The sequence below is a fragment of the Saccostrea cucullata genome, unplaced genomic scaffold (assembly GCF_032062105.1).
Source record: "Saccostrea cucullata isolate Sc308-1 unplaced genomic scaffold, CSIRO_AGI_Scuc_v1 ctg3731, whole genome shotgun sequence".
Classification (NCBI taxonomy): domain Eukaryota; kingdom Metazoa; phylum Mollusca; class Bivalvia; order Ostreida; family Ostreidae; genus Saccostrea; species Saccostrea cuccullata.
The window spans coordinates 1-51,441 of NW_026932148.1; the positions used below are offsets into that span (position 1 = coordinate 1).

The window sequence follows — 51,441 nt, forward strand, 5'->3', positions numbered from 1 at the left end:
GCTCTTGGAACCACTTGGTGGCACCACCACCACTTATTACTGATAACGGTTATTAATAGTCTTATAGACCCTTAAAGTTGCCCGGATTATAATGTTCGAAACATACTTCAACGTAGTTTACACTTGTGTAATTTTTCAGTTTACAATCGATAGAGTAACCAATTTTCAGGTTAGCTTATTGGCCCTGTCATATTCTTGAGGTCCCTGAAAGAGTTGAAAAGGCATTCTTCTTGAAGTAGTTAAACATGACTGTCTTAGTGCTTGTTTGATGAAGTGGACTAAGATGATTGGGTAATTTATTTCTATTTTTTTCAGTTTCAAAAAAAGAACATTTTTTTCAGGTGAGCCTTACTGCCTCCGAGTGTCTGATTTATTATATAATTAATTTTCGCATTAATTATCCAATCATTAACCCTTGATTATCTAAAATAAAGTATTAAAAACAGTACTGCCTCTCAGTACTCTCAGTTCTTTGATGAATTTCCTTATTGGCTGCTAGCTTCTACGGGCTTAGTGGCTGCTGTTATTGGCTGCTAGCTTCAGCCTGGTGAAATAACAAGGTTTAATTTATATATATAAAAGAAACACTAAGAAAACAATAAAATAAAATGAGGTGGTATCAGTAAAGCAAATGAAAGATTTCAAAAATAAATGAAAATTTCAAAAATAAAAATAAAAAAAAAAAACTGTTTCTAAACTGAATGAATAAATAACAAATAAATATTGTCTCATCGGCTATGCAGCCCCACGCTGTGGTTTCTGCAGGAACTACATATGCATTTTTCCCCCGTCCATGTTTCAATGAAAGTTTCAAATTGGCTGAGGGTTGGTAAATCATTCCACAACGTAGCAGCCGCATAGCTGAATGACTGTTTTCCATACCTAGTGGTTCTTGGCCTAGGTAATTCCAGAGTCTTTTGATACCTAAAATTGTATGTGGAATTTCGCTGTTGAACTAAATCTTGCAGGAACAGTGGGCTTTGATTGTTTATAATTTTGAAAACTTCAAGGGCCATGGCTCTCATACGCCTGATTTTCAGTGAGGGGAGATTTGATTTTTCTAGGAGCTGGTCATAACTGCTTGTGTAGTCATTATATATGAATCTTAGTGCTCGCTCTTGAATTTTTTCTATTTTTTTTTTTTTTTTTTTTTTTTTGCTATTTTTTAAATGCTAAAATGCCATACCAGAGGACAATAAGTATATGTTGGTAAACTTTTCCCGAGTACCATGAGATTTGGTGCCGAGCGAAGCGAGGGACCAAATTGAATGGCAAGGGAAAAGTTTAACAACATACTTAGTACATGCTTCACACGAGAAATTAAACCCTTTGTGTCTCTGTCTATTTTATTACAAATCTTTGCGTGTTTCTTATTATTTTATCAAGATAACGATAGTGACCCTGACTGTTGCCATTTTGTACAGGCCCAGATGTGATAATTATACCCTCGGGATAATATCTACCTGTCAGGTGACGGTCTACAGAGAGTAGTTTTCAAACACAATACAGATTCAAAAATCTCTGTATGAAGAATATCATATCATTTTAATGGATTTAAGTCAGGAGCATTTCATTTTTGTGGACATTACTTAACATTTGTTTTTGGTGGTAAAATTAATAAATTTCTCCTGAAAGCAAAGAATTCCACAGAAAACGAAAAGCAGGAAAAGAAAGGTTTTCGGTTGGATTTACATGTATACTACTTGAGCAATATAGGACGGTTGCTGTTATTTTGAACGTCTTTAGAAACCATTTACCTGTACACTTTTTGATATCAGTCCATATCTGTTTATTTGGAATCAAAGGTAAAATTTAATAGTAAGTAAAATTTTATTGTTCTCACTTCTCGATGCGGTAAATCTGATTAAATTATCAATATAAATGATAAACCCTAAATTTTCAATAAATTACTAGACATTTCTTAAATTTCTAATTTACTTTTGATTTTAATTTCAATTTTTATTTAATTTTGTCATGTTTTAATTTTGGTTAAATTTGTCAATGAATAATTCAGGAAGAAAGACAGGGGGAGAGAACTAATTCTCTAGTACAGTAGATTTAACTACTGTACTAATTTATGTCACTGTGTAGGTTTTTTGACTATGTAGCACATTAGGTTCATTATTCATTGTCTGGTGACCTTGCTCTGTGTCCATGATTATAACCTATCATTGGTAATGATTTGCTCAATAATTATGCACACAATGGCAGAGTCACCAAACCATGAAGCTTGGGCTTGGGGTGTACCAAGTGATTTGGTAGCAGCAAAAACCCTTTGTTCGAGGTGTGAGGCATATACTAACTAAAGTTGGACATTATAAAGGAGTGATAGATGGTAAGTTTACCCAGTTTACAAAGATGTTTCCCGACACGTTTTAACACATTTAATTGTCGAGATGCTTTCTTACAAATATTTGATAAATGAGAATTGAATTTAAGGTATCCAATGTATAATGAAGGGATTTTGAACACTTTTAAATAATTTTAAACGAGTTAAAAACACATTGCTAGATAACGACAAAAGTGAAATGAACCAAATTCACAAGACTGGTAACATGTAAGGAGATAATCATTTTGCACATTAAAATTTTATGAAGAGTTATCTGCCCTTGATGAAAAAAAGAAAATTTTTGATTTCAAAAATTTCTGCGGTAAATAATTCATTTTATTTCATAGTTTCATAAGGAGGGAGTTCATGCATATTTTCACCAAGAGATTTGTTTGAAATTCAAATTACATTTTACAAAATCTTATAAAAACATACGCTGCTCATAGACTTCAAAGTAAAATTCAAGGTGAAATTAATTGGACAATAATCAAAATTTTGTAAATTCCTTTGGTGGAGCATTTTTATTTGATAACATCTTCAAAATGCTACCATGATTAAAAATATCGGACCATTCATTTATTAGGTACAATATATGGTCGTCATACATTGAATACCTTATGTTAAAATTTAAAGTAACACCAAGCAGTTTCACTTCATCCTCACAGGCAAGAGTTGTACCATTCGGGTTTAAAGTAATGTTTTTATCATGCGTCTTTTCCCCCAGTGATATTGCTTGAAATTTTTCTGGGTTTGCCTGCATTTTATTAGCTGAAAACGAATCGATGAGAGTGCCACTTTCCTTTTCAAGAGTAGTAATAACATTTTGTAAGATAGGATCAGATTTGGATAAAGTATTATCATCTACATAGTTGTACAAATCTGAATTTTTTACAAAATAAAAAATATCATTAATGAAAATATTAAAGATAACTGGCCCAAGAATTGATCCTTGAGGTACACCTTTAAAGTTATCCAACAAGGTGCTTATATTTTCACTAATTTTGACACACTGCTTTCTGCAAGATAAATAGTTCTTTATCAGATCTACCGCAGGTGGGGAGAGACCATAAGATTTTAGTTTGAGCCGAACAAGATCATAAGGGAGACAATCAAATGCCTTGGATAAGTCCATTAAAATAGCAGCAACATATTTATTTTCATCAAGAGCTCTCTTCCAATCCTCGGTGATTCTTAATAAGGTCGATTGGCAACCATACCCTGATCTAAATGCCGCTAAATAAGGGTTAAAAATTTCTCAAAATAGTTTGGTATTTGAGTGTTGATTGCATTTTCAAAAAATGTGTGAACCGCTCTCTTGAAGCAACAACGACAAATCAAAATATATTCACTGATACGACTCATCTATCTTATTGTATAATAAATTAAAGCTTCATTTAAAAAAATGCAGGATTTTCGCCAAATTGAAGTATGCAGCGTCCTTCGTTCTCGGTGAAAATTGTACTCCTGAAGTGGTTAAATAATCTTGTCTTGACTTCCTAATCATTTTTTGTGTATAATACTGCAAGTCTTAAAAGATTTCAAGCATGCCCTGGTAATGATTTTCAATTTTGTGTATGATATTTCTGCAATGATATGATTAGTATTTAATTATATTATACTTTCATGTAAATTAGCGGAATCTGATTGGTCGAGAAACATTTGTTGAAAAACACTAGATTACCCGCTGAATAATGAAGCCACGCTCTCCAGCGTAGCAACAGTCAACATTGCTTGACAACGGGTGGTATTCCAAAAAATAGCGACCGCGCAGATTTTATGCGCACACGGTTCACTGTTATATGTATTCAGTATAATATGATAAATATTGCATGTAGTTGAGTGTAACATTAAAAATTTTCACCCCTCGAAAATTTTCAATGTTACACTCAACTACATGCAATATTTATATAAAACATGTTATAAACAACGGGGATTTTAAATAGAATGAAATAGTTTTTTAATTCACCATTTTTACGCTTGAAAAAATTATGCAGTTATTGTTCACAATTAAAACTAACATTAATAAAAAAAATCTGTATATTTCAGCTTATGTAAACTTTAAATTATAGGGCGCCGTTTTAATATTTTTATGGTATTTTCTGATATCACAAAATGAGTTTTGATAGGTTAAATTTGATTTTTTTAAGAGGCGCCATGTCTCTATTTTTTTTCTTAAAGTTTTTATATCAAGAAAAGAATTCTTGGCATCAATAATTCTAATTCTTGATATCAAAATATAATTTTGATATCAAGAAATTGAATTTTTAATATCAAGAATTTCTATTTGTGATATCAGAAACTTTTGTCTGATATCAAAAAATCGATTTTTTGATATCAGAAAATATCAGGAAATCCATTTTTGATATCAGAAATTATTATAGATTTTCTGATATCAAAAAATTGAATTCTTGTTATTAAAATATCATTTTCTAATATCAGAAAATTGTGAGGCACCGTTTTAATATTTTTGAGGTATTTAGTGATATCAAAAAATAAATTCTTGATATCAATAATTCGAATTCTTAATATCAAAAATATTTTTTGATATAAAAAAATAATTCTTGATATAAAAAAAATCTATTTTCTGATATCAAAAATTCGATTTCTTGATATCAAGAAATCAATTTTTTGATATCAAAAATTCTAATTTTTGATATCATAAAATAACTTGTATTTTCTGACATCAAGGAATCGAATTCTCGATATCAATAAATCATTTTTTTTAATATCAGAAATTCCCTTTTTTGATATCAGAAAATGATTTTTTGATATCAAAAAGTTATTAGTATTTTCTGATATCACACAATCGATTTTTTGATATCAGAAAATAAAAACCAAGTATGGTCAGCTGTGATGTAACATCACTTTACACAAATTTGCAATTGGAGAAGCTAATGGCTTCTGATAAAACGGGTTACAGAGAAATTCTCAGTCTAATCCCGGCCTTAAGCACACCTAGATTATTTACTCAGATTTATCCCAGAAAGTAATATATTTGAAATCCATGCAAATAAATATGACCAAAAAAATAATCGATAACACTTATTTAATTCTTTCATTAAAAAAATATTCTTAAAATCTGAATAAGCTTTTAGTACAGAGCAAATCGGCACTTAAGTTCGTGATTTTCTACAGTTAAAGGGAGTATTCTTTATTTTGTGGAGATTCTTCGCCATTTTATTTTATTTTCTGATATCAAAAAATATATTTTGTGATATCAAGAAATCAATTTGAATTTCTGATATCAAAAAATCAATTTGAATTTCAGATATCAAAAATCAATTTGAATTTCTGCTGATATCAAAAAATGATGATTTTCTGAGAAATATATATATATATATATATATATATATATATATATATATATATATATATATATATATATATATATATATATATATATATATATATATATATATATATATATATATATATCAGAAAATTGATTTTTTGATATCAGAAAATGATTTCTTGATATCAGTAATTCGAATTTTTTGACACCAGAAAATGACTTACATTTTTTTGATATCAAGAATTCAAATTTTTGATATCAAAAATTACGTTTTTGATATCATAAAATTATTTTTTGATTTTAGAAATTTAATTTCTTGATATCAAAAAATGATTTTTCTGATATCAGAAATTCGAATTTTTTATATCAAAAAATCTTGTTTTTGGGATGCGCATGCGTGAATGTGAAAGGTGGACTAAAATAGAAGAGAGAAATTTTGGGCTAAATTACCATATTGTGACAAGAGAACGAAGAAAAGAGGTATTCTAATCGCACTTATAGCAATAATTGATCACACTGACTCCTGTTTTGTAAAAAATGTGACTTGAATTACTGTAAACAAAGATAACAAACAATTGTACGTGTTCGATAGGGCTGAGAAAACTCGTTCTACAAGTCAGGGGCGTCTATTTATAGCAAACATTTCTACTAGTAAACAACAATGTCGACCGAAAAGAAACTGTGAGTATATTAGGAGAGGCTAGGGCTGTATTATATGAAAGTGAAGAATCGAAAGAAATTACTTTAGAGAAATTATATGAGCTTGTGAGAAATATGGGAGTCTCCTTGAACGATCGACTCAATAAAATGAGCTCAGTTATCGATACAAGGAACAAGAAAATCGACGAAATGTGTGAAGAAGTAGTGAGGCTTTCACACAGAGTAAATTCCATTGAGAGAGAAATAAGTTCTATAAATCAAACAAACGCAGAGTTTCATGAAAGCTTACAGGGAATAAGTAATGTTTTTGACGGGATAAAAGAGCAAGTGGACAAATCAGAAAATGAGTTTCAGAATATGAAAATAAAGCTAGACGCTATGGAGGCGAAAGTTGTACACTATGCATCTAAGAGAGAGAACGAAATTGAGGAGTTAATCGAAAAAAATGAAGAGCTAACGGATCAAACACTCGATCTCAGATGCAGATCCATGAAATATAACTTGATTTTCTCAGGTATCCACGAGAATGTACCAGAGAACACAGAGGAGACATTACGAGGTTTTTTAGCCGAAGAGCTTGACATTGATTACGACATCGAATTCACAGTTGTACATAGATTTGGGCAGAAAAACAACAAAAGGAATCGACCAATTGTCGCAAAGTTTATTTATCAACGTGACCTCGACTACGTACTCCAATGTGCATATAAATTGAAAGGGAAAACCTTCCAAATAAATCGCCAATTTCCGGACGAGATCGAGCAAGCAAGGAAAAGCCTCTATCCCATTATGAAGGAGCTACGACGCAAGGGTGAAACTGTGAAACTGGTCAGGGACATCTTATACGTGAACGGAAGGCCATATGACCCAGAGGACTCCGGACCAGCTGAGACATTGAAGTATCCACAACGCACCCCTAGCAGATACGGCAGCTCGTCGAACAAACGCAGGAGAATCAACTCCACCCCAGAAAAACACTAGGGACTCTCCGGGGAGTGTGAACATGTACCAAACGTGAGAAACTGTGCGCAGAAAAACAATGAATTAAAAATCCTCTCATTAAACTGTTGCGGAATAAAGAAAAAATTAAACTATCCAGAGTTTCAAGAGCTAGTGGGGCAATATGATATAGTGTGTTTCCAAGAAACAAAAACAGATGACTTAGATATAATTGAAATCGATGGTTTTGAAATAAAGATGAAAAATAGAATTAAATATGGTAGAGTGAACTCTGGAGGTATAATATTAGCATATAGAAATGAATTAAAAAACTTTATTAATATCCATGAAACAGAATGTAAAGCTGTACTGTGGTTAGAAATCTCAAAAGAAATATACGCTTTTTGAAAAAAAAATCTACTAATCGGAAATATATATATACCTCCAGAAAATTCAAAATACGGTAATAAGGATTTATTTAGTGCAATTGAACTAGAGATGCAAGAATTAGCACATAGTGACAAATATGTTATGTTAGCAGGTGACTTCAATGCTCGAACCGGAACAGATATAGAAATTTTCAACATTGATAATAAAAAAATGAACAATTTTGTGAAATCTTTGAAACCATGGAAGATGAAAATTTCCTTATAGACGATGTGTTAGAAAGAAACAACGAAGACAAAATTCAAAACTCATATGGTAAACTTTTATTGGAAATGTGCAAATTAAATAAGTTGTTAATTGTAAACGGACGTATTGGCGATAACTCATTAGGAGAGGTAACATGTAAAGGTTCGAGCACTGTAGACTATTTTCTTTGTGATTATTTTATTCATAAGTATATCATGAATATGCAAGTACTTGAACAAAACAAAAATTATTTTCTGATGTTCATAAACCTATTGCTTTGTATTTAAAACTACAAAAAAATGATTTTAGTATGAATTGTTCAAATATAACGGAATGTGTAGAAAAAATCAAACCATGGGATCCTTCTAGGGAACATGTATATGTACAGTCTATTGTTACTGATCAACTAAATGAAGTTATAGCATTGTTAGATTTAAACAAGTTACAAAACGCTAAGGACGGTGTAATTAATGAAATTGTGGAAAAATTAAATAAGATATACATAGATGCAGCGAAAATTTCTATAGGTGTCAATACCGGTAAAAGAAAGAAACAAATAAATAAAAATACAAAGAACTCTAAACCTTGGTTTACAAAAACTTGCGAAGAAGCACGAAAAAAATACCGGAATAGCAAAGTTTATTATTTTAGAAAACGTACAGAAAATGCACATAAAAAATATAAAGAAAATGAAAAAAAATACAAAAAAGTCATAGATAAAGAACAGATTAAATATAGAAACAATTTTAGTAAACATTTAAAAGAAATAAAAAATAAGAACCCCAAAGAGTATTGGAAAATAATTAATAATTATAAAAAAAGAAATAAACATGAAGAAAACACACCAATAGATATAGATACACTATATAGATATTTTAAAGATTTAAATAAAGCTCCGGAAATAGATGAAGAAATTAACCAAATAGTTGATAATGATATCTCTAGCTTACAGTGCATAGATCTTAACCAAGAACTTAACAAATATATAAATCAGAATGAAATTAAAAAAGCTATAGAATATACAAAGACGAATTAAAATTTGAAAACTATTTTAATATTTTATCAAAAAAGGACTTAATAACATTTTGTAGATTTCGAACGTGTAATCATCATTTACCAATTGAAAGTGGACGCTGGCTTAATATACCAAGACAAGATAGAATTTGTTCCCATTGTAATCTAAAAGAACTCGGAGATGAGTTTCATTACATTTTAAAGTGCAACTCGCTACAAACAGAAAGAAAACTTTGCTTAACAGAAAAACACATAAAATTCCAGAATATAATTAGTTTTAAAAACATTATGAACAACAATAAACACTGCTTTCTAAGAAAATTGTGCTCCTTTGTAAAGAAAATAAATAAAATATGCTCCCCGGCCTAAATTTCCATACTTCACATTTATAGTAACCTACAATTTTTTTGTTTTTGTTAAGTTTCTTACTCACGCATGCCTTTCTAGACCTATTGTTGTATATAAAATCACCTATATGTTTTTTGTAGTCTCTGTACGCTATTGTAAAATGGTGATGAGATTCAAATAAATGATTGATTGATTGTTTATTTTCTGATATCAAATAATATATTTTCTGGTATCAAAAAATCGAATTTCTGATTTAAAAAAATTAAAATATTAAAACGGCCCATAAATTTTTTATATCACAAAATGCTTTTTGATATAAGAAAATATTTCCATTTCTAATTTTTTTCTCTGTGATAACTGTTTGAAAGTTGGGAGAGTTTATTTTTTGATAATTCTGCCGGAATGTAAATTAGGCAGGTCGATAGGTCAGCAGCTAAGGAGGCCTATTACGCATGCAAGTCTCGTGCGCATCTGTCTCTGTGTCTGACGCTAAGGAGGCCAAATATGCATGTAAATCTCGTGCGGCTGCCTTTGTGTTTGTTGTCAGTGTGCAGGACTACTGAAATTGGCATAGGAGTCCTCGTGTATTTTAAATCTATTAGTCTACAATTTTATTTCACAATGAAATGGAAATATAAGGAATCACTGTCTAGTTTGGAGAGTATGCCAGGGACATCAACAATAGTGGGAAACATGGGATAATTTTAGCATAACGGGCTTTGCCCGTTATGCAAATTATCCCATGTTTCCAACTATTGTTGATGCCCTGGCATACTCTCCAAACTAGACAGTGATTCCTTAAATACACGTCATTTTCACACAAGAAACATATTGACGCAAGCGTCAAAAATCGGCCGCAAACAAATTACTAGTAATTATTCCTTTGATAAAGTAATTCAAAACTGAAATTTGCGTGATCTGTTTTTAAAATTTCTTATATTTATCTGTTAAAATATCCTCGTAACATGAAATACTTGCATAAGACATTGTCGATTTTCTTCATGCAAAATACATGTACAAAATTATATGTGTAAGCAAACTTCCCATAGACCTCTGCGTCCGTACAAACGAATTTGATGTTTAAGTGATTATTACATAAAAGTACAAAACTAAAGTTTAAACTTAGCTATAGTTTTACTTTAATTTGAACGGAACAAATATGAAATATGTGGGACTCTCTTAGAGGATTTTAACAACCCCCCAAATCCATCTACCGGTAGATCCACCACTACATTTCTTCTTTCAGTCTCTTTGTTTTGGTGTTGAGAAGTGGCGGGAAAATGCTTGGCACAAACGCGCTTTACCCTAGTTTCATGGACAACATTGTCGAATGGTTCTGTGCTTTTAAGAAATCAATATTTCATAAAATTTTTGAAAAATTTCCATAGGAAATGTATAAATATACACGGCATTTTAAAATAAGTACAACAAATCCTGTCTAGGCTGTTTAAAAAGAGAAAGTAAAATTGTTGATATAAAATGTGGTCTTTGTTTTAGACTATGCCTACATAAGACACTTCGTGCTAATTTTCTCCGCACTTCAGTATTGTCAGAGTTTGTCAATCAGGATTGGATGAAATATTTACCCAATTATTTATAAAAATTTTATTTTACGATTATTGTGCTTTTTGTTAAACATTTCGAATGTCTTTGTTCAATATTCTATACTATGAATGTTATTTTATTCAAATTGTTCTAACTCCGCAGAAACGCACGGCGACTTAAAACTTTCATATCAATAGTCTAGGTCACCTACACGTTTGTTGCATCGATGCATAGTCTCACACCAAACGTCTAGGAGCATTCCACTTTAAATATTTTTACTTCAGAACGAGGCTTATCCAGAATTTGATAAAGCCTGTGATTGGTTGAACAAAAATAAACATTTGACAGCAGAGTTTTGGCTGATCTTAGAATCGACTTTCCTTTAAAAAACATCACAGAAAGTATGCCTGGAGAAATTAGCAAATAGGTTGGACATATTTGCAGTGCTAGCTACGGGTTATGGGAAGTCACTGTTATACGTTATTTTACCGAAATTGATGCTTGAAGTTGAAGATAATTTACAGTGTGCCGTAGTAATTTATATAGGTCATTAGTCATCTGGTACACACAGTGCGTATGCAGGTGTAGGAGTAGATATGGCAAGAAATTGGTACTGCGTTTTTAGGTGATACTTTTGTACCCTAGGGTACACCCTTATTAAATGTATGGAGAAAAGGTTACAAAAAGGGTACACTATTTATTCCTACTGAAAACGAAAGTAGATGCTTCCCAGTGGAAGGAAGACTGTAACATCTATATAAGTAAAATCAAAAATAATGTAGCCGATGCTCAGGGTACAGTGGGTACAAAGGGTACACATGGGTACAGCAGGTTACAGCACTATAAGAAATGGATACAAGGGTTTAGAAGGCTGAAATTTTCTAAGTTAAAATTAAAAATAATGGAGCCGATGCTCAGGGTACAGTGGGTACAAAGGGTACACATGGGTACAGCAGGTTACAGCACTATAAGAAATGGATACAAGGGTTTAGAAGGCTGAAATTTTCTAAGTTAAAATTTAAAATAATGGAGCCGATGCTCAGGGTACAGTGGGTACAAAGGGTACACATGGGTACAGCAGGTTACAACACTATAAGAAATGGATACAAGGGTTTAGAAGGCTGAAATTTTCTATGTCAAAATTAAAAGTAATGGAGTCGATGCTCAGGGTACAGTGGGTACAAAGGGTACATATGGGTACAGCAGGTTACAACTCTATAAGAAATGGATACAAGGGTTTAGAAGGCTGAAATTTTCTAAGTTAAAATTGAAAATAATGAAGGGGATGCTCAGGGTACAGTGGGTACAAAGGGTACACATGGGTACAGCAGGTTACAGCACTATAAGAAATGGATACAAGGGTTTAGAAGGCTGAAATTTTCTAAGTTAAAATTAAAAATAATGGAGCCGATGCTCAGGGTACAGTGGGTACAAAGGGTACACATGGGTACAGCAGGTTACAACACTATAAGAAATGGATACAAGGGTTTAGAAGGCTGAAATTTTCAAAATTAAAAGTAATGGAGCCGATGCTCAGGGTACAGTGGGTACAAAGGGTACACATGGGTACAGCAGGTTACAGCACTATAAGAAATGGATACAGGGATTGAGAAGGCTGATTCAGAAATTCTCTAAGTTAAAATTAAAAATAATGTAGCCGATGCTCAGGGTACAGTGGGTACAAAAGGTACACATGGGTACAGCAGGTTACAACACTGTAAGAAATGGATACAAGGGTTTAGAAGGCTGAAATTTTCTAAGAAAAAATTTAAAATAATGGAGCCGATGCTCAGGGTACAGTGGGTACAAAGGGTACACATGGGTACAGCAAGTTACAACACTATAAGAAATGGATACAAGGGTTTAGAAGGCTGAAATTTTCTAAGTTAAAATTGAAAATAATGAAGGGGATGCTCAGGGTACAGTGGGTACAAAGGGTACACATGGGTACAGCAGGTTACAACACTATAAGAAATAGAAACAAGGATTTAGAAGGCTGAAATTTTCTCAGTTAAAATTAAAAATAATGAAGCGGATGCTCAGGGTACAGTGGGTACAAAGGGTACACATGGGTACAGCAGGTTACAGCACTGAAAGAAATGGATACAAGGGTTTAGAAGGCTGAAATTCTCTAGGTTAAAATTTGAAATAATGTAGCCGATGCTCAGGGTACAGTGGGTACAAAGGGTACACATGGGTACAGCAGGTTACAACACTATAAGAAATGGATACAAGGGTTTAGAAGGCTGAAATTTTCTAAGTTAAAATTTAAAATAATGGAGCTGATGCTCAGGGTACAGTGGGTACAAAGGGTACACATGGGTACAGCAGGTCACAACTCTATAAGAAATAGATACAAGGGTTTAGAAGGCTGAAATTTTCCTGCATTGAGCAAGGTTTAAATTTAGTCAAACATTTGTTTTTGTCTTGGTGCACGAGCAAAATCCTTTGGTGCATGGGGTTTGAAGTTAGGGAGGAATGACAGAAAATAACTTTAAGTAAAACAAGTTATTTTATTGAAGCTTTTTTGGAAAAACAACGTGTTTGAGTTACTAAGGCTGGGAAAAAGTAGGTCATAGCAAAGAGAAGTAACTCATTGAGACAAAAAAAATAACTCATTTGAGTTATTTTTGAAAATAACTTGTTTAAGTTATGCCCCTGACTGATAATGTGACTGATACTTTAAGGTCTACTAGGCCGATGTGGACCCATATCTCAGGGCATCGCTCACACTACAGATTACTTCCAATTACCACTACGTCTATGGCCACCGGCAGGGAAATGTGAATATGATTTTGGAAACCCGTGTCAAAAAAGCCGTGCCGTATACCATATACGGCGTCACAGGATCTGTGAATTTGTTTAGATCTAGGTCATGGCCTTTAGCAAATCCCCAGATGTAACTGTGGATGCCAAAAAGGTGACTGAAACCAAACTAACCTCCCATTGCTTTACATTAATGCTTAGTTTTAGAATTTTGAATGTTAACAAATCTTACATGAATATGTCCATTTACTTTCTGTTAAAGAATAACTTTATCAGTTGCAATCCATGCTTAGTTTTCAATTAAGATTTTAATGATAATGTGCAATATTCAATTGTAATTTAATCTAGTAGCTAAGTTTGCACAATCTGAGGAAGAATTTAGTTAAAATAAAACTTTCACTAAAACAGTGATGTCACAAAATATAAACTATAAAGGATTAGTGAAAGTCATTCAAATGAACCTAAAAGTGATGAAATTATCCCAGACTGACATATATACAATTCCAACTTAAACATCTATTAGTTTAATATTCTTTAACAAGAGTAAAAAAGACACATTCTTAGCTCATCACCATGAATCCCTTCAATTTCATATTCAAATAAAGGAAGTTATGATTGAGCATGCTCAGTAAAAAGCCGTGAGATATATAAATAAATAGTTTTAAGCAAAACCCGCCAGAGTTAAAAACCCTCTACCTGGGACATGGATTCTGTGACTCCACATGGGTTTCTGTGAGTAAGGATCAATTCCTCACTTTCAGACACAGAAGCTGTGTCCGTGTCTTGGACATGCAGAACCCCTGCGTCTTTTTAAAATCCCTTGCGGATTCCGTGTCTTAGCCAAGCCCAAGCCGTGCCTATTCCGCCTTGAATTTTTGTACAGGAAGTTTTGAAGAGGCTGGGTTTTTTTTTGCCATTTTAGCTCAGCTGAGCTGAAAGCCATTAAAAAATCATATTCTCAAGAACCAATGGGTCAGAAAAGCTGAAACTTATGTGGAAGCATCCTGGGGTAGTGTAGATTCTAAATTTTTCAAATCTAGACCCCTTAGGGTGGGGCCATAGCGAGTTGTATAACATTACATTGCAAAAACCTAAAAGCTTCTTGAAATATGAATTAAATTACTTCAGTGCCATGAAAATTAACTGCATGATCAGAAATTTATACCCACATAATGTATAAATTGATAATCTTGACCTTTCAATTGATGTTTTCAGCCAAAATGAGAAGTCTCGATCCTTATATTAGACCAAAAGAGTTATGGTATGGGATCGGGGGATTATCCCCACTTTCAAAGGACTTGAACAGAAGTATATGTTTTAACTTTGCAAAGTTTGCTGCTAGAACTAAGCATTCACAGACACACCCTTTCAAAACTTCTTCCCTTCCGGGCACATGACATTTGTATTTTTTTTAGGGATGGCAATTTGTAACCGGTTAACTGATTACTCGGTCGGAACAATTGCAATCGGTTAGAAAATCTGTAATCGGTTACTCGGAAAAAATAAAATTTATGTAATTTTGAACCAAATTTTGATAGAAATTCATTTTTGAAAAAAGAAACTTTGGACAAACGTTGATAATTCAGCGTTTTCAGAAGCTGACTTGGATGTTATTATCGTTCTCCAGATTGATATTATAGGGTAATTAGCCATTGTGTGTTTGAAGTGATAATTTCTGTTAAAACACCGCAAGTCGTTACCCTGACTGTCCTGTATTTCTTTAATGATGATTAAATCACCATTGAGAACTGAGATTTACCGTAGTATGTTTGTTTTTTTATAGTCATCTATCGAATAAATTGCTAAACAAACTTTGTAAATCAACAATTTTACAAATTACAAATAATAACAAGAATGCCAGTCACCATTTTATATGTATATATTTTTTTGTAAAACTTAATTGTAATAAAATGTTATTTACATGCCATAGGTGCTTGATGTTTTAAACTTTATTAATTTTTATAAAAATATTCCAGTTACTTTGTATAATACATAGTGGATTTTTTATTTATGAAAAATAGGTTTAAAACATCAATTAAGTGCCAGTGTTACATGCTGTTGTAAGGAAGGGGGTCACATATACTTTAAAAATTTAACAAATGAATCAATATATTTTTTTTTTTATTTTCTTATTCAAAACCTTTATTCCAAGGGAGGGGGGGGGGAATTGTGAAAAATATGTACATGCAATGTAGACCAAAATCTGGTTCAAAGTAATTGTGAACCCTATCTCCTCCAAACAAGTTTACCTCATTGCAAATTGAAAGACCCCTTCTACTTTTCACACCTTTCCTGGACATTACAAAAGAACTGTATATTTCTTGTATATTCTATGCGAATTGGAAGGTTTTACAAGTTTGACACCTGGCCAGGAGAACAATAAACATGTGACTTCATAGGTATGTGTATACCAGGTGGATTATCACCTGATCTTCCTCAGATTCTACCTTAGATCTGATTTATACAGTACACATACAACAGCATTTCAGCTGACCCCAACCCCTCCACAACATATTTCATTAATTTTCTTTTTTGCACAACTGCCTCTATATGTCATTATTTGCTGTAAATATAAAATTAGCTCATATCCTAAAGTAATCCCCAAAAAGTAGATGAACTTTCTTTATAAAAGTAATCTTATTTGTTAACTTTAATTTTTTCTTTTTGATTAAATTAATATTTATTGTCAAAATTTCTGTGTGTTCATTACCAAAAATTATGCAGTATTTATTATGATCACATGATATACATGTAATCATGATCTAAGACTACTTGTATAAAAATTATTAACAAATCAGAGGCGGCAGGCCAGAGGCATATGCTTTTAAATTCAAAATACTTAATGTAAATTTCTCTTCTTTCCTTCTATTTTCTATTTAATAATCATATTCTCTTCTTTTTATGATACCTATGTAAATTGGCAGAAGAATAAAATGCATGCCATATATAAAAACTAACACTTAAGTTCACCTGCTCGTTACATATAGCTGCAAGACTGCAGCTCTGATCAGAAAAATTGGGATGGAAAACCTAGAGCTACAGTGCCATCTATTGAAAAAAAAACTTTTACAAGTCTGTTATTTCTCTATTTCTTTCTCTGTTTACATGCATTTAAACTAGTTGCCACCTAAAAATTTCACTGGCTTTTCCTAGCATACTTGATTTTGCAACTTTATAATTCCACTGCAAAACATTTCCCAAATCCAATGTTTCATACCTTCTGAACCTTAAATTTAGATTATCAAAATTTTCACAGATTTATATGCATGTATTACCGGGGTACATGTATATACTGCCATATTTTAGAGCTACATTGAAAGAACATATAAATGTCCTATGCCGTACCTGATCTAGAATTTAGTTTGATTTAAAAAAAAAAGAAAAGAAAAATAATTTCCTCTAATCCAAAGTACTCGATCAATTCAGGAGACTTAAAAAAAAATCAGATTGGTGGATCCGTAAACCAAGAAATAAAAAAAATGTCACCTTATATATGATCAATCAGAAATTTTGAATCAAGTCAAAAAGTTTTATCAAGATTTATATTCTAATACACTAGATTATAAACTGATTGATATTGATTTAGAAGAAATTATTAACTCAACTGAAATTCCAAAATTAGATAAAATCACCTCTTTGATTAAGAAAAAGATATTGAAGAAAATGAAGTTTTACAAGTTTTAAAAAATATGAAGAATGATTAATCTCCTGGAAGTGATGCTAAAGCTTAATTCACAACTGAATTTTTAAAAAAATTTTCTGGAGTGATCTTAAAGTCTACATACATTATGCGAGCTACAAATTGTATATTGTCAAACAAGATGTGTTTGTGAAACACTATGCGCCCGGCGGCAACAAAGTTCAAAAAATCTATTTTTAGCATATTGGTCACAGTCAAGGTCATTGACCATGGTGTCATTTGAAAGAACTTAATCAGTGGAGTATGCATCCCAAATATGAAGTTCCTATCTCCTATGGTTCAAAAGTTATGGCAAAAAGTGTAAAAAGCTATTTTTAGCATATAGGTCACAGTCAAGGTCACAAGGTCATTGACCATGGTGTCATTTGAAAGAACTTAATCAGTGGAGTATGCATCCCAAATATGAAGATCCTATCTCCTATGGTTCAAAAGTTATGGCAAAAAGTGTAAAAAGCTATTTTTAGCATATAGGTCACAGTCAAGGTCACAAGATCATTGACCTTGTTGTCAACTGAAAGGGCTTTATTAGTGGAGTATGCATCCCAAATATGAAGTCCCTATCTCCTATGGTTAAAAAGTTATGACAAACAGTGGAAAAAGCTATTTTTAGCATATAGGTCACAGTCAAGGTCACAAGGTCATTGACCTTGATGTCATTTGAAAGGACTTTATTAGTGGAGTATGCATACCAAATATGAAGTCTCTATCTCTTATTGTTCAAAAGTTATGGCCAAGGTTAAAGTTGACAACAGACAAACAGATAAACAGACAAACAGACAGGACAAAAACAATATACGCCCGGGATCTATCGATCCGGGCGCATAAAAAAAGAAATTCCTATGTCACAAAGACTAGGGATAATTTCATGTACAATGTATACCCAATGGGAATAAACCCAGACAATTTTTGAAAAATTGGAGACCATAACTCTACTAAATTACAGAATAAAATATACTCTGGATCTTTTGATTTCAGACACTCACACTGAATTCCTAAAAGGAAGATATTTTGGTGAAAACACCAGATTAATTTATGATTTAATGGCATATACAGAAGCTAAAAATATACCAGGATTGCTGGTTTTAATCGATTTTGAAAGAGATTTTGATTCAATTTCATTGTTCATGGTCTTTTATTTATAAAGTATTGAACTATGTTAGTTTTGGAAATAATATAATAAAGTAATTGGATAAAAATTCTTAATACAAATTTTAAAGCATCTGAGTTTTGCAATGCAGATTTTTATCAGAACAAGTGACATATTTTATATTCATGGTGATGGGAAGGGCTTAAATAAAAAAAAAAATCTCTGTGCTTATTATCTCAAATGTACAAGCCCATGATACGGCAGGGACCTAGCTACCCATGGTATATACTTTTGTTAAAAAAAGGTATTAAATGATCTGTTCAAAGTACTAGTACTATTTACAAATATATTAATAAAGTTTAGCTAAACTTGGTTAAAAATTACTATATAACTATAATTTACTAATCAAAATTGAATTGGATAAGATAAATACAGTGTATTGGGTAATTTAAATTAGTCTGGCCTGAAATGGAAGTAAATGATCGCCCAATCCTACAATGATTTGATCAGTTTGTGTATAGTACACACCATCAGGTACTGTTAGTAGAGTTTGTGTTTGTCAGACAGAGTGGGGGTACAGGTAAATCATTTGCGATAGGTATACAGTATCAGGTGTGTCATGCAATGCTCAAGTCTGGAATATAATTATCAGTGTAGCTTATTATAACTTCAAGCATCAGGACTATAATAACCATAATTAAAGGTAAGAAGCTGGCTTATACCCTCTTAAATACTTACATGAGTGTGGTTGTTTTTTGTAATGCAGACCATTGAAGCCATTAGGTCATGATCATGCTAATATGAATCAAACACTTTAAGTTATGAAAATATCAATTGTTGTGATTTAAATTTGTATAGGCATAGTTCCCTCCGTACCCTGTTTAAATTCTAAAATCAAATAGTTTTAGGATAAAAGTAGAAAAGGTGTTATTACTGTTAATCATGTTAATAAGTAACCACTGTACCCATTGTAACCCGGTTACATTGACAGTCCTTCAGAAATTTTCTACTTTCATTTTCCAATGGTTTTGTACTGTACCCTAATTGTTACCTTATTAGTAAAGGATAAATAGAGGTGTACCCTAGGGTACAAAAGTATCACCTAAAAACACGGTACCAATTTCTTGCCATATATGTGTAGGAGTTTGCAGATGAAATAATCAGTCTAAATGTTAGAGTACACACTTTCTAATCACTTGCTGAATTAAAAAAAAAAACGAAGTGTATAGAATGTTTAACAGTATATGCTTTTTTACTTTTTAAATGTAATGTTTACTTTCCGCGGAATCGCCATAAGAATTTAGAGTTAACGTTCTTTAACAGCGCCCCGTGGTGTAAATTTTATCTACAGTATGCTCCAAGGCGTTTGAGTGGGGGGTCAAACGACTTGTGTGACCTAGGCTATTATATCAACTAACCGACCGCCTCCTGGCGGCCGGTAATTAACAAATATGTCGGATTCTTTATATCCATCCTTATCCATTTTCTACCATTTTAATTTTAGCGAGATATAGTGATTTCCCGTTGCGGTTTGCAAGCATGGCTGGCCTGGAGCTGCTCTCTGATCAAGGATTCCGAATAGATGGGAGAAGAGCGCACGAATTACGTAAAATTCAATGTAAGCTAGGGGTTTTCAGTCAAGCCGATGGTTCAGCATACGTAGAACAGGGAAATACAAAGGTCTTAGCTGCTGTTTACGGACCTCATGAGGTGATTTTCAGAATCTGAGGAACGACTTTACCGGTCCCCAGAAATTCGAATTCTACGGTTAAAACTTTAGTTTAAAACTTCGTTTTTAACCTCGTTCTCTGAAAAAAATTAATAAATATTGTTTATTCATGGAAAAAATCGTCAAAGAATAATTCTGAACGAAGCGCGTGCGGCGCATGCTTAGTGTCATTTCTTTCGGACTTAGCCATTCTTCCATGTAAACAAAGGAACAAAATGCCTTTGAAGCTAAATTATGATCTTGGAAAAATTACAGAAACAACTGAATTTCTCAACTTATCTAAAAGAACGAGTCACTAACCCTAATCCATCGGATGGTATGCAAGGACAAAGACGTTAGACGAAATCTCCCAGGCAGATGCTAAACTAACCATAATCAGTCGAATAATGTGTGAGAACTAGCCCTAATCTCTCGAATGGATGCAAGACTATTCAGACTAACCCTAATCAGTCAAATACTAGTGCAAGAACTAACCCTGATCTCTCAGGTGGGTGCAAGACTAACCCTAAGAGAGCTGTGGAAAACTGCCGGCATGAGCCGGCAAGACCGGCAAAAAATGCCTGTGACCGGTAAAATGCTATCAATGTCGGTCCAAATGACCGACCTTTTCTTTTTTAAAGGTTTTTGTTTTTTACATTTTAATTCAGGCCTATCATCGGCGCACTTCCCAACTTAATTATTGTACCTTCTATACGATTGCGCAATACTTTTTCTTTGCACGAGATCGAGGCTACAGAAAATGAAAGCGAAACCAGCATTGTCTCGCGTGGCCTTTTAATTTACAAATAGGACAGAATTAGGTAGAAAACATTAAAAAAAAGATAAAGGCAGGCTTAATATCTGGGTATGTAAAACATTCTAAAGAAAAATTCAAACACAGTTAAACCTAGTACTTCCGTCGTTCCCTACTGTCACAGATTTAGTTTTTTTCATCGATTTCATGATGTGGGTATCTTAATTATTGATGAACAGAATTTCTTAGACTCATTTTCGAGGTAAAATATAATTCCCAAAGGCATTAATGTTTTTAAAAATTACATTTTCTATGCAGTATAACTATTGTCATGGACACCTGCCCAAAAGTGACGAAATCTAGAATTATAATAAATGCAAAAAAAAAAAACCAGAATGGAGGAGGACTTGGAAATGAGAATGAATGTTATTATTAAGTAAAGTCATTAAGTGTAATTAAGAAAATAAATGTTATGCTTTTCTTTTTAATTTTGCAACTTACTATTTCGGACCGGCAAAAATCGTTTCGGACCGGCATTTTTTGCTTTCTTGCCGGTCGGAATGACTGGCTTTCTGAAAAAGTTTTCCACAGCTCTGCCTAATCGTCGAATAGTGTGCATATTTAACCCATTTCAGTTGAAAGACATTGCTGTTACGTCATAGTCCAATGAGCGCGAGAATCTTGCGGATCTGGGGACCGGTAAAGTAAAGTCTACCCAAATCTGAATATATGGTAGAGTAGTAAAATAAGTCTTCAACTGTTCAATGTCTACTTTATTTTGTTGTAGGAACCTTACATATATTAAGAACGACCTGCCTTATTGAAAACCTGCAGGTAATTGAAGACCTATGGAAGACCTACAAAAATATGGGTTATTATTTCCTATTTAGCTTGTAACACGAGCTTTGATTGGTTACAAATTCCATTGTAAATATCCGTGCACCCGACTTGAGGCGGGTGTAAATAAGACGTGATGTCACAATGCATACATTCCCTATGATAAAAACCAAATAACATGACGTCACGATGCATTGTAGTACGTAGTTATCTAATCGATAGATTGAGAAACACTCTGATGTTTACAAAGCATTTTTATGGGTACAAAGGAAATAAATTCGTTATCCAGGTCCAATCAAGGGTGTACGGGGATTTACTCCAGGTTTTATTCCATAAATGGACCCTTGATTGAACCTGGATAACTAATATCGTTCTTGTAGCAGGTTCAGCACATTACCCTGATAAAGGTATATAGCTTGATAAAGCTATATAAAGCGATATTAAGGTATTACAAATACCTTGATCAAAGTATTTTATGTAATAAAAATTCAAAAAAATTCTTAAAAAATTAAAAAAATAAATACGGAAAGTCGAGTCCTGAGTTGTTGTCTCAGGGTATTGTGCTGGACCTGTGTAGTAGGTCGTCTGAGTGAAGAAATGGTTCCCTTTACCTAGCTTAAAAAATACATGTTAAAACTTTTTTAAAACACTTTTTTCTGTATTCTATATTTAGGACTTACTTAATCAGAATATCACATCAGTTTTGCTGTCTATAACCCATATTTTTGTAGGTCTTCCATAGGTCATATCTAGGTCTTCAATTACAGGTGGGTCTTCAATTACTGTAAACGTGGTTATATTGACGAGTTGAAAAATTTACGATTTTTTGTTTACTAAAATTGACGAGTGTTAATTTTGACGAAATATTTAGTCAAGAGTTATAAATCTTAGAATTGACAGGGATACAAAGGCAGCGTCGGAATCACTAAAATTCAATTTTTGTACAGACTTCTAGTATCTACAGTGTGTAAGATTGTACAAACTATCTAAGTGTGCAAGATTTGATTAAATAAATTGACCTCTTGTAATTTGTTTTCACTATAAGCGGTCAATTGCCAGAGGTGACAAATTAGGTTAGACAGCGTGATAATTACGCGAAATTACGCATGCAGTATTTGATACACTAGTTTAGATTCAATGATTTTTAAAAATACGATTATATATCACTGTGTTTTCATAACTAATTAAAATAGAAATTAACAGTAGCTTTGGTCTAGTTTTAAAAAGGGAGAGCCGAGAAAATTTAGCGGTAAAGTTGTACAATGGTCAATGTCTGTTATGACACTATATATATGATGTGAAGTTTGACGAGTGTAAATTTTGACGAGAAAAGGAAAATCGTCAAAATAGTCAAAATTAGCACATCGTCAAAATTTCCATGTTTACAGTAGGTATTTCAAGAAAACCCAATATTTTGTACTTTTCTGTGGGCAAGATTTTTGTATATTTATTATTTAATATACCGGTAGACACTAGTATACCTCAATACTTTGTTGAATAACTAGAGAGCCATAAATTTAGTTGTAATAGAAAATAATCAAATGACCTCTTCTACCTTTTCCACAGATTCGAGGAAGTCGAAGTAAACTTCTGCAGGATAAAGTACTTGTCAACTGTCAGTTCAGTATGGCAACCTTCAGCACCAGTGAACGTAAAAGACGACCGAGAGGGGATCGAAAATCTCAAGAAATGACAATGCATCTACAGCAAACATTCAATGCTGCTATCTTAACCAGTCTTCATCCCAGGTCTCAAATTGATATCTTTGTTGAGGCAAGAGGATTTTCTTGGATATTAAAAGATGGATCTTTTGCAATGAAGGACTATAATTATCAATTAATATTTACATTTCCTGTGTTTTTTTTCTAGATAACCAACTAAGAAATTGATTTGAATGCCCTTTTCGTGTAGACTTACGCACAGAAGTATACATATTGAAACTCACTCTAAAGTGATATCACAATGAGGCTGCATAGATGTTCATAAAAATAAAATGATATAGGGCAGTGAGAAATAAAAAGATTGAGTATACAAGTATTTTGATGCTTTTGAATATTTAAATGTAATTTTGTAAATAATATGATATACATGTATTATAGTTAATTTTAGTGGGGTCAAATTTTCGACGTTTGAAGAAAAAATATTGGTTTTAATAGGGGGATTTGGTTTCATAGTTTGAAAATGTTTAGTGGTAATGCATGTGAAATTTTACATTTCATGGTGGTCATAAATTTGTGGGCTCTCTTTACCTCAAAAACAATGAAAAATAAACCCACAAAAATTTGTGATTTCACAGTATATGCATAAAGAATGCATGTTTTTGTCTTTGATTTACACACCAATAACACATACAAAACTTAAAAGATTCCCTAAATAAATGTTATGAATTCATTATGATTTTCATCAACCAGTGTAATAATTTTTTTATGATACAATCTCTTACTAGTTTTCCTCTCAACTTTTATATTTCTATCATACATTATTTTAAGGTTCTACAGTCTGATGGAGGGAATTATTGTGCCAGTGTGAATGCTGCAACATTAGCTGTAATTGATGCTGGAATCCCCATGAAAGACTATGTCTGTGCTTGCTCAGCGAGTTACCTAGGTGACAGTCCCATTGTTGACATTAATTATTTAGAAGAATCTTCAGGAAGTCCAGAAATTATTGTGGCTGTTCTTCCGAAGTCGGAACAGATTGTTTTTCTGGAGATGAATGGTCGGCTTCATGAAGATAATTTGAGTAAGGTGGTGGACATGGCTGTGAAAGGCTGTAAGGACGTGTATGGAGTGTTAGACCGGACGGTCAGGGAACATGTCAGTGAAGTGGGGACCTCACTGGAAACTTAATACTTCTAAAATCTGCTAGAGGATTTATAGATAGGATTTATAGATGTTAAAGAAAAAGATATACATTGACAATGTAAATAATTCATAATGATAAATGTAAGCATTTTATGCTGAACAAAATTTGAAATTATATAAGATGTATATATGGGTAGACTAAATAGTTTAGGGCATACAGCTTTGTTATACTTTCTTTCTTCTTTTTCCTTTGATTTAAAATGTGGGAATCAGCAGTCTTGAGTCATTACAAAACTATCTTTTTAGTACATGTACTTCATTTTCAATGCTCAATTTTCAGGGATAAATAGTGTCATTCAAAAACCTTGAATACAGATTTTTGTCACTCAGGTGACCTATTTCTATCCACTTTAATTTTTTATCTGTCACCATGTGTTGTGTGTCATGCATAAAAAATAAACATTTTCAAATTCTTTTCTTCTCTGGAACCTTACCCAAATTCATCTAATTTTGGCACATACAGCATCTATGGGTGAAGGGCAACAACAATTGTGATATTCATGGTCCCTGCCCCCTTGGGGCCTCAGGGGTGGGACTAAAATCACCAAATTGTTGGCATGATTAAATTAAGAAATAAGATATCATTTTTAACTCACCTGAGCCGAAGACTCAAATTGTTAAAATGAAGGGCCAAGTCCCAACACAAGGGGGAGATAATCAAGAAAAGACAGAAATAGGGTGGGGTCATTAAAAAATCTTCTTCTCAAGAACCACTGGGCCAGAAAAGCTGAAACTTATGTGGAAGCATCCTGGGGTAGTGTAGATTCTAAATTGTTAAAATCATAACCCCCAGGGGTTGGGCAGGCCATAATGGGGAATCAAAGTTTTACATAGAAATATATAGGAAAATTCTTTGAAAATCTTTTTCTTAAGAACCACTGGGCCAGAAAAGCTAAAACTTATGTAGAAGCACCCTGGGGTAGTGTGTATTCTAAATTGTTCAAATCATGACCCCCTTGGATAGGGCGGAGCCACAATTTGGAATTAAAAGTTTTACATAGAAATATATAGGAAAAATCTGAAGAAGAACCACTGGGCCAGAAAAGCTGAAACTTATGTGGAAGCATCCTGGGGTAGTGTAGATTCTAAATTGTTAAAATCATGACCCCCGGGGGTAGAGCGGGATCTCAATGGGGAATCAAAGTTTTACATAGAAATATATAGGAAAAATTTTCGAAAATCTTCTTCTCAAGAACCACCAGGCCAGAAAAGCTGAAACTTGTATGGAAGCATCCTGGGGTAGTGTAGATTTCAAATTGTCTAAATTATGATCAGTGGGGTAGGGTGGGGTCACAATATGTATTAGAAGGGGGAAATCTGGTAAAGAACAGAATGGTGAACACTTATCAGGTGAGCAATGTGGCCCATGGGCCTCTTGTTATAATTTCATGGAGATATGACATGAAATCGGTCAAATTTTATAATGCATGATTATAGGTTTATTAACAAATTGTCAAGTACGTACACAGATACAGCACACACCAAACAAAATGAGGTGCATATCCAAATAAATTGCATAAGCATGTCTTCTTAATATTGTCGGCTTTTCCTCAGATACCTTTTAGGTTTACCAACAACTCCTGATTTGTGTGAAAAATCACAGATTAATCTCTGTTCCTGAGACTTGACAAGTTTGACATTTGAATAAGTCGTATGTCAAAAAGACCCTTTTCCTATGACATATTTTGCCTAGGAGTTATTCCCCTTAGTCGCCAGGCAAAGAGGTGATGGTGCCACTGGAGATACTCTGAACGCACCCACTATCAGACGAGCCCGTCACCCTTAATAATGAAAACAAGATGTGTTTGTGAAACACTATGCACCTGACTGCAACAACGTTTGAAAAGCTAATTTTAGCATATAGGTCACAGTCAAGGTCACAAGGTCATTAACCTTGGTTTCATTTGAATAGGTGACCTACATCTAAATGTGAAAGTAGATTATTAGCTTACTAATAACAGTAACAGTAGTAAGTTACCAATGTTACCTTACAGAAGTTACCAATGGTGAATTCTGGAACGCACCTACCCGTGTCAACAAATTAAACGTTGTATTGCGCATTTACTAGCAGGGTCATTGCATAAGATAATGTCGTCGCAAACCACGGCCAAAATTTACGATCCTCTCCCATTCTGGAGGACTCCGAACCATGGCATTTTCCATTTCACTTAAATAACTGTATTTGCTATTTCGTCTCAGGCACGTAGCAACAGAGGGGGGGGGGGGGGGGGGGGGGGGGGGGGGCTGGCCCCCAACTTTTTCCTTTTTTCCCCCAACATTACTTTAACTATTGGAAATGTTCATTGAATTTAGGCCGGTTGGTCCTCCCACTGTATACTGCAAGAAGTTGATATCAGGAAAACATATAGTCAGTATGGAATGCAAAGAAATTGTTATTGAAAAAAGTCAGCAACGAAAGAAGTTGGCTTCTACCCCCCACCCCCACCCCCCACTACCACGAAATAGGATTTTCGAATTTGGGCAATTCTTGTTTTTTTTAGGTCACCTTAGTAAACTCATGTGACCTATTGCTATCCGTTTTCATCTGTCGCCGTTCATTATGCATTAACATTTGAACATTTTCATTCAGCTTCTTTTCTGAAACCACTGAACCAATTTCAACCAATTTTGGCATACAGCATCTAGCATCTATGGGTGAAGGGAAACAAAAATTGTGAATTTCATGGTCCCTGGGCCTTGGGATGGGGCCAAAACAACTAAAATTAGTGCAATCTTTAAAAATCTTCTTCTTTACTCCTGGACACCAAGCAGTCAAACTGTTGGCATGATTGTAATCAGCATTTAGTCCTCTACCAAAATTGTGAAATTCATGGCCCCTGGGTCAGGGTTCTAGTGCTAGGGTGGGCCTCTAAAATGCATTAATTCTTTGAAAATCTTTTCCTTTGCTCCAGGGTGCCAAATATCTAAGTTTATATATATTTATGATGAAAAAAGGTGCATCTAGCATTACAATGAATTTTATACCCCCTGGGTCAGGGGTAGGGGGGGTTACTTAGTCTGAAAATAAATTAATGCTTTGAAATCTTCTTGTTGGTATTAATCAACCATTTATGATGAAATAAAATTAATGATAAAATTTCCAAAATTTTGAAATAAATGGCCCCAGGGTTAGTGGTTCCTTTAGGGTGAGGTGCATAACTGGTTATAAAGTGGAAGTGCATTTTCTCTTTGTTAATCTGATCTACTTCTGGGTATTAAGTAACTAGAGTAAGCATGCTTAGTGTATAATTATGATAAGCAATACTGCCTCTTTCAAAATTATGAATTTCATGGCCTCTGGTTTAAAACACGAAATAAATTCAATTGTCAAAAGTTGTTACATGATCCTCGGGTGACCTATAAGGCCCGTGGGCCTCTTTTTTTTTTTTTTTTTTTTTTTTTTTTTTTTTTTTTTTTTTTTTGTTTTGGCTTGTTAACCTTTTCAGGTAAGTCAATTTTTTTTCTATGGCTGACCCCCCTTTCAAAAATGCTACGTGGCTGTCGTCTCAGTACATTTTGGGGTTTATATTTAGGGGAAATGCCCATTGGGAACCTATGACCCAGATAGCAAGACATAGTTGGGCCAACGTTGGCCCAATTTTTTTTCCAACGTTGGCCCACTGTTGGTAACCTTACGTTGGCCCACGGTAATTTTGCTCATCGGCCCAACGTTGGTCCAACATGTTGGCATATTGTTGGGCCAACGTAGGTATAATTGTATGACAACTAACAGCCAACCTTAATAACTGGTTGGTTAGGTTGGCCCAACGTTGGCCCTTTGTTGAAATGTCAGATGGCATATTGTTGGGCCAACGTAGTTATTAGTGTATGCCAACTAACAGCCAACCTTAACAACTGTTTGGTTAGGTTGGCCCAACGTTGGCCCTATGTTGAAATGTCAGATGGCATATTGTTGGGCCAACGTAGTTTTTAGTGTATTCCAACTAACAGCCAACCTTAACAACTGGTTGGTTAGGTTGGCCCAATGTTAACCCTTTTTTTTTTTACAACGTCAGATGGCAAATTGTTGGGCCAACGAAGTTATTACATAGAAACATTTGCAATTGGTTAAGTGATTCTTTACATAAACCTATTTTATGACTGTTTAAAATAATTAATACACAACTCAATCTGCATTCAAAATGCATACATGGACATGTTTAATGAAAACATTACTAATGATTCACTGTGATAATATTTTATATACATCAATTCAATCATCATTTACAAAATAAATTTTAAAATAGACAATAGAGGTTAATTATGAAAAATTATCAATTCAAAGTTCTTAATCAGAGCTCACTTCCTTTATTACTGTCCTTTTGTTGTATTCCCGCTCTTTTTCCGTCCCTTCGTCGCCTCCCGTTTTCTTCATCTTGATCTTTGTCATACGGACTCTTACTTTATACACTTCTTTATGCATGGTCTTCGATTTCATTGTTATTTACCGCCACAACATTTGTTTTCCTTGCAGTCTCTGACTGAATTTCTTTGTTACAATCATGTCTGTAATAGACAGTTAAGAATTAGATAGATAAACAACTTTAAAGGTGTTATTTAACCTTAACTTACAGTGTGCTTGTGTGCAAAAACATGACAAGAATGAATTCCGAATCAATTTTAACAGTTAACCTGAATAAATAAGAATAAATATACTTACATCGCTTCTAAATACAGCTATATAGCAAGTGTATAATCCACAAATTTAAATTTCACTTCTTGCTTGCCCTGCATTATCACCACCTGTGAGCAATTGAATCCGACAGCTCACTCCACAGTTTGGTCACGTGATAGCGAACGCCTAACTTTTGTTTCAATTTAATTATAAAGCTGTGTCATTTTGATTTATGTATATGTAGGCTTCATTCACATCCTGTTCCTGAGAACGTATTCAGTCTTCTCTAAATTCTCATGAATACAACGCTCATGAAAAAATTCATAGTTTCAAGGGTTTTATTTCAAATAACTAATCATGCATGTGCACAATTCAAAAAATATAATAAAACACTCTTTGGTGCTGTGATCACTTAAGTTAAAATTTAGAATGTTGAATATATCAGATCTAAACAAAAACAGTCATCCAATTAAAAGCATGGACATAGAATGTCAGCTCAGCAGCTAAAACTGACACCATCTTTAGTTGGCAGTAAGCGTTGGCCCAATATAAATATCCCATCTTTGAAACACCTAAACAAAAGAACACTGGTGCTAACATCGGGCATCATCTACTACCAAATTGATAAGACACTTTCTTTAAGGGTGTATTACCGACATTGGGCCAACGTTGGGCCAACATACTACTACCAACTTTAAAAGCTTTCTTTAAGGGTGTAATACAAACAGTGGGCCAACGTTGGGCCAACATACTACTACCTACTTTAAAAGACACTTTCTTTAAGGGTGTATTACAAACGTCGGGCCAACGTTGGGCCAACATACTACTACCAACTTTAAAAGACACTTTCTTTTAGGGTGTATTACCGACATTAAGCCAACGTTGGGCCAACATACTACTACCAACTTTAAAAGCTTTCTTTAAGGGTGTAATACAAACACTGGGCCAACGTTGGGCCAACATACTACTACCTACTTTAAAAGACACTTTCTTTAAGGGTGTATTACAAACATCGGGCCAACGTTGGGCCAACATACTACTACCAACTTTAAAAGACACTTTCTTTTAGGGTGTATTACCGACATTAAGCCAACGTTGGGCCAACATACTACTACCAACTTTAAAAGACACTTTCTTTAAGGGTGTATTACAAACATCGGACCAACGTTGGGCCAACATACTACTACTAACTTCAAAAGACACTTTCTTTAAGGGTGTATTACAAACAGTGGGCCAACGTTGGGCCAACATCAACATCCCTCCTTCCTTGGGAAGTTAAGTGAATGGAAGTTGCTAACGTTGGACCAACGTTGGGCCAACATAGGAATTCTGTCATGGTCGAGAAGGTTGGCATGGTGACGTTGGTCCAACGTTGGCCCAACGTTGTTCCCCCAACGCCAACCATACAACCTTTTGCCAATGTTGGCCCAACATAGTCTTGCTATCTGGGGAACTATGTGAATATTCAAAAAAAGATACAATACCTGGGGGAAAAATGAAAAAAGTGAAGTCAATAGACTAAAAAGCATGAAAAATACATGTATAGTGAAAAACTGCAATAAACTTTCGTAATTTCTATATAACTTTACAGATTTTTGTGACATTTTAACTTATTCAATGCCAGTCGCCATGTGACGCAGCGATTTGCTCTTGAGTCATGGACCTGAAGAAGTCCATTCTTACGTCATGGGTTCGAATCCCACCGCGGGACATGGAGATCGGTCCTATAGATTGAGGCCCCGTTTCGCAGTAAGTGCTAGCCAGAAAAATATCCCTCGCCATGGTCTTAAGTGCTGAATATAGATCTAAATTTGCAGCCCACAAACGGCAATGAAGGTACCGGTGTCTCAAAAGAGGGACGTTAAACAAACAAAAATCATTCTGAGTCTTTTGAAGCGAATGATGTCATGTTAAAGTAGGTTAACGATTGATCTATTTTAAAAATAATTTGAGTTTGCAGTGGGGGTGCCTGAAAATGAGTTAGGTACCTTGTGGTAAAAAAATCTTTTTATCCAGAACAGCAAAGTCATACCAGGGGTATGCTGTATCAATATAAAGGCATTCTCAAGTAGTATTAAATTCAAAACACACACCCCTTCCGATTTGTGCTTTTTCCTAGCCGATTTGCTCAGGTGAGCGATGTGGCTCCTGGGCCTCTTGTTTTTGTATGTAAAATAGACCTCCTTATTTTCGCGCCAAATTGTCTTCCTGCGCAGCGCACACTCGCCAAACCTCGGAACTACATACGAATCGGTTCGAGGTGTGCCGAGTGGCGCAGCGCATAGAAAGACTTCCGGTCTTATTAGTGTGTTTTCTCATTAGGCCTGGTCTATGGTTTTCTTCACAGATTTTGGAGGTAACTATTGTTAATATGATCTATATTTTATTATTAATAGTCCGTACGTCAATTATTATTTACATGAAGTGGATATCTTTGATGTATTTTTGCAGCTATTACTAGGAAAAAAACACGTAGAACCAGAGACACTGGCAGAATATTATTAAATCTGAATTAAAATTTTCGAAAAGTTGCTCCTTTAAAGTTTTAAGTATTGTAGACTCATGCCCATAAGAACCGGTGATAATGCAAGTATAAAGGCACGTAGCTAAGTTTCATTGTTAAAGGGTACGTAGGGGTATGTAACAAGTTGTGAAGTTATCTAAAAAAAATTGGAGACAATCACATAAAAAAAAAATAGAAAAAAATGTCAGAACAACTTGTCGAAAAATTATTTCATGTAGAAGGGTGGGTGGGTGGGGGAGGCAACATTTAGTGACATTTTCAACTGTAAAAGGGTTAGTTTGGACCCCTTTCCCTTCAATATACTACTTGTACCTGCTATCTGAACTTTAAAAACTACCGTCGCTTTAATGAGTCACCTAAATAAATATTTGATTTATATAAATATGTCTCTGATGTTAAATGTTGCAAAACCTAATTTGGAGTGTCTTAATCCTAAATCCTCTGTGTAAGTCATTTTAAATTGTTTTTGAGTAAAATTTTTAATTCACATTGTTTTAATTGTAGTTTTATTAGGTTTCAATTTAAGATCAGGAATTTGCAGGGACCATTCTAGGGTCCCTGGAATTCGTAAATCCCCTAGTACCCAACTCTGTCACCATAATCATAAGGCACTCCTCATCTTAATGTTATAAAAAAAATATACATTGACTATATTATAAACGGTCATGTTTACAGTATAGTAGAGGAAATTTTTTTAACAATTGAGATTGGGAGTGCTTGTGACCATAATGTAAAGCCTAAAGGAGCATTAGGTTATGAAGGGCTGCTTGGGGGAGGGATGCACCAAGGCCCCAAGCAGATCCATGGCAGTTTCTGGCTACATTGTTTTTTCTATGAAATACGAAATATTTCCGAGATCGACCCTGTGTAAATTCGGGCTGACATTGTTTCCCTTTCTCTTTTTGTACACATATAGTGATTACGTAAAATCAAATACAGTATGTTACCGGCCCCTGTGGTTTCCGGTGGTGCCCCTTTGTGTTGAAACCACAGGGGCCGTTAACATGCTGTATTTGATTTTACGTAATCACTATATGTGTACAAAAAGACTCTTTTTGTATATGTATAGTGATTACGTAAAATCAAATACAATATGTTACCGGCCCCTGTGTTTTAGAAATAATTTTTTAACCCATAGTAAAATAATAACACAAGGTTTCTAACTCCCAATTACACTCAGTACCCCCCTCCTCGGAAATGCACTCATTTACACTTTCAGGTGAAATGCACTGGCAAACTTTTATCAACATTGTCTTCTACGATAATTTATCTACACAACCATATACAGCATGTATTCTTTGTTTTCATTTATCTGCGTAAACAGTGTCAAAACTCTGCATTCCGAGTGGAAAATGGAACTCAACCACAAAACGGTATATTTGTGCTGATCCCGCACGACAATTTTGATTGGCTAAAAATCTGTATCTAAAATTATATCGAAAAATGTCGTAGTGTTTTTCTAAAAGATGAGAAGTACCAAGGTAATCAAATTTTATTTATTCAATATCTTAAATCTTGAATTGAATTTTTAAACTCATTTTTTATTTAGCTTTGCTCTTTGCCTGAGATTCGCACATACCATTTTGTTGTTGAGTTCCACTAATGTAATTCGGAGTTAGATACCTTGTGTTATTATTATACCATGGGTTAAAAAGATTATTTCCAAAACAAGTACCTGTGGTTAAAGCCCTCCTCCATTTAGCTTGGAACAAACTTGCATGTTGCTCTTGCTAAGGATGTTGCCAAATGTCGAAAGAAACTTGGACTGGTCTGAGAAATCAAGTACCGGTAATACAAATGTACATCAGATTGTCATCTTGTACATAATAATTTTTTTTTAAAATTTGTCTTATTGTATTTTATTTCAGACATGATGCGGAAAATTTTCATGCTACTTGCTTTGGCATTTCTACTCCCTAATGTCAATGCAAAATGCACACCTGGGGATGGATATTTCCTTAAAACAACCAGAGTTATTCCTAGAAACTATAAGGAATATTTAAAGTTTACTAAAGATATAAAGTGTGTGCCGGATGATCTGCAAGTCCACTATGCTGTAGACAGCTGGGGAAAGGAAACTTTGATGGGTTGCTTTTGTAGCAGACCAATATTTGGAAACTGTCTTGAAATGAACAAAGGAAAAAAGTGGATAATCCAACCATTGCAGTATACCAATTGTACAGTGTTTGATTTATCACCATGCAATGGAACCTACATTTCAGTTTTTAGTTACCTCTGGTTTCAGTGTTTTGATTTTTATGGTGGAAATTTGTCACTGGTATATGTGACAAATGAGAATGACTTTCTAAGGAGAGAAATCGAAGAACTAAAGAATGATATTGCCATCCACCAGACAAATAACAAAGTTTATGACACAGACAGTGTTAATTATTGGGCTATTTTCTGTATAATGTTTTTGGTTTCTTTTATTTTAAGTGTGATTGTAAATATTTATCAGTACAAAACTAATAGATGTAAGTCAAAAGATAAACTTGTGTCATTTAGAAAAGAAAGAGTTCAATCAGAAGATGTAATAGAAACTGAAGAGTTGAACCCATCAAATGCAAATATTGTTATTTTAAATCCAAGTAACACACAACCAGAGGATAGTGCTTATAATGATATGAATGAAAAGAATAATATTTATCATACTCTGAATTCCAAAGAGTCTAAAATATTTAGTGTTGATGTACATGAAAATGGTACATGTATTGATGCAGCTTTAGTTGATGACAGTGTTAAAGATATTGAATTGTATCAAGAGTATCAATAAATTAAAAATTATATTCAACAATTTTGCCCCTATGCATTTTGCTTTGTTAAGTGACACACATTTGTAACTTTTGTTATCCTTATAACTTTGTTAACACTTTATTTTCAACTTTATAAGCACTTTTGTTTTTGCTTTATTATTTTAATGCCTTATATATGTATTGTGGTCACAGTTTATTCCGACATGTACTCAAATGATTTTGATATTTGTCATTATTTGTTGCTCTTATTTACCATCAAAGTTGCATAGCCAAACCAATGCTATTCTGTATCTTTGATTTTAGAAACATTGCATTTGTACAAAATATATATCTACAGAATACATTGATTTGTAAACTTTTGCAAATATTGTATACTTTAAAAACTTAATGTATAACTGTGACAATTTAAATGTGTAATTATATACATGTAGGGAGAAGGTGTAAGTTTTCAGAAACTGTGATCAATCCCTTTGTAATTAATATAAATTACAATAAAATATGTTGAAATCAAATCAACTTTTTGTTGAAATTCATGACCCCTTGGTACAATCTCAAATGTGGGGATTACAGTTGTATGTGGTCATATTGTAGAAGTTGAAAACATTGTGATGTTTTAATTTCACTAATTTTGAAAATGAAGAATTTTCCATGAAAAATTAAGCAATTGTGAATATTGATGATACATTAATGTAGTATTCAATTATGCTCTGCCGAGTGTATATTTAATAGTAATGCAACGTGAAAATTTGTTTTAGTGTATGAAGTTTGATAAGAGTATCTTGAACAGTTTATTTAAATTGAAATCTAAAAAAAATTGGATATAGACCCAGGCACTTGTTTCATACAGTAATGCTAGTTTTCTACTTCATTAAAGTGTTATAATATCAAGTAGAAAACTAGTGCACTGTATGAAACAAGTGCCTGTGGATTTAGATGATAAATTATCACCAAGTTATGTGTAAGTGCATGCTGACTTTAAAATAATTTAAAACGTTTTAAATGCTTTCTTTAAAACTAAGTAATATGCAAATTAAAGAAAAGGGAGGTCCAGGTGAAAGGAAAATGCATAGTCGAAAGTTTTTGATGCAGTTGAATAGCCCTCATTTAATTATTTCAGCATAGTATGTTTGATAAAATATTTTGAATGGTTTATTTAAACTTATTTAAACTTGAGCTAAATACTTAATTTAAGAAAAGAGAGATCAAGGTCAAAGGAAAGGCTCAGGTCAAAAAATGTTGATGGATTTGAAAAACTTGCATCAGTTTGTATCAGCATATGAAGTTTGATAAAAATATCATGAATGGTTTGTTTAAATTTTGAATTTGCAGCATTTTTGACATCACATCTAACACATGATGGCTTTGTTTATAAAAATAATCAGTTCCTTGAAGTCTGCAGATGTCATCCGTATTAGAACATAATTATATATTTCTCTGTCAGTTTGATTTTCGGGGAAAATATTGGTCATTACCGTAATATATAGTCCTTTACAAATAAGAACAATACAAGTTTGAGAATCTTCTAATTATGACTTTCAAAAAGTACATTTTTTTTTCAAGTATAAAAGTTAAAAAAAAAAATTTAAAAAAAAATACTGAGTATTTAAATCATGTGATTACTGACAGAATTAGTGTCAGTGAAGTGGGTGCTCCACTGGCAATATGTTATACTACCAAAATCTGTTAGTGGCTGGTGAGAGGGGCTGTGTACATGCTATTAGAATATTGTGATTAATTTAATGATAACAACAAACAATACAATGCATAGTATTCACATATTTTATACATGTATATATAATTCCATTTTACAATAAAAATTCTTAGTAGTTCAGTTATAATTTAAATTGAAAAAAGTATGTGTATGCATGTTCCTTTCCACAAGGGAATGTACTCATTTTCAGTAAAATGACCCAGTCTCTGAAATATTATAGATACTGTTTTAATATCACAACACCAAGCACACAAGTACTAAGAAGAGGTTTATAACATTCACAAGGACATGCCACCAGATTTAATGTACTCCAGTATATTATTGTAGTCTTTAGTTGTGAAGTATGGTGTCAAAAGCTTGCTGTATTCCTGAGTATACATCCATTGCTCTTGCCTTTAGAGATAACTGAAAAAAACAAAGAAATATACATGTACAAATGAGGCTGCACTTTTTGTGAAGTTTAATCTCCCAAAGGGATAAAGTTCACCATCATATATAATAACAAGAAGCCCATGGGCCACATCGCTCACCTGAGCACTGTGGCTAGGAAAAAAGTAGAAATTAGTTTATTACTGAAAAGTTTAAATCTAAAAGTAAATCTTTGACCAGATATGGTTTTGCTATTCTTGAGAAGATGATTTTTAAAGAATTTTCCTATAAATGTCTATGTAAAACTTTGGTCGGCCATTGTGGCCCCGCCCTACCCCCGGGGGTCATGATTTGAACAAACTTGAATCAACACTACCTGAGGATGCTTCCATATCAATATGATTAATTATGGTTTTTTTATTCTTGAGAAGAAGATTTTTAAAGAATTTTCCTATATATTTCTATGTAAAACTTTGGTCGGCCATTGTGGCCCCGCCCTACCCCCGGGGGTCATGATTTGTATAAATTTGAATCGACACTACCTGAGGATGCTTCCACATAAATATGATCAATTATGGCTTTGTTATTCTTGAGAAGAAGATTTTTAAAGAATTTTCCTATATATTTCTATGTAAAACTTTGGTCGGCCATTGTGGCCCCGCCCTACCCCCGGGGGTCATGATTTGTATAAACTTGAATCGACACTACCTGAGGATGCTTCCATATAAATATGATCAATTATGGCTTTGTTATTCTTGAGAAGAAGATTTTTAAAGAATTTTCCTATATATTTCTATGTAAAACTTTGGTCGGCCATTGTGGCCCCGCCCTACCCCCGGGGGTCATGATTTGTATAAATTTGAATCGACACTACCTGAGGATGCTTCCACATAAATATGATCAATTATGGCTTTGTTATTCTTGAGAAGAAGATTTTTAAAGAATTTTCCTATATATTTCTATGTAAAACTTTGGTCGGCCATTGTGGCCCCGCCCTACCCCCGGGGGTCATGATTTGAACAAACTTGAATCTACACTACCTGAGGATGCTTCCATATAAATATGATCAATTATGGCTTTGTTATTCTTGAGAAGAAGATTTTTAAAGAATTTTCCTATATATTTCTATGTAAAACTTTGGTCGGCCATTGTGGCCCCGCCCTACCCCCGGGGGTCATGATTTGAACAAACTTGAATCTACACTACCTGAGGATGCTTCCATATAAATATGATCAATTATGGCTTTGTTATTCTTGAGAAGAAGATATTTAAAGAATTTTCCTATATATTTCTATGTAAAACTTTGGTCGGCCATTGTGGCCCCGCCCTACCCCCCCGGGGTCATGATTTAAACAAACTTGAATCGAAATTACCTGAGGATGCTTCCACATAAATATGATCAATTATGGCTTTGTTATTCTTGAGAAGAAGATTTTTAAAGAATTTTCCTATATATTTCTATGTAAAACTTTGGTCGGCCATTGTGGCCCCGCCCTACCCCCCGGGGTCATGATTTGAACAAACTTGAATCGACACTACCTGAGGATGCTTCCACATAAATATGATCAATTATGGCTTTGTTATTCTTAAGAAGAAGATTTTTAAAGAATTTTCCTATATATTTCTATGTAAAACTTTGGTCGGCCATTGTGGCCCCACCCTACCCCCGGGGGTCATGATTTGAAAAAACTTGAATCGACACTACCTGAGGATGCTTCCATATAAATATGATCAATTATGGCTTTGTTATTCTTGAGAAGAAGATTTTAAAAGAATTTTCCTATATATTTCTATGCAAAACTTTGGTCGGCCATTGTGGCCCCGCCCTACCCCCTGTGTCATGATTTGAACAAACTTGAATCGACACTACCTAAGGATGCTTCCACATAAATATGATCAATTATGGCTTTTTTATTCTTGAGAAGAAGATTTTTAAAGAATTTTCTTATATATTTCTATGTAAAACTTTGGTCGGCCATTGTGGCCCCCCCCAACCCCCCCGGGGGGATGTTTTAAAAAAAATTTAATAGACACTACCTGAGGATGCTTCCATATAATATGATCAATTATGGCTTTGTTATTCTTGAGAAGAAGATTTTTAAAGAATTTTCCTATATATTTCTATGTAAAACTTTTGATTGGCCATTATGGCTCCGCCCTACCCCCGGGGGTCATGATTTGAACAAACTTGAATTGACACTACCTGAGGATGCTTCCACATAAATATGATCAATTATGGCTTTGTTATTCTTGAGAAGAAGATTTTTAAAGAATTTTCCTATATATTTCTATGTAAAACTTTGGTCGGCCATTGTGGCCCCACCCTACCCCCGGGGGTCATGATTTGAAAAAAACTTGAATCGACATTACCTGAGGATGCTTCCATATAAATATGATCAATTATGGCTTTGTTATTCTTGAGAAGAAGATTTTAAAAGAATTTTCCTATATATTTCTATGCAAAACTTTGGTCGGCCATTGTGGCCCCGCCCTACCCCCGGGGGTCATGATTTGAACAAACTTGAATCTACACTACCTGAGGATGCTTCCACATAAATATGATCAATTATGGCTTTGTTATTCTTGAGAAGAAGATTTTTAAAGAATTTTCCTATATATTTCTATGTAAAACTTTGGTCGGCCATTGTGGCCCCGCCCTACCCCCGGGGGTCATGATTTGAACAAACTTGAATCTACACTACCTGAGGATGCTTCCACATAAATATGATCAATTATGGCTTTGTTATTCTTGAGAAGGTGATTTTTAAAGAATTTTCCTATATATTTCTATGTAAAACTTTGGTCGGCCATTGTGGCCCCGCCCTACCCCCGGGGGTCATGATTTGAACAAACTTGAATCTACACTACCTGAGGATGTTTCCCCATAAGTTTCATCTTTCCTGGCACAGTGGTTCTTGCGAAGAAGATTTTTAAAACATACCACCAAATTTTCATTAATTCCCAATTATCTCCCCTTGAGTGAGGGTGTGGCCCTTCATTTGAACAAACTTGAATCCCCTTTACCCAAGGATGCTTTGTGGCAAGTTTGGTTGAAATTGGCCCAGCGATTCTTGAGAAGAAGTCGAAAATGTGAAAAGTTTACAGACAGACGGACGCCGGACAAAATGTGATCAGAAAAGCTCACTTGAGCCTTCGGCTCAGGTGAGCTAAAAATTTGTTGATTTATACATATACATGAAATTGTCATTACATGTATATCCTAAATTCCTTATAATTTGATACAAAAAGTTTAATCAAGTCCAATTGACAGGTGAGCATCAAATGACACAGAAGCATCAATTTTGATCAGTTTATTTAAACCCGTTTAAGACGTGCTTGGATCCTTTCACTTTTTTTTTAAAGGGGGGGGGGGGGTAAATTTACAGAAATGTACCACTTGAGTATGTTTCTTATCATTTTTGATGTTACATTTTTTTTTGGCAGTCATTCATATTTACATTTATTTTTTGAGGTGTAAAACTAATTGCCAATGCTAGTAATAGAGGAACAATATTGATCTTTCCGCATCAAGTTCTCTACCGATGTCAGTAAAAGAAAAGAAAGTTTGTGTTGTATGCAAAATGCCACAATATAAGTTTCAGAGAAAGGTGACATGGATTCTGATTTTAGAAAACAAAGAATAATGATGCAGAAAGTTGATTCACATCTGAATCGCAACTAAAGTTATGTAACCATTGAAAGAATTTCAACAAATCTGTAAAACTTAACATTTTTAAACAGCTCACCATAAAGTTTGGGTTGTTAGGCTGTATCTTTAATTCTGCCAGTACCCAGATTCCATTGGTCAGTTTGAGAGATTGGTATAGCATGTCTTGTCCTTCAACATTCCGTTTGGCTATCGTAAATACATTGTTATTCTTTAATTTCTGTGATATGGTATCTGAAAGGGAACAAAAATATGTTTCATACTCTAGAACCAGCAAAATACAGCAAATAGTGACAAAATCTACAATCTAACTCAACATAACTTTTCATCAGTTAAGAAAGTTAGTTACACGAAGGATCGTGTTATTTCATTCATGTACACTGAGAGTGAATTAAAGGATTGATGAACACTTTAATATAATAATGAAATAAACTTGAATATCTTCAAATTAATCAACCCTTTTTCTTACTTCAACAAAATGTAATAGTACCTGCATTATGCTGAACATTAGAAATCTCATGTTGGACTTCATTTTGGGCGGGAATGTCTTTCCATGTTGCTAAAAATACACGTTTTTCCATTTCTCCATCCTCCACAAATAATACATGCATAGGAACTAAACAACTGAAGTAAAAGACATCTATGTTGTTCTTAATTGCCACCTAAAAGAGAAAATATACACCTTTATTCTTCAATTTCTTACCGATATTCATCGTCAAAAATGGACTCTTCATAATGAAAATCTGTTCTGGTACAAATATAATGTATATTTAGGAAATTCTTTCACAAATTACACTGACTATTTCTCATGGAAAGTGAACAATGCTAGAAGTCAAACCATCACTGAACAATTTGACTCTTGACTTTTAAATTTGAGTTTTAATGCGTTCTTTAAAAATAATTTCTCAGTCTCTCCTACCTGTAGATTTGTGAGTGGATCCATTCGTTGGACTGGACCCATGGTACTCAATTGTAAGGAGTAACTGGTGCTCTGATTGGGTAGTAATGCTGAAGGAATGTTTAATGGGGCTGCAGGCATCAGACCAAAACTGTACAAATGGATCAAAAATTAATTTCACCAACAGGAATCTATACATATGTACAATCTCTCCACACATAAATCAATTAACATTGCTCTCTCTTTCCCTCTTATATTACCTATTTTTGTTAAACTGTATTGCTAATCCTGTAATTGGCTGCATTGCTTTGTTGGCAAATGTCAGTTCCATGTATATACTTCCCTGTTTTCTCTGAAATGTTCCAGTCACTTCCAGACCTTTGCCCTTGGACGCAGGTAACCATACCTACAGAAGTCAGATGTAAACGTGTGTTACATACTAGCAAACATAAATACAAACAAGTAATGAAGTTACGCATCAATCCAAGTGTTTGAGTAAAGATGTGCAATTTTTTAATGGTTACTGCACATTTACATGTAACTCATTAAAGATAATTTTTACTGGTGTAAGCCCAACAGTTAAGTATTAGTTCAAACTTTAGGCTAATGCCATGGAGAGATCAAACCTTTACATTTATATCGTATACATGTATCTAAAAGCAAAGGATATAAAGGAAAAGTATCAAGTTATTTTTACATAACAAAAGCTTTCATGAAGTAGGTAAAGAAGTTTAATGAATAAAGTGAGATTAAACGTTTGTCTGATTTGGGTCATTAAAAAGATTAGAACAGGTATTTGAAACAAATCACTTTTCAACCAAATTCAAGAGACAGGCCCTTGACAATGGACTGAGATGGAGACATCTTGGTCCAGGATGCTGTCTCACTTAGTCCAATACACAGGTATCGTGGTTGATAAACTACTAAGTATATGATATTAACATGTATCTTACCTCTTGAGGAGGGACATATGACTGTGGAGCTGGCATACCAAATATATCACCCAGTCCTCCTAGGGAATCCCCACCAGGGGCAGGCCCTCCAAGCTAAAATCAATATCAATGTCAAAATCATTCAATGGACTAGCTCTGACAAATTCAAGCATAGCACACAAGTATAATTAAATCAGATGATTCTTCAAAATTCCTTCAATGTTGTAGCAAGTAGTCAAAAAATCACAGTATTAAGATCATAGCATTAACAACTTTCCAGAAATTTTAATTTAAATATTTTCTTGTGTCTTTTCAATTTCAAAAATTCAATTTTAACAACAGTTAACAATTTTCCTTTGATTATTCATAATAATTTATTCCTCTGTAATAATTCTGTTTAACTCCACTGTAACAACTCTGTATACTGACCAAGGAATCCAGCCCCTCCCCCAGGAGGTCCATGCTTCCCCCACCCTGTACCGGAGTCTGTGAGGTGGGCTGGGGAGGGTACATCTGTTGCTGCTGCATGGAGGGTCCCCCCAGATCCATGTCCAGGAGGTCTCCGATGAGAGAGTCCACCCCTGGTATGACTGTAGCCTGAGGAGGAGCTGCTGGGGTCTCTGCGGGGGGTGAAGGTTGATCCTCCCCCACATTCCCTCTACAAGACCAGCATAAAAACATGGTTATATTTGTCAATATGGTTCATAAATAAACATGTACAGCAGATTTCTTCATGGAATCCCATAAATGTAAATAATCATTCAGATAAAAAAACACAGCTGGATCTAAAAATATTAAATCATTAATCTAATACAAGCAGTAATAAAATGAAACAAATAAAAATCAGCAAGGGTTCACTGAAATTTAAACATCTACCGGGGTACTAGTAATTGGGATTTGATTCTGAGAATAATAAAGTAGACAAATAATTTATACATGTATAAACACTTACGACTGGGATCTTGGTGGCAGAATTTTCCTAAAAGATGATTTACTGCCCTCTACAAAAGCATTAGGAGGCTTATGATACACAGAGGCCAGACTGGATATGTTACAGATTAACTCGTCCAGTAGTGTGGGTTCAATGAGATCAGTCTCCTCCGAGATGAGTGGTTTCTCTGCCAGCACCACCTCCTTGGCGGCGGCTGGGTCGGTAGACAGAAGTCTCCAGTAAATGTAGCCTCGGTCACGAAGGTCAGGGTTATCACTGTCCTGTAGTAAATAAAACAAATTTTGTAACCAATAATTTAGCATTGCTTAACACATTCTTAACATTTAACAAGAATCGAAAATTAATCATCACTTTCTAAATGTTCTCTGAGAGTAAATATCATAATTAAGGAAATAAAAGATATGTTTGTTCTGTCTAAAGATATTACCTGGGTGGCCAGACTCAGCACTTGCTGTACAAGGTCTTGTGTATCTGTTGGTCTTTTTAAGAATAATTTCACAATGGCTGTCAACAACTGCAGTTGCACCTGTAAAAAGTAAAGTTAGTAAAATAGATAATTTCTATTCCAAAGCATTGATTTGACAAAAATTGACAAATAGTAAAAAATATTTTGTTTTCTGTATATATTAAATCATTTTAAAGGACTCTGTGTTACAATAATAAGCAAGATCCTCTCAGTGCAAATAAATAGATGATGAATGCATCAGGTTCATTTCATATGAGAGTTAAATGTGAATCTTACCTGAGTGTTTTCATCCTGGAATCCTTCAAGGAAACTTTCTAGGAGTTCATCTGCGTTGTCAATTCTCTCAGCATATTCACCAATGATCCAGATCATAGAAGCTCTGAATAAATACAGCGAAAAAGAAAATCATTATTTTCATTCCTTCCAGCTGCATTCTAGCAACTGTAAACTAAAAAGACCAAATTTCCCCATTATATTCTCAGAGTGAATTACAAATATTAGATTACCTTGCTTCTGGTTCATCCAGTGTGTCCAGATTTTCACACAGTGTGGCAATGATACTTTCATACTTGTTAGGATACTTTCTGAAGATGTCCTACAAAATATAATGAATTCATGACTTAAAATTTCAGAGTTTTTCTTTTAAATTTATAATAAATCAACATTTAATCAGAAGCTTCAGAAAACTTTGCCAATAAGAAAACAAATCTAATTTTGGATTTAAGACAAATAAATGTATGTAAATATCTGCTTTCTCCAATAAAATTACATTTCTTTTCTTTACCTTGATGACAACAATGGCTTCCTGTACAACATAGTTGACCTTGGTCTGTATAAGGTCCAGTAGAGTACTGACACATCTCTCAGCAGCAGGTTCCACCTTGATGGCACAGCGACCAATTGCTCGCACCGACTTCCTTACAAAGTCTACATCTACTTCTGTGGCATACCTGTATTGATATAAAATAAATGTTTATTTGTCTTTATTAAGAAATTAATCAAAATGAATTCACATAACTTTAAGGCCTAATGAATAAAATGCTGAATGACTACATTTGTATTATATGCTAGGGTCAGTAGGTATTCACTTTTAATTTTTAAAAGACACTTGTTTTAAAATTAGTTTGAAGCTTTCATTTTTCTAGCCATCATTATTTTCTTTTCTTATCTACCAGAGAGCTCTAAGAGTTAACCCTTGAATGAAATTTAACAGACCCGTCATATCCGAATTTTGCTCACAGAAAAAAATATACATGTATTAGGCTAATCAACACATGAAATTAGGGTCAGTCAGGTGACCATAAACAAACATATTTTATCTTTGGCCAAAAATTGCACTTTTTTAAAGTCATCGACTTAATATTATTGAATCTGGAATCTGATTAATCCACAACTTAAATATACATTAATCTTGTAATCAGAGACAAAACACACTTTTAATTCTGAGCTACATGTATCAAATAACTACTCACTCTTTGAGTTCAGCCAGGACCTGGGCGATATTGGCCTGAGAGGTCAGTCTAATCATAATGTCCAGTTTCTCCAGCTTGACATAAATAGGATCATTATACTTTACAAAGAACACCTTCATCTCGTTCTTCAGGATCTCTGGACGTTTCTGGACCACTAGGTTGATGTTTCTGAGAGCCACATACTGGATTTCAGGTTCAGCAGACAACAGAGTGACCAGGGGTGGTGCCAGTTTCTTGACCAGGGTGGAGATGTAGTCCGAGTTGACCTCCAACATCTCCATGAACTTCATGATGACCTTGACAGCTGAGAGTACTACAGCTGCATTGGCATGGGCCAGCCTGGGGGTCACTCGCTCACAGATGCTGAAATTAGTGTATCTTAATTTAGCACCTAGTACTGTACAGGGGATTAATTTCACGGGTTGTAATTTTCACGTTTTTCTCTCATCTGACACGATCGCGGTTTTTTGAATTCGCGGAATCGGTTTATAATAAAAGTTACCTCCCTTGTCTGTATACATTTAATCCATACCATAGCTACATCTAAACGACATTAATCAGCGTATTGTCTTTATTTCACGAACAACGGAGTTGGTTAATATAAAATTGTTAGACATAAAAAATACATGCAATTGACAATTAATTAAAACAAGTACAGTTTTCAAACGTCCTTGAATGTAAACGCAAATGCCTTTCCTATATTATGCTATTACGATGAGTTCATGTACACTCTAAGATCTTCAATACAACGCGGCGAAAACCACTGGACAGTAATAAATGTATTAATGTAGTCCGACGATCGAAATAATATCCTTCCACATCTTCAGTAAGTTCGAAAGTCATTTGAATGATTTTCAAACCAAATTGTCGATAAAAATTAATATGCATGATATTAAATGCGGGTAACAAATACACGTGGTAACATTAGTTTCGCACGGGTAATCAAAACCCATGGCCCACGTGTTTTGATTGAGGAAACATGTAGCGTTGGCTATTAAAACAGCTTTTTAACAAATACAGGTTATTATCTGCTGATTGGAATTAAAGTAAAGCTTGATAATTAAAATAATTGAATGACAAATACTACTCGTAATTACTGAAATGGCCATGAACTGCACGTACATGTATAACCTACCGTAATCTATATATTCTCAAATTTCCAAATAAAACAAGTAGATTTTTGAAAATTTATTCACTGTTTCTTGAATTCACGGATTTATCAACACCGTGAAAATAGCGAATATTAACACCGCGAGTTATTTTCCCCCTATACAGTATAGCATAATATGTATCATTTTTAATGGATTTATTTCCACCTCTTTCATAATTGTCAGTCATGTTTTATCCATGCAACTCTGCATCTTTAATTATATTATGCTATAATTTTTAAATTTGCCCTGAAAATCTGCATATCATTTCTTACTTTAACATTCTCCATTAAATATGGTTGTTAAAAATCTTGAATTATGAATTGAAAACCTGAACACATATTATTAATCTTATAAGGTACCTTTGAGCCTCCTTGTCATCTTTTGGTGTAAAGTTAGATATGGCATCCAGGATAAAAACTTGTCCCCACCTGAGGAGAAGAAGAGATGTGACAGAAAATGTTAAGATTACATTTGGCAATTGCTAGACTTTAGCACTTTTGAATTAAAATACATGGATTATGAGCTTTCAAATAATTTTCATCACTAAATATAACTTACTCTGTACATTCATTGAGAGCTGTCAGCAGTTTGTTGATAGTGCTGGAATTCATTTCAAGCACTTGCTGAGCTGTTGGTGAAGATTCAAGGATTTCTGAAATGGCTGCCACTGCATTAGCTACCACCTACAAAAAAAGCCATCTTGCAGTTAGATTTATATACAATTTTCGATGCACATGTATTTGTCATTTTTATTTCATAACTCTTTAAAATTCTTGAATGGTTACTGGTATTAAAAGGTATAAGATACAAATATATAGAATCATTGAATGAACTTAAACCTTGAAACAAAGGATTTGCAAATCTATGATGAATGTTCACATGATTAAGAGGAAACACATTTGGAATGAAAGAAAAAGTGAGCTAGCTCACATACCCCACGCTCCCCCAAAACTTGATGGTGAAACACATAATGAAAGGCACAGTGCTTTTTGAATACATAGTATAGATCAAAAAGGGCATGGCGCAATAATTGCAAAAAAAATCTTCACATCAAAATGTCTTACATATGAGGACATTTAAATGTGGAATGAAGTTTCTAGATAAACAATGGAATCAAAATTTCTTGGCATTATACAAATCCAAACATTAATTTGAAGTGGTTGGGGGGGGGGGGGGGGAGAAATTTTCTTGAATAATAGGCAAAACTCTTTGGGATAAAAGAAACTATATACAACAGTTTAAGAGGAGTGGTTCTGACAAACTGTTCATTTCTATATTCAAAATATGGCCAAAAAGTCTAAGTTGGAAAGTGTGGAAATTCCCGGAAAAATAAAGGAATCGGAATTTCCTGGTAATATGCACATCTACACATTGTGTCCTAAATATCTGCAAAGTTTGACGAAATTCTGTGCAGTGGTTTATGAGGAGTTGCGCTGACAAACTGTTCATCTCTATATTCAAGGTATGGCCAAATGCCTAAGTTAAAAAGTGCGGAAATTCCCGGAAAAAATGATGGAATCGGAATTTCCTGGTAATATGCACATCTACACATCGTGTTCTAAATACCTGCAAAGTTTGACGAAATTCTGTGCAGTGGTTTATGAGGAGTTGCGCTGACAAACTGTTCATCTCTATATTCAAGGTATGGCCAAATGCCTAAGTTAAAAAGTGCGGAAATTCCCGGAAAAATATGAAGGAATCGGAATTTCCTGGTAATATGCACATCTACACATCGTGTCCTAAATACCTGCAAAGTTTGACGAAATTCTGTGCAGCGGTTTATGATGAGTTGCGCTGACAAACTGTTCATCCCTATATTCAAGTTATGGCCAAATGCCTAAGTTAAAAAGTGCGAAAATTCCCGGAAAAAATGATGGAATCGGAATTTCCTGGTAATATGCAAATCTACACATTGTGTCCTAAATACCTGCAAAGTTTGACGAAATTCTGTGCAGCGGTTTATGAGGAGTTGCGCTGACAAACTGTTCATCCCTATATTCAAGTTATGGCCAAATGCCTAAGTTAAAAAGTGCGAAAATTCCCGGAAAAATAAAGGAATCGGAATTTCCTGGTAATATGCACATCTACACATTGTGTCCTAAATACCTGCAAAGTTTGACGAAATTCTGTGCAGCGGTTTATGATGAGTTGCGCTGACAAACTGTTCATCCCTATATTCAAGGTATGGCCAAATGCCTAAGTTAAAAAGTGCGGAAATTCCCGGAAAAAATAATGGAATCGGAATTTCCTGGTAATATGCACATCTACACATTGTGTCCTAAATACCTGCAAAGTTTGACGAAATTCTGTGCAGCGGTTTATGATGAGTTGCGCTGACAAACTGTTCATCCCTATATTCAAGGTATGGCCAAATGCCTAAGTTAAAAAGTGCGGAAATTCCCGGAAAAAATAATGGAATCGAAATTTCCTGGTAATATGCACATCTACACATTGTGTCCTAAATACCTGCAAAGTTTGACGAAATTCTGTGCAGCGGTTTATGATGAGTTGCGCTGACAAACTGTTCATCCCTATATTCAAGGTATGGCCAAATGCCTTAGTTAAAAAGTGAGGAAATTCCCGGAAAAAATAATGGAATCGGAATTTCCTGGTAATATGCACATCTACACATTGTGTCCTAAATACCTGCAAAGTTTGACGAAATTCTGTGCAGCGGTTTATGAGGAGTTGCGCTGACAAAAAAAGAGGACTGACTGACGGACTGACTGACTGACTGACTGACTGACTGACGGACGGGTCAAAAACATTATACCTCCCGCAAAAACTAGGGAAAGTTTGCGTGGGTTGGAATCTGACAACATGTCTCGTAGCTGATCTAAAAATCCTTGATCTTCCACCAGCTGGGCGTTGATGTCATGAAGTTTGGCTACACATACAGCGGCAGTTTTCCTGACGTAGGGATCCTCATCCTTTAGACAGTTTCTCAATGGCTGACAGAGGTAGTCAATAATTTTGTCTACTCTTATACAACCCATTGTCCTGACAGCCAGAGCTCGAATCAGAGGGTTGGAATCTTCACAATCCTGTCCAAATAAAAATTTTGTAGCTTGTTAATTTGCACACTTATCCTCCTATTATTCAACTAAAGCTCCTAAAAGGCACATAACGTCATTCATGTATCTAGTAATGCCTGCTCAGAGATCTTGAAATCTTTTTAAAAAAGAGTTTAGACTATCTATATATCATTTATCAACTTCCAACATGGATAAAACCAATAAAAATATGAATAAAATGCAGTACCCTGACAAATGTATTGACAGCCATGATGGCCATGTCTGGCTGACTCTTAGCATAGTTCATTAGGTACAGATAAACCAGTTTCTTCAATTCTAGGTTATCAGTCTGGATACAGTTCAACACGTCAGGGAAGAGAGCACTGAAAACAATGCAAAACTTACTACATGTACTATAGTTGTAGCATGGATCTGATAAAAAATGTGACAAAAAAACAAAAACATAAATCTGTTCTTTTAATAGGCAATATCAGGAGCATTAAAAAAACTTTTATTTCTGTGAAAGGTCTGTATACCTAAAATAAAAACATCATTCACCATATGCAGTACTGTCAAGCTAGCATTTATAATTACATAAACACAATATAAATTACATTTCAATTTAAACTTTTCTTTATTATGCCTAAATGTGAATCTTCTTAATAAATTAACCTCTAACATAATGAATGTCTTACCTGACGTCTTTCCCAACGGTCATGCTGGCAATCACTTTCTTGACAGCCTCTTTCTTCTTCTCTTTCTTATCACTTTGTAATTCTGTCTTCAGTTCAAACACTTCACCTACAAATACAAGTTCCAATTAAGGTTCTAATAGCCAATTTTTTCAGCACAGTCTAATTTCATTTATATTGCAACAGAAGTAAACTATATTTTAAATTATAAGTTTCTAGAAACATACTAAATTACTACTCTTATGTCTGTTCTTTAATCAATAAATTACCTTTTTTGGTGGTGGTAAAGTACTTCGAGTCAGTCATTTTGTCTGCTTGCAATTAAAGTGCACTGAAAAGTATGAATTAGTACATATACTTTACATAGACATGCATTTGTTCTTTTATCTTGTTTCTGCGAAGAAAAAAAAAAAACAAGCCACACACAAAGTAAATAACATAAAAAAGTATATCTGTATAGAGGTTATAACAGCAAATCCAACAATGCATGGATATATAACTGTTACATTTTACTTTTCGCCAGCTTCCTCCAATTCCTGATCCATACAATTTGATACAAAGCTGTTATGTCATTACATTAAAACTTGACCGTTTAGCACCAACAGAGATATGGCAAATTCATGGATATACATGTAGCAATGTTATCTTGCATCCCCAACTACATATATTCAATGAATTCCTTATACAGATATAATGAATTACAGATATAGCAAAGTAATTTTAGAGGTCACAGAGACTTCATTATTACCAAGTTTTACTGTATTGCCATAGCCATCATAATTTTTTTTTTTTAATTAGAAAATAATTCTTCCCTTCTCTGTCAGATGTATGATATAGGCAACTCTCTCCACCTTAAAGTATGTGAGACAGACAAAAAACTTCAAGAGATAAAGAATGAGTTTTGAATACCAGTACTTTTGAATTTGTTGGATTTTAAAATGTAATTTGACTCACTAAACATTATATTTTTCATTTGTTTCAGGATAATTTTACAAACATTTTCAGTTAAATTTACATAGATTACTACTAAAACTGAATAAAGTAAAAAGGATATTTTCATGAACATGATGTAAGAATTACATATTCCATTACATTATATTAATATGAATTTAAATAAGAAAACTATTATTTTTAAATAACATTTCAGTATATAATAGACTATCTAAAGCCTGTTAAGCTACATTCTCGCAAAAATATAGAACCACAAAAGTTGAACAAAAAGCAAACTTCTCTGATTCTAATTCTATGGACTTATCGCAGATAAATACTAAATAAATTAAAAATGTTCTTCATTAAAATCATCACTGTTGAGGCTTTGGTTTGTTATTAATGCAACCTACATACATCATGTGACATTTGACAAAGTCTAGATCGTACAAAATGTTATGTAGGGGTGGGACGATACACACATCTTGCGATACGATACATATCTCGATATATTGGCATGATACGATGCGTATCTCGATATTATGAGAAATTTTAAAACTATTCAAAAGAATTAGTATTTTATTTCTTTTTTTTGTCTTGACATTAAATCAACAAATTATTCTATATCAAATCATGTTTGCTTTGAAATTAATACTTGAAGTTCATCAATTTCATTGACTAAAACTTTACAAAAACAATAATACATGTACATACTATCATTACCAAATTACTATTCAGAAGTTGTTTACAAATAGTTGTGTAGTTTATCAGAGAACACTGACTAAAACTTCATTTAAAAACATCGATCAATTTTTTATTAAT

General features: G+C 34.0%; 4 protein-coding genes across 4 annotated transcripts; 3 read left to right on the top strand and 1 right to left on the bottom strand.

Annotated features, from left to right (window-relative positions):
• The first annotated feature begins 6,395 nt into the window (after positions 1-6,395).
• On the top strand, positions 6,396-7,262 carry LOC134234513 (putative leucine-rich repeat-containing protein DDB_G0290503). The gene has a single exon (XM_062716596.1). The coding sequence runs from the start codon at positions 6,396-6,398 to the stop codon at positions 7,260-7,262; it is 867 nt and encodes a 288-aa protein (XP_062572580.1).
• A 12,586-nt stretch (positions 7,263-19,848) lies between these two features.
• Positions 19,849-24,890, top strand: LOC134234514 (exosome complex component RRP41-like). Its single transcript, XM_062716597.1, has 3 exons — positions 19,849-20,023; positions 23,179-23,385; positions 24,102-24,890. Exons 1-3 carry the CDS (start codon positions 19,853-19,855, stop codon positions 24,459-24,461), a joined length of 738 nt encoding a protein of 245 aa, XP_062572581.1. The 5' UTR covers positions 19,849-19,852; the 3' UTR covers positions 24,462-24,890.
• A 6,483-nt stretch (positions 24,891-31,373) lies between these two features.
• On the top strand, positions 31,374-35,137 carry LOC134234516 (uncharacterized). The gene is made up of 2 exons (XM_062716598.1): positions 31,374-31,447; positions 33,484-35,137. Exons 1-2 carry the CDS (start codon positions 31,423-31,425, stop codon positions 34,386-34,388), a joined length of 930 nt encoding a protein of 309 aa, XP_062572582.1. The 5' UTR covers positions 31,374-31,422; the 3' UTR covers positions 34,389-35,137.
• A 994-nt stretch (positions 35,138-36,131) lies between these two features.
• On the bottom strand, positions 36,132-50,041 carry LOC134234512 (AP-1 complex subunit beta-1-like). Its single transcript, XM_062716595.1, has 19 exons — positions 49,962-50,041; positions 49,696-49,801; positions 49,248-49,383; positions 48,773-49,030; positions 46,545-46,669; positions 46,346-46,414; positions 44,836-45,198; positions 44,148-44,313; positions 43,870-43,958; positions 43,640-43,742; positions 43,325-43,423; positions 42,898-43,157; positions 42,375-42,603; positions 41,967-42,059; positions 41,274-41,419; positions 41,035-41,164; positions 40,606-40,777; positions 40,195-40,349; positions 36,132-36,484 (listed from the first exon to the last, which is right to left on the bottom strand). The coding sequence occupies exons 1-19, from the start codon at positions 49,996-49,998 to the stop codon at positions 36,410-36,412; spliced, it is 2,811 nt and encodes a 936-aa protein (XP_062572579.1). The 5' UTR covers positions 49,999-50,041; the 3' UTR covers positions 36,132-36,409.
• Between the last annotated feature and the right edge of the window lie 1,400 nt (positions 50,042-51,441).

Excerpts from the sequence above, each read along its gene's own strand:
- LOC134234513 (XM_062716596.1), top strand. The coding sequence starts at position 6,396 with ATGGGAGTCTCCTTGAACGATCGACTCAATAAAATGAGCTCAGTTATC.
- LOC134234516 (XM_062716598.1), top strand. The coding sequence starts at position 31,423 with ATGGTTTTCTTCACAGATTTTGGAG. Across the intron at positions 31,448-33,483 it reads TTTCTTCACAGATTTTGGAG|ACATGATGCGGAAAATTTTC; the intron begins GTAACTATTGTT and ends ATTTTATTTCAG.
- LOC134234514 (XM_062716597.1), top strand. The coding sequence starts at position 19,853 with ATGGCTGGCCTGGAGCTGCTCTCTGATCAAGGATTCCGAATAGATGGG. Across the intron at positions 20,024-23,178 it reads CTGTTTACGGACCTCATGAG|ATTCGAGGAAGTCGAAGTAA; the intron begins GTGATTTTCAGA and ends CCTTTTCCACAG. Across the intron at positions 23,386-24,101 it reads AAATTGATATCTTTGTTGAG|GTTCTACAGTCTGATGGAGG; the intron begins GCAAGAGGATTT and ends CATTATTTTAAG.
- LOC134234512 (XM_062716595.1), bottom strand. The coding sequence starts at position 49,998 with ATGACTGACTCGAAGTACTTTACCACCACCAAAAAAG. Across the intron at positions 49,031-49,247 it reads CTGTCAATACATTTGTCAGG|GATTGTGAAGATTCCAACCC; the intron begins GTACTGCATTTT and ends TTATTTGGACAG. Across the intron at positions 40,778-41,034 it reads ATCCACTCACAAATCTACAG|GTGGCAATTAAGAACAACAT; the intron begins GTAGGAGAGACT and ends TTTCTCTTTTAG.